Source organism: Helianthus annuus, chromosome 17, assembly GCF_002127325.2.
Source record: "Helianthus annuus cultivar XRQ/B chromosome 17, HanXRQr2.0-SUNRISE, whole genome shotgun sequence".
NCBI lineage: Eukaryota > Viridiplantae > Streptophyta > Magnoliopsida > Asterales > Asteraceae > Helianthus > Helianthus annuus.
The window spans coordinates 18,393,502-18,465,590 of record NC_035449.2 but is presented as its reverse complement, the minus strand read 5'-3'; the positions used below and the strand labels follow the sequence as shown (position 1 = coordinate 18,465,590).

General features: G+C 36.2%; 1 protein-coding gene across 19 annotated transcripts; it reads left to right on the top strand.

The window, feature by feature from the left end:
* The first annotated feature begins 15,227 nt into the window (after positions 1-15,227).
* Positions 15,228-56,061, top strand: LOC110921059. 19 transcript variants are annotated; one of them, XR_004886274.1, is made up of 11 exons: positions 15,228-15,616; positions 15,872-15,933; positions 16,030-16,168; positions 17,069-17,095; positions 17,212-17,480; positions 17,596-18,453; positions 18,795-18,938; positions 38,196-38,245; positions 38,380-38,565; positions 55,639-55,762; positions 55,874-56,061. XR_004886274.1 is itself a non-coding variant. In XM_022165326.2 (5 exons), the coding sequence occupies exons 1-4, from the start codon at positions 18,884-18,886 to the stop codon at positions 55,663-55,665; spliced, it is 318 nt and encodes a 105-aa protein (XP_022021018.1). In that variant the 5' UTR covers positions 18,466-18,883; the 3' UTR covers positions 55,666-55,762; positions 55,874-56,061. The 19 variants fall into 19 exon arrangements, 1 of the variants encoding a protein (XP_022021018.1); XR_002582132.2 differs by having other exon boundaries at positions 17,593-18,453; XR_004886275.1 differs by having other exon boundaries at positions 17,069-17,480; positions 17,596-17,701; positions 18,335-18,453.
* Positions 56,062-72,089: the final 16,028 nt, after the last annotated feature.

Sequence of the window (72,089 nt, the reverse complement as noted above, 5' to 3'; positions counted from 1 at the left end):
ACTTTCTCGTTTCATATCGAAACTTCGCGAAATTCATATATATTATTTTAGTGAGGGTATAATACCGTTACAAAGTCTTTGGAACGTTAAAGGGTCACTCAGAGGTATTATTAAACATGTTGACACAGTTAACCCCTGTAGTTTGTAATCTCTCACTTTCTTCCGCGTTTTGTTTTTGTACGATCTATAATTTATTCGTTTGAAGGTTTAAGCATTATTTTAGGAATACTATACAGTATATTTACCCTTGTTGACATTTATAACCCTCGAATTTACATACTTTCAAGGTTTGTCAAAATTAGTCCTTTATTTATTATAGATGCCACGTGTAAACAAATGACACGTGTTAACACATCATTGGACACAAAAATTCGAGGTGTTACACAAACCTTGAAAGTATATAAATTCGAGGGTTATAAATGTCAAACAAAGATAAATATACTGTATAGTACCCTAAACGATGCTCGTACCTTCAAACGAATAAATCACGGATCGTACGGAAGCGGAACGCAGAAGAAAGTGAGAAATTACAAGCTACAGGGGTTAACTATGCCAACATGTTTAATTATACCTCTGAGTGACCATTTAACGAACCCGAGGCTTCGTAACAATAAAATACGCTCACTAGAATATGATATATAAATTTCGCGAAGTTTCGATATGAAACGAGAAAGTTACGATCGAATTCGTAGAAGAAGGGTTAAAAGCGTCAACAGTGAAAGTTAAGGCTTTCCAATATAATTAATAAATAAACCGGGGACTTAATAATGCGGGTAATTAACACGAGGCCCCTATCGGTAAATAACCGAGGGCCAAACCGCAAAGTTACCCCTTCAAAACCGAAAGGTCAAGTGAATCATTACGAAAGATTTCGTTATTAATGGCCAGATTCAGTAATCATTACAAAAAGATTTAAAAAATCCTGAAATCTTAACCTTAGGCGACCCGCGTAAGGTTTAAACATAAGCTGAGGCGGGCCGCGAGCTTCCTCAACTACGCGTCTGATCTTTTGATCCCAGGCGACCCGCGTAAAAGTTGCATGGAATGTCCATGCGGGTCGCGTACGACGCCCAGATGCAGAATTGTACTAACTACTTGGCTTTTGGAGCTTTTGAATGATCAAACAACCAACAAATGGGCATGGGCACCCTATGCTCGACCCATAACACTTAGGGGACATCTACCCATCACCCCTGACCTGTTGTAGGTGTTGTAATGATCATACATACTTGACATTGGCTATAAATAGCCAAGTTTGGCACATAACATTCACACAAATCAAACAACACCTCTCTGATCATTCTAAGTGCTCCCAAGCATTCTCTTCTGCTCTATAATCAAGAAGCAACTTCTGTAAGTCGTTCATAACCATTTTGGTTTCACATTTCCATAGTTATAGCTCATAAACGCAACCGTCGTAACTAACGGTTGTCATTGCAATATCTTGCAAATGGTTCAGTCTTATGACGAATCAAAAATGGTTATGAGTTGGTATTTATGTGGGTATTAAACCTCTAAAATGGTTCCCCCTGATCACCACTCTAACTATGTCAATTATCGAGTCAAACGTGCGGTTAAAAAGTCAACAGAAAGCTATTTTAGCGATTTAAGCATAATCTGTAATGTATATGTTATGAAACCTGTTTTGATAATCATAAAACATGATAATAAGTACATAAACATGTTTGCGCTCGTTTGAATCGATCATTTACTATATAGAACCGGTTCGGAGCCGAATGTCGCAAAAGTTTGACTTTTGCTTTGACTTCAGTTCTGACCCATTTTAGTGAGGTATAAATATACCTTAGGACTCTCTTAGGACCAGGTCACATGTTGGTATAAGCCTCTGTGGTCGGTTCATGAGTTATCCGAGTCTTTTACATATTTCCGTCATTCGCCTAAAAGTTGACCGTAACGGCCCTTTTAAAATTAAAACGAGTATTTCGGACACGTGAACGGACCAAAACCTTGCTTATTAAATTATAAGCATGTCCTTAGAAATTCACGTCAATCCGAGGCCTAGAATGAGAGTTATGCTAAAAGGCGCACTTTTAAGAAAGTTTTGTAATTAACGGCGCAATTAGCATAACGCCCATCTAACCCAAGTTTTCGTCACCAAAACTTTTACCCACTGTGGTAAAATAATATTTTGGGAATTTTAAGGATTTTTAATAATTTTTACCTTGCTCATAACCTGCGGTTATGGCTACGGTTCGGTAAATACCGAATATGCCCTTTTTGACCAAAACGAGAGTTCTACAAGGTCTTTTGACCCGATTCCAGTTGCTACTGGTTTTAAATAATAAATAAAGTATTTTAAGCTTTATAAGCTGTTCGGGAAACTCAGATTTCCTGTAGAACTCGAAAATCCCTTTTAAAGTCTTTAAAATGACCGAAAAGCCCTTACGGGGCATAATATTAACTTAAACTCGTTACGGGCATTACGGAAGGTATCCTACTGATACCAAAATACTTTTAAGGCATATTGACTTAGGAAATAAGCGTAGGACACTTATGGTTAACCGTTTCGCCTATTTGCGCACACGGTACGGCTCATGGAACTAGTTTTCGTGCAATAGCCGATATGGGTCAAATTATATTATTTGAACCCCAAAATCCAGAGTATGAACTATAAACCCATATAAAACAAGTCACTAAACTTGTTGGGTCCAAATCATACTCCATTCTCGGTTTTCGCCTTTTCGTGCGAATTAACCATATCTATATATCGGAATCAACCGGTTTAAGCTACGGCTACTATAAGGACCGTTAGGATTCTAAGAGGTTAATTAAAACCTTCGTTCCAGATTAGGAGCCCCAGTAAAAGCTATCGGTGACTTGATCTAAATTAAGGATTAATACTTGCAAAGGTAAATACTTTGACTTATTTCCCCTATATGGGCTTGGGTTACGGTATATTAATACCGCTTGATTGAGCATTATATAATTCCATCGCTTAGGTGGTTAATTGATTAAATATGATTGACTCATTTAAACAGTTTTGTTGCTTATAAGCCTTTGGGGGGTTTAATGACCGTTGTCCCGGATATCCTTGGCATCATTTTACGAAATGGCCACGACCATCGACATCCCGGTGTAGGCGTACACCCGGTATAAAGTGCCGACATTAAAACTAAAAGACGTAGCCGTTGGTTTCTGTACTACGGTTTTACGCAAACGTGGTGTGTCTATAAATCTTAAACCCGGCACGACCCGGGCTACTGAACGCATAAAAGAACATGTAAAACGTTCACAAGATCATTATGAATTTTCCCAAGTTATAAAAGAGTTTGTGCCTTGTGCATTCAAATCAATTTTAATAAACATTTTCAAATGTGTCAGTTGAATGTATTTACCAGTGTAAACTGACGTATTTTCCCCAAAAAGATTAAGTGCAGGTACCTAAACGTAATTGGCTGGTATTAGCTCCCTAGCGTCGGGATAAGCCTCGCAAGCTTGATTGCAGTATCTGATGTAACATTACTTTACCATTATTTATGATCCACTGTGGATATATCCAACCCCTGTAATACATTTTGATATTACAATCAGAGGTTGAATTTTATATATTTATCTTATGCTTCCGCTGTGCATTATATAATTGTGTGGTTTGACTATATTGTTGCCAACATCGTCACGGTAATCCCCCACCGGGCCCACCGGTGAGACACGTGGAAATCGGGGTGTGACAAAAATGCCTGAGCTAGTCCATAAATAATGGCAACAGGTATATTCCTTGGCATTTTATCAGTAATTTAAATACTAAGAGTTTATTTTGGATCGGATACCAGTAAATTCTTTATAAACAGTAATCTTAGAGAACTTTTATATTAGCCACAAGGTATAAACCATCGAGAAAACCTTAGTAACCTATTCTTCTAGTATCGACAAGGAATCCTTCCGAAAAATCTAAGAGTCCTCTTTCTTCGCATAGAGTACAACAACATATGTTATTTTTATTTTCTTCCTTCATTTTTCTCTCTTCTATCGCCTGCGAATGCCAAACTATGTTTGATAAAAGTGCCATATGAGGATTGGCGTATTCTAGTGTGTTCCATAGATTACTTCCATGCCTGATCAGTATGGAGGTTTAATACATGGAACCCCTGAGATATCCCAATGGTTATATTGTACTAGAGTCGACTAGTAGTATTCAAGGAAGATATCCATAATATAGTTATCTAAATAAATATTCCCTAGTAACGGAATATGAGGACTCATAACATAAATATGTCACTTAATTGACACGAGCAATGATGGGTGAACTGGAGTCTGAGATATGGAAATCTTTATAACCTCCTCGTATCTTGACTACATCCTCATAAGTTTCCCTGCTTACCTCCTGGAAGGCAGGTAGAGTTAATAAATATTAACATCCCTCTATGGACTGGAGTATTGTGAAAAGCTCCACATTGCTTATAAAACAATCGAAACCCTTGATTAAATAAGTTTTAAGATATAGTCTCATATAGCCTGACTCAGTATTCTGAAAGTTTTATAAGAAAGACGGTTCATATTATCTATATATTAATGACCGCAACCCTAATTAAGCAACAATTAAGAACTGCCATAAGATGCCCGAATCTAAAGGCAAATTACTGGTGGATAGGCTTAATAAAGTCTGTAGCCACTCATGTTACCAAATGCTCGACTTATGCGCAAGTCATAGCTGAGATGGTAACTACGGATTTTATTGCCAAGTTACCCAAAACCAGGAAAGGAAACGACACAATATGGGTTATAGTCGATAGGCTGACTAAATCAGCTCATTCCTTACCCATAAAGGAGACTTACAACTCCGGCACCATAGCCCAATTATATGTTGATAAGATTGTAGCCTTACACGGCATATCTGTGTCTATTATCTCTGATAGGGATACTAGATACACGTCACATTTCTGGAAGAGCTTCCAGCAAATCTTTGGGCTCATGTTTGAATTTTAGTACGGCTTACCATCCTCAGGCAGACGGTCAGGGAAAGCGTACTATTCAAACGTTAGAAGACATGCTACGTACATGTGCTATCGATTTGGGTGGTAGTTGGGATAAGAACCTACCACTAATCGAATTCTCCTACGACAATAGCTACCATACCAGCATTAAGGCTGCGCCTGTCGAGGCATTATACGGTAGAAAGTGTAGAGCGCCCGTCTGTTGGGCGGAAGTCGGAAATGTCCAATTATCCGGACCAGAGATAGTGTTCGAAACAATGAACAAGATTGTTCAGATTCGTGACCATCTCAAAGTTCCCGAAATAGGCAGAAGAATTACGCAGACCCAAAAGCGTAAAGCTTTTCACTTCGAGGTAGGTGAAAAGGTGCTACTAAAAGTATCACCCTGGAAGGGGGGTGACGCGCTTCGGTAAGAAGGGCAAACTGAGCCCGAGATACATAGGACCTTTCAAGGTTATCAAACGTGTCGGATCAGTTGCCTATAAGCTAAACTTACCAGAAGAGCTCAATGGAATTCACAATGTGTCCACATCTGCAATCTAAAGAAGTGCTTCGCTGAAGAATCATTGGTGATCTCACACACAGATGTGCATATAGATGAGAGCTTAAAAAAAAAAAAAATTTTGTTTTGTTGGAAAAACCTTTGTCGATTGAAGATCGACGGGTGAAGAAGCTTCGAAGGTAGCATGTACCGATAGTAAAAGTCAAATGAGACGCCCGTAGAGGTCCCGAATTCACGTGGGAAGTCGAAGCTACAATAAAAGAAAAGTACCCCTATTTATTTGAGTAAATCTCGGGTCGAGATTTATTTTAAGGGGGTGAGGATGTAACACCTCGAAATTTTGTGTCCAATGATGTGTTAACACGTGTCATTTGTTTACACGTGGCATTAATATTAAATAAAGGACTAATGTTGACAAACCTTGAAAGTATATAAATTCGAGGGTTATAAATGTCAAACAAAGATAAATATACTGTATAGTACCCCTAAACGATGCTCGTACCTTCAAACGAATAAATCACGGATCGTACGGAAGCGGAACACAGAAGAAAGTGAGAAATTACAAGCTACAGGGGTTAACTATGCCAACATGTTTAATTATACCTCTGAGTGACCATTTAACGAACCCGAGGCTTCGTAACAATAAAATACACTCACTAGAATATGATATATAAATCTCGCGAAGTTCCGTTTTAAAACGAGAAAGTTATGATCAAATCCGTGTACGAGGGGTTAAAAGCGTCAATAATAAAAGTTAAGACCTTTCAGATAATATTGAAAATAACCAGAGGACTTAATAATTCACATAAATAACGCGAGGCCCTTAATCGTAAATAACCGAGGGCCAATTCGCAAAGTTACCCCTTCGGTTCCGAAAGGTCAGGTTATTAATTACAAAGATTCGGTAATCATTGCGAAAGATTTGGCAAGATTCTGATCATGATTACAAAGGATTTAAAAATCCTGAAAACATAACCTAACGCGACCCGCGTAAGGTTTCAAGGTAAGTTGAGGCGGGCCGCGAGCCTCCTCTTAAACGCGCCTGGTTAGTAAACTTCAGGCGACCCGCGTACAAAGTGCCTGGTTCCCCCATGCGGGTCGCGTCAGGCGCCCAGATGCAGAAACATGCTTAACTTGGCTGTTCAGCCTTCCAAGAGCCATGATCTGCATTTAAACACCTCCAAATGACCCCTAAACGACCCCTAACACTAAGGACAAGTGTTGATCAGTTGTGGTGTGTGCTAGACTTTGTTGTCAATCAATTGTGGTGCTTGAAACCACTATATAAAGCCTAAGTTGCAACCATAAGTTCACACCCCATCATCTGCATCATTTGGTCATTTCTGGAGCTCCAACTTCCTCTCAAGTGGTCACACTTGGTGCATAGGACCTCAGTAAGTGTTCCACTCCTTTCCCATTTGAGCTTTAACTTAGTTTTAGCTTAAAAGTCGATCCGTCGTAACTAACGGTCGACTTAGCGATAACTCACAAATGATTCAGTGAATTGTCGAATCAAGAATGGTTATTTGTTGGTAATTATGTGGGTAATAAACCTCTAAAAGGGTTCCCACTGATCACCACTCTAACTATGTCAAATGTCGAGTCAAACGTGCACCCAAAAAGTCAACAGAATGTCGTTTTGGCGAATCTTGCATAATCTGTAATGTATATACTATGGAACCTGTTTTGATGATCATAAAACACGATATTAAGTATATAAACTTGTTTGCGCTCGTTTGAATCGACCATTTGCTATATTAACCCGGTTCGGAGCCGAATGTCGCAAAAGTTTGACTTTTGCATTGACTTCAGTTCTGACCCGTTTTAGTGAAGTATAGATATGCCTTAGGACTCTCTTAGGACCAGGTCACGTGATGGTATAACCCTCTGTGACCGGTTCATCGTTTGTCCGAGTCTTTTACGCATTTCCGTTAATCGCCTAAAAGTTGACCGTAACGCCCTTTTTAAAATAAAACGAGTATTTCGGACACGTGAACGGACCATAACCTTGCTCACTAAATTATAAGCATGTCCTTAAAGTCTCATGTCAATCCGAGGTCTAGAATAAGAGTTATGCTAAATAGCGCAATTAAAATAAACTTTTGTAATAAACGACGCAATTAGCATAACACCTATCTAAGCCAAGATTTTATCACCAAAACTTTTACCCACTGTTGTAAAATAATATTTTGGGAATTTTAAAGATTTTTAATTATTTTTAGCCTGCTCATAACCTACGGTTATGGCTATGGGTCGGTAAATACCGAATACGCCCTTTTTGGCCATAAAATGAGTTCTACAAGGTCTTTTGACCCGATTCCAGTTGCTACTAATTTTAAATAATAAATAAAGTATTTTAGACTTTATAAACTGTTCGGGAAACTCAGATTTCCTGTAGAACTCGAAAAGCTCTTTAAAAGTCTTTAAAATGACCGAAAAACCCCTACGGGGCATAATGTTAACTTAAACTCGTTACGGGCATCACGGAAGGTGTCCTAATGATACCGCAACCTCTTTAAGGTATATTGACTTAGGAAGCAAGCGTAGGACTCTCACGGTTACCCGTTACGCCTATTGCGTGCACGGTTCGGCTTATGTAACTAGTTTACATAAATTAGCCGATACGGGTCAAACCATATCATTTCGACCCCAAAATCCAGAATGTGAATATTAAACCCATATAAAACAAGTCTCCAGACTTGTTGGGTCAGAATCACATTCCATTCACGGTTTTCGCCTTTCCGCGCGATTAAACCGTATCTATCTTTTGAAACCAACCGGTCTAGGCTACGGCTAATATAAAGACCCGTTAGGATTCTAATAGGTTATTTTGAAAACCTTCGTTCCAGAATAAGGAGCCCCAGTAAAAGATATCGGTGATTTAATTGATTAAGGAATATACATTGCAAAGGTAAATACTTTTAACTTATTTTCCCTTATACGGGCTTGGGATACGGTATTTTAAATATACCGCTTGGTCGGGTGTAGAAACCTTTTAATCGGAGATGATTAAATTGCATAATCCCGTTTTAATCTGTATTGATTGATAACAAATAACGTTGGGGGTTAATGACCGTGTCCTGGATATCCTTGGCTCATTTTAAAAAGTGAATGGCCACGACGTAAGCACAAGGTGTAGGCAAAACACCTCCTGTTGCATATGTATAACGTATACTCACTCGTGAGAGTATTCTTCTTGTGAGATTATATTTGTGGTGTGTCGATTAATCTTGTCCGGCTTGTATTGTATAATCACCGGCCCTAAATGTTGGACAACCATGTAAATCGGATACAAGATTTTTATTAACAAAATTGTCCCAAGTATAAAAGATTAATTTTGCCTTTGGGCATCTTAATCAACGTGTCAAAATACTTTGTGCCTTGTGCATTCAAATCAATTTTCCCAACTCTTTTCAAAGGAGTCGGTTGAATGTATTTACCAGTGTAAACTGACGTATTTTCCCCAAAAAGATTAAGTGCAGGTACCTAAACGTAAATTGGCTGGTATTAGCTCCCTAGCGTCGGGATAAGCCTCGCAAGCTTGATTGCAGTATCTAATGGAACAATACTTTATGATTATTTACGATCCACTGTGGATATTCAACTTCTGTAATACATTGATATTATAACCAGAGGTTGAAATACATATATTTATCTTATGCTTCCGCTGTGCATTATATAATTGTGTGGTTTGACTATATTGTTGCCAACATCGTCACGGTAATCCCCCACCGGGCCCACCGGTGAGACACGTGGAAATCGGGGTGTGACACTGTGGTTTGTCAAAAATCACTATTTCAGTCCATTAGTTTAAAAATTGCGATTTCAGTCCCCGTGGTTTCACTTTCGTAATCATTTCAGTCCATGTGGTTTCACTTTCGTAACCATTTCAATCCATTTATTCTGTAAGTACAGGGACTGAAATGGTTACGAGGTGGACTGAAATGGCTACGAAAGTGAAACCACAGGGACTGAAATCGTAATTTTTAAACTAATGGACTGAAATAGTGATTTTTGACAAACCACAGGGACGAAAACAGTAATTAACTCCCCTCACTTTCTTCTCTCTTCACCCACCTGCAACTCCTTCATCCCATCTTCTTCACAAAAACACACACTTACACACACTCTACTTCACCATCTTCTCCACAAAAACACACACTTACACACACTCTACTTCACCATTGTCATGAACCTCCTACCGAACACCATCCCCCTACTGCATCAACATTCACTACATTAACCGACCTCCGATAACCACCATATGTGACTCCGCCAACGACCACTACAACCACCTGCATACTCCAACATCGAACCACCATCACGCTCACCATCACTCTTTGACAAAATCCTCCACACCCACCTTCCAATTTACCAACTTATTACAAATTTGAAGAAATTCGTCCAAAATCGCACGAAGTTCAGACGTAGTCATCCGTTAAACCGATATCAGAAGCTCCGACAGTATTGTATGACGGTACCCACGTTCCAGCCATGCTGACTTTTTCATCGCTACACATGTCAAACGTTTGATTTTTCGATAATTCGATTGTTTTTTGGTGAAGGAATTCCTTGAGAAGCTTGTTCTCTTCTTCAAACGAACTTAACTGTTCGGTCAAGAAGGTGATCTTTTTAAGTTTGGACAACCATCTCTGACTTTTTCCTTGCTACCCACCGCCTCTGTTGTTTTGTCAAGTAAAGGGTGAATTTGAATGATTCTGGAAGAGAGAAAGGGGAGAGGGGTAGGGGTGGGATAAAGGTGACCCCACTTGATTTAAATATATTTTTTTTCTTTTAAGTTATTTTTTAATAACAAGGGCATTTTAGTAATTTCACATCCACTTAACTAAAAAAGCTAACCTCTATCTGCGCCAGGGACTATCCGGGAACGAAAATTAAAAAGTTGAGGACTATAGAGGTAATTTTATAAAGTTAGGGACTAAAGGTGAAAAAATGGCAAACCACAGGGACTATCCGGGCATTTAACTCTTTATATAAGGTAAAAATGATTTTTTTTTAAATAAACCAACGGCATTATAGCCGTTGAACCTCGTTCCCCGCATCGGCATTGAACCCCTGATTCATTAGTTTGTCGGCAACAGTAAACTATTGGCGGTAGTGCTTGCCGATCGGCAAAACCGTTTGCCGACCAGTTTACCGCTCCACTCCTAATACCGTTAGAAAAAAAAAAGCTCAAAAACAAAGAAGATTAAGTTAAAACTTAAAAGTAATGTAGGGAATGGCAAGCTGGAGTTGGGATCATGTTAAGATGATGTGGGCAGCATGTCAGACCAGTTGTCAACTCGACATTATTGTTTCCTTCCTACTTACATCCAATCACACTTTTACTATTTTTCTCACAAATCACAAAAAACATACATATATTTAAGTAACAAATCAAGGTTTTGATTGAAATAAAGAACTATTGAGATCAGATAAACATTAACTATTGGCATGATAATGAAAAATGAAAACATAAACAACAAAATACGCGTATTAGTTAAAATGTCGAATTAAAAAAAGTTAGTTAAAATGTCGAATAAAAAAAAGGCAATTTCCTATCAGTGGCGAACCCAGGATTTTTTTCCTAGGGGTGCGGAAATTTTTTAAAGATTTTAAACCCCTAGCTATATAAAAAAATCGGTTCATAGCGGGTCGGGTCATGTAAAACAAGTAAAAACAAACAAACAAAGTTTCATAGCGGGTCGAATCAGATCGGGTCGGGTCCATTTCAATTCTCAAACAATCAAACCCTAGTTCCTAACTTCCTACCACATTAACAAACAAAAAAACATCAAAGTTAAAGCCATCCCTACTTTTATTTCTCTTAATCATTCAATAAAAGAACAAAAAAACTTATCTATAACACACTTTGGTCTTTAATTAGAATAATCCGGCGAAATAACGCCTCTTCTAACTGTTCAACCATAGCCCATGTTCCTTAATTTTCAATTTAAAATTTTAAATTTCAAGCCATAGTAATTATTATTTGCCAACCAACAATCATATAATCAACAAACATGTTTGCCAACCAAAATTTTGAATTTCAAGCCCTAGTAATTATTATAAGCCCTAGTAAAAAACATGTACCTGTCAGGGGGGGGGGGGCTAAATTAACCAGTTTACAGCCGAAATTTTGCAGTCGCCGACCGGAATTATGTTGTCGCTCGGCGCTGAAGTGAGGCAGAGGGAGGGCGGGAGTCGCTGGCAAGTGGCAACGATTTGGGTTTTTTTTTTTAAATTATGTGGACTGGTTTGTTTAGCAAAACTAGTAGTTGGGTTGGGCTTGAATGGGTATTGAGTTATTGGGCATGATGGATTGAATTTAAGTTTTATTAAAGGGGTTAGTAGGCTATCTTGTTTACATAATTTGATCGGGTTTCAATCCGTGTTCACAATTTTTTTTACATGAATTCCTAACATTTATTTCTAAGGGGTGCGGACGAAAATATCCAAGGGGTGCGGTCGGAATTTTTCAAGGGGTGCGGACGAAATTTTCCAAGGGGTGCGGTCTGGATTTTTCACGAAAAATACCACAAAATTTTTTTTTTTCAAGGGGTGCGGCCGCCCACCCACCCCATAACTTGGGTCCGCCCCTGTTTTCTATATACCCCTACAAACTTACAAAATATCATAGACCCATGCAAAATTATAAATTTTATATTTACCTTATCAAAGTAGTTAAAATATACACCCAGTTCGTTAACAACAATTTAATAAATTATAATTTTACCCTTATTTTTCTAAAACTTTGAAATTTCATATATGACATTTAACTTCAAATATTATATTTACTCATTTCTTATATAATTTATTTAGGTTAAATATTTTATATGTACTATATTGTTCTATTGACCATGGGTAAAAATAAAAAATAAATAAAAAGGCAAATTAATTATAAACAATCATAGAACTCAAAAAGTTGTCACAAATTAATGTGAGACGAACTTTAATTGAACCCAAAAACAGTTAAAGCAGTCATAAGCCCAAGATAGCTTAAGTTATAGTTATCACAGCTAAAGCGATAGCAACTCCCCGACATATCTTGCAACGTCTTCAATAGCATGCTCTTACTTCGTCTTTCCCTTAATAAGTCATCAAATTTGGTGCTTTTTGATCCTCAGTTGCTATGGGGAACAAAGGACGAAATACAATCGATTCCTCCATTTAAGTGGTTCTCGCTTCTCCTTGTTCCTGTTCCTAACTCCTCCCCGGGTAGTTCCCAATGTTTGGCACTTTCCATACTTGATGGGTGCAACATCAACAAATTCGCTCATGATCAAGTTACAACCTAAGATCTATGACCATATTATGTTAACTGTTCGCATTTCGTTCATTCCATCGGTATGCTCCCAGGTACCTGTAATTGTGGCTAAAAATGTGCTATATAAATATATGATGTTAAAAGATGAGTGTATACGAAAACCAGAAGTTAAACAATAAGGTAAAATGATTATTTATTAGATTGCTTTAATAAATTAGGCATATTTGATATTATTAACATATAAATAAGCAAGTTGAATATGCATACATGTGTTGTAACATGTGCTTAGGGAGTTTTTCAAAAAAAAAAAAAAAAAAAAAAACTAGAATTTTCCTTTTTAACCCTAAAGTTTTTATCTTTAACAATTTAAGCTTAAAGTTTAATCTTTGTTTCCTTTTAACCCTAAAGTTTTAGTATTTGACAATTCAAGTTTAAAGTTTTAATCTTTGGTAATTTACCACTTTTGATTAATTTGATTTTTCATTTCTAATTCAAAAGTTTCTATCTTATACGATTTAACCACTTTGATTAATTTGATTTTTCACTTCTAATTCAAAAGTTTCCATCTTTTGCAATTTAACCACTTTGATTTTTTTTTTTACTTATGTGTGGTAATCTTGGCTTTGGGGTTTTTTTAAACAAAAAAAGGTTATGCATATGGTTGTTAAAACCTAGACTTTTGAGGGTTTTAAAAAAAAATAATTTTTTTTACTTTTCACCCAAAAGTATTTCATAAATTACTTTTAACCTAAAACTATTTGTTTTTTTTACTTTTAAGCAAAACTTTTTATCCCCGCCGCATTACGGCGGGTCGTAATTCTAGTTTTAACTAGTTTGCAAGGGTAAATATAATATTTTTTTTTGTTTTGGTTGGGCTGGGCACATATGAAAATTTTTAAATTTGTAAGGGTATATATGAAGTATATTCTCTAACATGGTATTTTTAAGTAACTTTGTAGAATAGTAATCAAGTTTTAAATGTGTTCCAATTAGGTTACTCAAGTTTCAAAAAAGTTTCAACCAGGTCACCCAACATTCATTTTTCATTAAAATTAAGGGTTTCTTTTTTCCATTTTATGGGTAACGTGGTGATGTTGATTTTTGTTTCTTTTTTCTTTTTTATTTGATGCTAATGTCAAGTGATAACGTGGATTTTAACTTGTTTTTTTTATTTTTAATATAATTAAAGTGTTTTTACTTTTAATAAATATAATTTCATATATTAAAATAATCCGACCCCAACATCTTATGCTTTATTTTTTTCTTGACACATGGAAAAAAGACATGACTCGATTTGAATGTTAAGTTATCTAATTGAGACAAAAACAATACGAGTGACCTAATTAAAACACTTTTAAAACTTAGTTACTATTCTCTGACATTTTCCCTTTTTGTTTCATGGAAAAGTTCACACAACACAGCTAAGTTTTCAAAGTATTCTGTTAAAATCACTAAAAGTTTTTTTCCCTTTAAAGTCAGTCCTCTTTGTTTACATAAATTGAATGTGAATAGCCGATTTAAGGTTTAATTTCGTTTAATTTTCAATTTGACAACGAGGGCAAAGAATCAATATATTTGGAGGCCTTTATTTTCACAAAATGTCATTCAAACTCTAATACGTACGACTGTGTGTTTATATAAAAATCAAAGAGGATGGGCCGCCACGTCAGCGCCACGTAGGCTTGGCTTGGAGGGGATGGACCTAGGGGGTGGGGGATGAACCCCTTTATATATATATATATGTATGTATGTATAGATGTGTGTGTGTTAGGAGAGAGGAGGAGGCACGGCCAGTGGCGGACCCAGAAATTATTTGCTGGGGGTGCGGATGAGGTGTTTAACCATATTTTCAAGGGGTGCGGTCGGGTTTTTTTGCCTAAAATATACACTAATTTTTTTTTTCAAGGGGTGCGGCCGCCCACCCTGACCAAAGAGTAGGTCCGCCCCTGGGCACGGCTACACCGGCTGTGGGAAGCCGAACTTGCCGGGCCGGACCTGAGGGGGGTGGTGTGGGGGACCGGCGCCGGGCCTCAGCCGACCCCCATACCCACTAGCCTTATAATCCTAAGCAAAAAGAAGATCTCTTTATACGAAAAAGGACCTCAATTTCAGAATCCACTTGAGGCCCCTCAAACAAGTTTAAGCTCACCCTAACGAGCAAACAAACACGAAAGGCGTTTATATTCGTTCGTTTAAGTTTAACCAAATACATTACCAACAACACAGCCACTTAACAAAAAAGTTTAAATTAATTGTGAAAGAAACGGTGCGTGCAACGAATTGATAACGGTAGGTCCAAACTATTTAAAAACGGTGCATCAGTCACTACAAAAGGTGTAAGAGGGTGCATGTACCATTAATACCTTCTATATATAGTTCACTTCTTTTATGCAATTATCCAATTTTAAAATTAAAAGTACAATTAATTTTAGTGGTCGCAAAAATAAGCGTGTAGGGTGCATGCGAAAAGAAAGCAAAATTGAAAGTCTGGCTTTGAATTTGTCGTTGCATGAATTATTATTATTATACAATATAACAATTGACGTTGGGTCTTAGAAACAGTACCGGTTTCCAAGTTTCTCATAGCTCCATTTGCCGGTCATTCTCTTTATCTTGGTTTCCCCACTACGTGACACGTCTTCTTCCAGTAGTGAGAGAGAGAGACAGTGCAAAGCAAGGGGGCTGGTCACGGTGGTTTCATGGCGCCAACGACCGTCATTCTGACGCGTAGGCCAGTTCCATTTCATAGTCTGAAGGCAAGGAAGCCACAGGTGGTGGTGGTTTGTGCATCCAAGGGGCGGTGATTGGGTCCAACCGCGTTACAGCTCGCACGGCGGCGTCACCACACTGACGGCAATCAAGTGCCTAGGGTTCCGATCAAGTTCTGGCAACTTTCCAGTAAGCCCTTTCTCTCTTGCATATTTGCTATTTGGTTAGATTAGTTGTTCGTGAACCTTAACCCAACAGGTTACATACCAAATGGTATCAAATAGTATTATTTGCAACCACAACGATTTTGCAATTCTGAACCTCGACAACGATTTGGTTTTTAATTTTCATATTAATCAAAATCAATCATTCCATTAAATTGTGAAAATTGTCATTATTGCTCGATGTGTCAATCTAATTGTACGGTTATGGCGAAATTGATAGGTGTAGTTTCACACTTGGATGTTGGCAAAGGACTGTTACAAAGGGCGGCAAATAGCCAAATAGTAAGGATGCAAATACACGAGGAGCTTGTGTGAAGTATAAAGATGATGGTTTTTTGTTTGTGAATTTTGATACAATAATACATATTTTTTTAATAGGTGAGATCGCTCTTATTAAAGTTGCAAGGCAAGGGCATATCTCCAATGGTAATACCTCATTGAAACTGATGATGGCATTACTTCTTTGTTCTTAGCTGTAGCTGCAGGCTCACTCCAATGCTTGGAGCTATTAACATAGGTACACCAATATCTCTACTATTAGAAATGGTTCTTTACTAACAAGAATGTAAACAATCTGACTTTGCTTTTTTTTTGCGCTATGAGTATTTATGTTTTGTTTAGAATTTTTTATTACTTATTAATCTATGAAGAAAGTAAATGCAGCTTGATTTGTATGTTATTTGCAACCTCATTCATTCGGATTATCTTTCATCTCTAACGGGTCAAACGGATGATGTTTTAAAAATAGTGCAAAGAAACCTTTTAATGGGCCTTATGGGCTTGACATGTTGAAAGTCGCTGATAGTGTGTCTTTAATAACGGTAAAACTTGATTATTTTGAAGTAATTAAGTTTCTTAAGAAAAGTTGGTGCATTGATTATCTATAGAACACTTCAAAACATTTTAAACCAACCCAATTGACTGCACCTGCTTCCAACCTTACCAAAATCATCTACTCTAATCAGAAACCATCTTTGAACCTTCATAGTATTACTATTACTACATATTTAGAAAGTGTAGTGGTTGCACGATGTCATTCTTGGAATCCCAACCGTTTGGCATATATTGGGCTTTGTCTTTTTTGGGTTCACCAGGTGCGTTGTCGTTCACGGCCCTAGACGTAGGTGTGTACGGGTTCAACTTATTGAACAGATGGAATTCACAGCTCTAAAATTGCTTGTGTAGGAAGGTGCAAAAGTTCAATCACAGGGACTAATATAGCCAAGCTTTAGGCCGGTCAATTGTTTGTATCTTTAGCTCTTGCTTTTATGCGTGTATTTTTATTATTAATTCAGATATATAACCAAAAAGGAGAGTAAAGGGATTCAAAATATAAGTTTTATAGATATTCATTTACTCAATGTTGATTTTGCATCTCCTACGACTTGATCCTAAAGACACATTACATCTTCTGCAGGTTCCGTTCAAGACCAAACACTATCGGGTAATGTTTATTTATTGCTTTTTGTACATAGGGTTTTCTGCCGCAACGCGCGGACGGGTAAAAACCTAGTATATATACAAATGATGAAAGGCCTTAAGAACAGTTCAAGTTACCAGGTTTATCATGACTGCCATCTGCCCGTCATCTTCCCACCTCTGGAACACTTGTCATCCACCCTACCACAACACTTCATCCTTCCACTTTCTACCTTCTCATCCACCCTCCCATACCACCTAATGCTTCGAACTGCTACCACCGCTACAGTCAGCGTCACCTAATGCATCCGTCCCTCACCAGCACTCTTCTACGAGATAACGCCATCCACGCCGGCGACACAACCACCAGCAAATTCAAGGCTTTCGTCAGGCAATTAGGGCTCCACCAGGTACGATTTACGCAATTTAGGTTATTCTTTTCAACTTTCATTGTTGGTTGCAAAGATAGTTGGGAAATTGTTTAACAAATCGACTGTTTGTTTTTAAACTTTCGCGTCTCAGAAGGGCATCAAGCAACAGCGCTCAACACTACTCCGCTCTCAAACTTGCCGCCCTCGACACAACCACAACCAAGTCGAAGGCTTTCATTAGGCGATTACGTCTCCAACAGGTATGCTTTGACGATTTAGGTTACTATTTTCAACTTCGACTGTTCATTAGGAAGAAAGTTTGGGGAATTTTTTAATGAATGAGTAATGTTTTTCAACTTTGGAGTCACAGAGGGTAATGTAATCTTGAAGAAGACGCTGAAGATTGATCGATCTTAAATGTAGTATATATCGATTGATCTTAAATGTAGTCTCCTGTTTTTGCAGCTTTTTTTAAAGCAAAGCGAACCTTCTTTTGGGTTGCGGCTGTTTCACTTTTTCTAAATAGACCCCTTTTCGGACTACTGTCATCGACTTATTTTGTCAAGCAAACTACCCTTAGAGTGTATTAGATACAAAACAGCACCCAAATTCAGCAATGATAAACACTAAACATAACTAAAAGTCATCATCAAATGTCAATGGATGATAAAAGTGGTTTGCATATTAGTGACAGTTGCACTCAGTAACATGAGTGTGCTGCTGGTCCTCATAACAACTATAAAGAGACCATTCAAATCAGGGATTCATATTGTCAAATTAGTTTCCTTGAACAACCAGGTGCGTTTAAAGACTATTTTTAATGGCTATATGACCCGTTTATTCAAACCTCTTTACTTAGAAAAGAAATTTACTTTACTTTTCTTTATTGCCAGGAGATTGAATATTTTTTTATGTCGAAATGTAGAAGAGATATATTTTGTATGTTGTGCGATAATCAACATCCCACCACAACGCGCGAGAAGGCGTCAACTTGTGTAACGCAGTTACTAAGGTTTGTATGTGTTTGTTTGTTTACTGTTATATTTTTTGTAATAAAGAAAATGTCACCCACTTTCCTACCAATATCTAATCAATGTAACAGCATCCACAAACCTTTTAAAAAAAATCCAGCAAGCACCATCATTTAAAGTAGCAACTCATGCTACTTCGTTAAACAAACCTTAGTGAGTTCAACTTAAATGATATAAAACTCTTACTACTACTTTGTTAAAACAAGATATTGAAAGGTACATAATCCGACAGTAGAATGTGAGGGATCTGTCACGGTAATATTATATCTGGCTGGTCACAAACTAAAAAAGAACATGTTTCTTATTATGATTAATCGTATAGCCTCAGCGCTTACAAATCAACACACTAGCAGCCACCCGAGTGTAATGAACTCCGTTGCCATATGAAGCCAACTTTGGTTGAATCAACAGATGCAAGCAAAAAGCTTATTGTCAAAGTGGGAAGCCAACTTTTCAATAGATTATGGTAATTTTTCCTTCACTTCTTTACTTTGGAAGGTTGAGTTTTGGTACTTCGGCTGAATTGATGTTTACTATTACTAATGCATCAATCCTTATGCAGGGTATGTTGATCAGTTCTGTTTAGACATAAAGGAAAACATGAAAACATACCTGATTGCATCAGCACAGGCCAGCAGAGAATCCAGATGGAGACACAGCAACAGTGTTTGACATGATTGTCATCTTGGTCTGGTTCCTCCTTAGGGTGCAATCTAATGATGGTGATGATAAGAAACCGACAAGGGAATCGATTATGGAGAGGGAGGCGAGATTGATGTTATGTGCTATTAGGGTTTGTGAAATTGTCTAACCCTTTAACCTCCACATTATTCTCCTTATATATGCACCCAGGAGGAAACCCTAATTAGTTAATAAGGGTAATTAGGCCCATCAACAATTACCAACTAATTATTTAATAGGATTGTTATATATTTTGATCCATATAATGTAAATGATTATAATGGCTACTAGATTAAATATAAAATAAATATATTTAATCTTACATTTTCCCACTTAGCCGAGTAATCATTTACTATGAGTGTTAGATAAGCCTGATCAGGAGTTAACACTCATTTTAGCCTTAAAGAAGTACTATAGCAGAGAAATACAGCCGTTGAATCATTATGCGACTCAGGACCCCCATTAATCATACTATAGCCTTAATTTAAAACCTAATCGTTATGATCAAAATACGCATAAGCCCTTTGTTTGATTTGTAACTTTATTTGTCTATATGCCATTATGCCGGCTTGACATATTCTTAGAGACATACAAAATCAAACTGATGAGGAAAAAATTAACTAATACTTAGTCATTCATAGTACGATATGCAATTGCGCACGGCCATTAATTAATACCCGTCTATGAGCTCTCCTAATAAGACTTATGGGCAATAGCCCTTCAGTTATAGGATCCTTAAGCATATCATGAATGTATTCGATACAAAACTTAGTTTCCTCAATTCGTTCATAAACGAATAATTAATTGTGTATCAAAATTTAATGCAGCACCTCTTGAACTGTTACTGTTCAAGGAGTCATGGTAGTTGACTTTATCACACTAATTCTTCAAAACATTAATTATATGGAGTTAATAAACTTATGAGTCCACTGATATATTTCCAACAACATTTAGTGACTATATTATGTCGTTATAACTTAGGTTGTTAATATCAGTGCATTATGGCTCCTCCATGAGATAGGTTTTGTCTGCTGACATAAAGATATACCCAAAATTACATTTTTGTCATCTTTGAATATCACAAAGATAAAGTTATCAACCGGTTTTAATTCTCACTTCTTCTTCAAATTGTAGCCTCTCGTTTCTTTTAAAGATATTGTAATACTCAATTAGATGCTTCACATTAATCTAGACATATCTAGTGTGTTGCAATGTGAGTAATATCTAAACGAGTATAGACTTGAACTTACATAAGGCTTCCAATTAATGAAGCGTAAGGAAATAATCTCATTTATCCTATTATCCTCTAAAGGAGAGCAGTGTTTCGTTACATATGTAAGGACCCATTTAATGTAACATCCGTCAAAATGGATTCCAAAAAAATCCGACCCGTTTTGAAGCTCGGATCCTAACCCTTAAAACTTGAAATATTTTTGAGAGATAAATAAATCGTTTTATTAATCTAATTAATTATCGTTATAATTATTCATTTATTTATTTGATTATTTTTAACTAAACCTAAACTAACCTAGTTAGTTTAATTTTATAGTTAGTATCTTTAAAGTATCATAAACTAACCTAGTTAATTTGTCTAATTCGTTGGCACCTTAAAAATGGAGGGACCTTAAGTGGTAATTTGAAACTTAAATTCCTTCTTATATTATGTAAGAATGAAACTTAGACATTTACAAATTTATAAGGGCTGTTTTTGGATTAATTGAAAGTGTAAACTAATTTAGGATTTAAAAAGAATAAAAGAAATGGAATGTCATGCATGCTGTATCATAACAGCCATCTTTTGCCGCCAAAATACCCAACCATTTACAGCGAAGAACTAGCAACCTTGATTTCCCTTTTTCGCATTTCCTAATTTATCGAGGATTGATTGATACGTATCCGCGTTTTTTTTAAACCCAATCAAGAACCTAGACTACAACTCCTCAATCCTTTTCTTTTTCGGAAACTTCAATCATACTAAAATCACGAGTTCGAAAACGCGTTTTAGGAGATCATTACCAAGTTTACGAGACCTTCGAACACTATAAACCGAACCCTCAACTCGTAACAAGCTGCACCATCCTTTTCTCACAACCAACCTCTCCCTTCCACCCTCACTGTTCGATGACACCATGTCGAAACCATTACACACCATCGAAGAAGACGCCCCTGGATCTACTTAACCATCGGAGCTCAACCGCACGTTGCTGGAACCCGGAGTTCATCGGAGAAGCCGACCGGAATTCACAACGGACTCTAACTCGACTCGTTTCGGTATATATATTTTCTTCATCTCTATTCGACTAATAAAATTTTACATTTTTGTCATAAACTTATAATTCATATTTGATGTTACATGGGAAAATTGAATATGGGTTTAAAGTTTGGTTGAATGAAGATGACGAAGGCATTAACTGTCTGTTCAAGTTTTCACAAACAAATACTTCACAAATATGAAGAAAATCTCAGTGGTTGGATGTTGACATGGAAAAACAACTCGGCCACCACTGTTTTCATTTTTTTTAATTTATTTTTAGAAAAAACTCAATAATGATATAATTGAATCAGTAAAACAAAATAATATTTTATTAAACAGCCTATTACTCCATAGTATTAATTTATAACATCCCGAGCAACAGTTTCTTTGACTTTGTCACACAAATTATTTATTCGAATTAAAATTCATAGTTGATAACAAATTGCATTTTTTTTAGTTAAATTATAAACTATCAGATCTCATATTTTTGAATGAAATACATTTTTTATTTATAAACTAAATGTTAGGATTATTTATTTAACCTACAAATTTTAACAAGATCATTATGTATCATTTTAACATTCTAGGATAAATCGTCCGTTTGTTCTCTTGGATTTACTCAATCCTTACTCGTACGTTCTTACAAGAAATCGTAACGCAACCACTGTGAGTATACATGACCCATTTTCATTTTACACTTTTGGGTGCAATATGTATTCTATATCAAACAACACAAACACGTTAAACAATTTTATGCACACTCAATCCAACTCTATGTGATACATTTGATTCATGTTAGACATGTTATGCTATTGTAAACTCTCATGACTATGTGTTCATTAACTTTGCAAGCCTCCCCTAACAATGGTAGCGCTATAGGTTGAGAAACGCCCCTCCCGTTATCATGTTATTCACATTGGATATGAGCAAACTTTCAAACTTGTATTATACTATGTATCAAACTTGTATACTTGTGACAACCCGTAATTCGCGATCCTACAAATTCATTTATTCAGCGTGCACTCGAAATCATTTGTTGGACCTCACATACCCGACCCACTTGAGTTTAACCTGTGTATGTGACAATCGGACCTTATGGGCTTTAGCAAGCCTGAGCAAGCCTCGTATACTCTTTAACTGGTTAGGCCCATATATCATGTTCGCCAAAACAAACCCACCGGCCCAGCATCATATCGGCTGTTCAGAGAAGGGGACCGGCCCAATTATTGTTTGTGTACGGTTTGTTGAAGAAAGGGAACCGGCCCAATTCTTTCATGGTTGTTTGTTTAGATTGACTAATGAGCCCAAACCCCTCAAGTATCCTTGGCCCACTATAATCCCAAAACCGCCCCACCTAAGTTTCCTCTTTATATGTTACGTAAACTTGCATGACACCATTATCCAATATCCATCGCACAAACCCTAACTTGCGATACCTGCTCCCTCTCTTCTCTTCTCTGCCGACGCCAAACCAGGCCAGGAGTCCCTCCACAAGTCGGTCCAGGACTCAATCGCACTCTCACTCCGCCTCTAGGTACCATGTCTTGACTTGTAGGTTTACTTTTATAGATTCATGTATGTTTGTTGTTATGAATTTCTGCTATCTTGGCTGTGTTCTTATGGTTATATTAGTTTATGTGCTTACTTGCTTACTTGCATAAGCATGATCAATATGAAGCATGTAATAATTGTTGGTTGTGATACTGCCATGTAAACCGAAGGGAATGTCTTGTAATATAGTTAATTAATAACTTTTGTGATGTCGACGATAATAACTTGGTTCAACATGAAACCATACGTAATATGAATGAACCGGGTGTTGAAATTCATATTACAAATAGATGGGTAATACGTTTGATCAATTAATCGGAAAAAGGGGTGTATGTGCATGAATTCGCTGGAATCATATAGATGGGTAACATGTTCTGAGTAATTCTTGTTGACTAATATGTAGGGGTTTGGTTATTAGTTATGGGATAATTAACTCATGATAGTAATTGGGCTTACACACGCACACACTGGGCCGAAGTACATAACTTCTTATTGATATCCAATGACCGTACATAATTGCACTTGTGGGCCGTGGGCTGCGGATGAAACAGGCCGCAGAATAGGATTGGGTTCGGTTAAGGGGCCGGGTAGCATAGTGGGTACTAGTCGGGTTACATGTTAACTGATCGGATGAATAACATGGATCGTTGGAGAATGGGCCGTGTAACTGAGTTGGGCCGAGGCTTGATCTTCTTTTAAAAACATCATGCCTAAGAAGTAAAAGTGTGTTAAGTGTTAAGTGTTGAGTTGGGCTGAAAATAGTGATGGCCGAGTCGACCTCAGTTACACAGCCACACTTGGGCCGGGCAATACGGACGGATAATAATTGGGTCACATGGAGACCGTTGTGGAATGGGCCACACGGTAACTAGTTAAAACAGTGGGTTGCACCTTTGAAGTTTGGGCCGCACAAGGGCAGTGGGTCACAAACTGGGTTAGTCACATTGGGCCGTACACTGCATATTTGATTGAATAGGCTGGCGGATCAGGCCCTGTTGCATACTCTCAATGGGTCTAATAATAATAACTGAGTCACACTATTATGTGAATAACAAAATAACTGTTAAGCGTATTGTGGAACATGAACGTGTAATGTGAACGTCACAGGAGATCCGAATACTTGTTATATATTGTTATGGATTATTGTGTTACATGATCTCTTACTACGACAGCATAATGACTTGTGATTTATGTGAACTCTACTTGTGCAATGTGAATGTTGAATGTGGGATTTACGTGCATGTAAACTGACTGTCTTCGTAACCACGATAGGGTTTGGTTAATCAACTGTTAAACAAGCACTTAATCTGACCGAGCAAACCAAAGGTGAGTTCACTGCACTTTTCTCAAGCATGCGTCCCGGTGGTTTGGGACAACTGGTAAACATTTGGAAGGGAAACATTGGGTAAATAACTTAATCGGTTTTGGTTATTGCCTGGAGGGCAATGGGGGTGATTAGTTGATAGCGCTATTAGGTGGGAAACCTCACACCGGGCCGTAAGGACGGGCGTGAACTAATTATCTGGGTATGGCTATGGTTGTTAGAGGCACACTCCTCGGATACATATGGGCACTCTCCCTAGGGTATCTAACGAAGGCAACATAGCAAACGGTCGTTAAGGGGTACCCACTCCCCGGATACATATGGGCACAATCCCTAGGGTATCTAACATGAGCAACATTGTATCGCAGCGTTAAATCGCATTAACATACATATGGTAACATAACTTGTTAACAAAACCTTGAACTCACCAGCGTAGTCTGACACACTTGTTTACATGCTTGTAGGTAATTATTGAAGGAACTTGGGAGCTTGCTGTCTGATGCTGCTGGAGTGGTTGTGGCCATAATAAACAGTTATTTTAATTTGGTTTTGATACATTTACATACTTATACATTTATGCTTCCGCTCAATACTTTGGTTTTGGTTTAAACTTCAAACGATACATTTCTTTCAATTGGGTATTTTATTACATTATAACTTGTGTTTGATATGATTGGTGGCTCTTTGTTGGATCGTTGCACCTCCAATAGGGACATGCCCTAGGTGGTTATTTGGGGGTGTGACAGTTTGGTATCAGAGCCACTGGTTATAGAGAACTCGGTTTTAAAAACGTTTTCATAAAACCAGACTATAACCGAATTGATCCAAACGATGACCATGACACTCAGCTTCAGACTGCAAGGTTCGTTCCTCGTTAGCTTATGCTTTATATGCCTAGTAAAAGAAACTATATTTATAGCATGCACGATACGACATGGTAGGCATCATAACATATTGATAGTGTAACGTAACACGTACATCTGGTAAATCCTAATTTTGTTGGTAGTGCTTGTTTTGTGTAGATTGGGGTGGGAGAAACTTCAAACATAAGTTAAGAAGCATCGAGAGGAGCATGCAAACCGCCTTATTATCATGGGTGCACACATAATAATAACGCGTGGTGCATGCAAATCCCAATGAGGCTTAACGAGTGTAAGAGGGGTTCTTCCCTGTTTGTGTATGAACATGGTAGTTAATCGTTCTCAACGTGATAAACCTGAACACTTTCCTCGTTTTCGACCCCTGAATTAGTTCATTTCCATATATAGAAACATGAGTGGACGAGGAAACGGACGTAGCAACTTTTGATTGAAACCTTGTGTGCTTACCCTTTCTGTCATTTTTTTTTCTGCGTTAATACCCTCTTTTGGAACGTTGTGAGTGTGCATTCTTTCGTTTAACTTGCGTTACGTCATCAACTCGACAGGCATGTCTACATCGTCCGCATCTTCCGACCAATCCCGGGCGCCAGGGAAGGCACCCGCTGATACTCACTCACCCCCGCGTCAGATGGAGACGCGTGCTGCTTATAGGAAGAGACTCGCACAGGGTGGGGAGTCGTCCTCCCGACCTACGCATGCACTACCAGTTAACTCCCTCAGCGCTCAGGCCGAGTCGGCTGTGAGTAAGGCCCTCCGAGATTATAACCAGATTCTAATAGAACAAAACCAAGTCTTAATGGAGCAAAATCAGAAATTACTAAGAAAGGTTGATACCCAAGGAGGGCGATTGGAAGCTCAAGAGAAGCAGATACAGGAACTTATTAGGAGGACTACTGACTTGAAGGCAGAGGCCCTAAAAGGGCGTGAGGTACAAGGTCTGATACTGAGAGACGCTCGAGTGGATCATGAAAGGCTTAACTCGCATGCCGAAATGATAGGTATGATGGATTGGAGAGTCCATCAGTTGGAGGAAGCCCGCTTCGCACCTGAACCCGAGCCAGCCCCAGTCCCGGCACCTCCCGAACCAGAGGCGGAAGGGTCTGATGAAGAGCCCGAAGAAGAGGAGGAAGAGCCGGAAGAGGAGGAAGAAGAGCCAGAGGAGGTCTCGGATAATGACGGAGACGATGATGATGGTAGTGACCTCGGGGATGGTGACGTGGACGACTGACTCGTCTTTCAATCGTTTATCTAGTTATTTTCCTTTCAATTATTTTCGTATAAACAATCATGGTGATTAAAACTTTTGCGAATATTCGATGTAGTGACTTATATGGTTTAATTTGAATGGATTTCTTATTTTATCGTTAAGGGATATTTCTTGTACTGAGTCGTCACCTTACCTCTCTTTACCCTTGCACCACAAGAGTCACATCTTTGACTCTACGACAGTTACCTTAATTATGGTAAACCTCTCGCTGGCCTTTGTACCATCCGGTGTCTATTGGTTGATGCAATACTCTTGTAAGTTTTGACATGGTCGTTGACATGGACTTGGCTATCTAGGTATCAAGCGGAAAATTCTCTGCAAAAAGGAAATCGTGCGTTCCCTCTCCCCAGTGGGGAAATCCTTATCAGTTTAAGACCATCGTAGTGGCGCCGTTGTTGGCATTGTCACAGTCGTGAAAGCCCGGAAGTGTCTACGGAAGGGCTACTTTGCTATACTAGCTCTTGTTACCGATTCGCCACACTAAGAAAGGAAGATGGGGTATCTTCCAGTATTCATAGAATTTCTGACGTGTCTTCTAAAGAGTTACCTGGTTTACTTCCACATCGTTAGGTGGAATTCTAGAATGGACCTTATGCCATTCCTGATTTCCCCCTGGGATACAGCAATCCCTTGGATTTGCTAGATACTATCACAACTTCATCATAGGATTTTCGAAGGTTTCGCAACTTCAACCTCCTTAGCATAGCGGGGAGCTGTGAATTCCTGAGAAATAAAATCGGAGAACGTCTTTGCAGCTTTTGAAACCCAACCCTACAACACGCGGAGCATCGCTTCTATCCGAGGGTACCGATGATCCAGCAATATACCCTGATGATGTTACGGAGAGGAACTGCACGACCTACAACCTCCGGTGGAAACCGTGGTCATTGGATTTAAGTGGGAGGCGTTACTTGGACGGTACCGAAGGCACCAATTAGACCGATCACAAGGGCCTCCAGTGCACCTTTGTTTCAATAGAGCTAACCATGTCATGGCATCGCTAGATGGAACTTCCGAACGAACACGAGATTAGGAGAACTATACCCACGCATCCCTGTAAACGAACCTTATCACTTTCACTTGTCATCGCCGCTAGAAGTGAAGCAGTCACAGTTACACGCGTTTGTCGTTTTGCAACACTAACCTTTACCCACCAAACTCTGTTTTGGACAAATGATACACTCGCGCGACCGCAATGTAACGAACCTCCCCGTTGTGTCATGCCGCCATGCACCACTACTGGAAATTACTTCTTGACAACAAATTTGCTGGCCAAATCCTTTGGATGTTTAATGGACCCCTGTTTCGCTCGATTCTTTGTACGAACCTCATTAATCCCCTGTTTCTTTGATCGGTAACTGATATAACAACACGCTAACCACCATACCATGATTTCCACTGATCACAAGATTAGCCCCCAGGCGTTGTAAAGTATCTATAGATCGAGTTCGTCGGAACTTACTTCCAACCATTGTTTTAGATCAATTTTCGGGACGAAAATTCTTTCAAGTTGGGGATGATGTGACACCCCGCGAAAACGCTTAACAAAACTAGCTTCCTCAGTGACTGTTTGCTAAATTTCGGGGCGAGATTCCTCTTCAAGTGGGAGATGATGCCACAACTGAGCAGAACCCGCAACAATCCTGATTTCTCACCTCGTTTCTCTCGCAATTGACGCTTGCCAATTTCGGGACGAAATTTCCTTCAAGTTGGGGATGATGTGACAACCCGTAATTCGCGATCCTACAAATTCATTTATTCAGCGTGCACTCGAAATCATTTGTTGGACCTCACATACCCGACCCACTTGAGTTTAACCTGTGTATGTGACAATCGGACCTTATGGGCTTTAGCAAGCCTGAGCAAGCCTCGTATACTCTTTAACTGGTTAGGCCCATATATCATGTTCGCCAAAACAAACCCACCGGCCCAGCATCATATCGGCTGTTCAGAGAAGGGGACCGGCCCAATTGTTGTTTGTGTACGGTTTGTTGAAGAAAGGGAACCGGCCCAATTCTTTCATGGTTGTTTGTTTAGATTGACTAATGAGCCCAAACCCCTCAAGTATCCTTGGCCCACTATAATCCCAAAACCGCCCCACCTAAGTTTCCTCTTTATATGTTACGTAAACTTGCATGACACCATTATCCAATATCCATCGCACAAACCCTAACTTGCGATACCTGCTCCCTCTCTTCTCTTCTCTGCCGACGCCAAACCAGGCCAGGAGTCCCTCCACAAGTCGGTCCAGGACTCAATCGCACTCTCACTCCGCCTCTAGGTACCATGTCTTGACTTGTAGGTTTACTTTTATAGATTCATGTATGTTTGTTGTTATGAATTTCTGCTATCTTGGCTGTGTTCTTATGGTTATATTAGTTTATGTGCTTACTTGCTTACTTGCATAAGCATGATCAATATGAAGCATGTAATAATTGTTGGTTGTGATACTGCCATGTAAACCGAAGGGAATGTCTTGTAATATAGTTAATTAATAACTTTTGTGATGTCGACGATAATAACTTGGTTCAACATGAAACCATACGTAATATGAATGAACCGGGTGTTGAAATTCATATTACAAATAGATGGGTAATACGTTTGATCAATTAATCGGAAAAAGGGGTGTATGTGCATGAATTCGCTGGAATCATATAGATGGGTAACATGTTCTGAGTAATTCTTGTTGACTAATATGTAGGGGTTTGGTTATTAGTTATGGGATAATTAACTCATGATAGTAATTGGGCTTACACACGCACACACTGGGCCGAAGTACATAACTTCTTATTGATATCCAATGACCGTACATAATTGCACTTGTGGGCCGTGGGCTGCGGATGAAACAGGCCGCAGAATAGGATTGGGTTCGGTTAAGGGGCCGGGTAGCATAGTGGGTACTAGTCGGGTTACATGTTAACTGATCGGATGAATAACATGGATCGTTGGAGAATGGGCCGTGTAACTGAGTTGGGCCGAGGCTTGATCTTCTTTTAAAAACATCATGCCTAAGAAGTAAAAGTGTGTTAAGTGTTAAGTGTTGAGTTGGGCTGAAAATAGTGATGGCCGAGTCGACCTCAGTTACACAGCCACACTTGGGCCGGGCAATACGGACGGATAATAATTGGGTCACATGGAGACCGTTGTGGAATGGGCCACACGGTAACTAGTTAAAACAGTGGGTTGCACCTTTGAAGTTTGGGCCGCACAAGGGCAGTGGGTCACAAACTGGGTTAGTCACATTGGGCCGTACACTGCATATTTGATTGAATAGGCTGGCGGATCAGGCCCTGTTGCATACTCTCAATGGGTCTAATAATAATAACTGAGTCACACTATTATGTGAATAACAAAATAACTGTTAAGCGTATTGTGGAACATGAACGTGTAATGTGAACGTCACAGGAGATCCGAATACTTGTTATATATTGTTATGGATTATTGTGTTACATGATCTCTTACTACGACAGCATAATGACTTGTGATTTATGTGAACTCTACTTGTGCAATGTGAATGTTGAATGTGGGATTTACGTGCATGTAAACTGACTGTCTTCGTAACCACGATAGGGTTTGGTTAATCAACTGTTAAACAAGCACTTAATCTGACCGAGCAAACCAAAGGTGAGTTCACTGCACTTTTCTCAAGCATGCGTCCCGGTGGTTTGGGACAACTGGTAAACATTTGGAAGGGAAACATTGGGTAAATAACTTAATCGGTTTTGGTTATTGCCTGGAGGGCAATGGGGGTGATTAGTTGATAGCGCTATTAGGTGGGAAACCTCACACCGGGCCGTAAGGACGGGCGTGAACTAATTATCTGGGTATGGCTATGGTTGTTAGAGGCACACTCCTCGGATACATATGGGCACTCTCCCTAGGGTATCTAACGAAGGCAACATAGCAAACGGTCGTTAAGGGGTACCCACTCCCCGGATACATATGGGCACAATCCCTAGGGTATCTAACATGAGCAACATTGTATCGCAGCGTTAAATCGCATTAACATACATATGGTAACATAACTTGTTAACAAAACCTTGAACTCACCAGCGTAGTCTGACACACTTGTTTACATGCTTGTAGGTAATTATTGAAGGAACTTGGGAGCTTGCTGTCTGATGCTGCTGGAGTGGTTGTGGTCATAATAAACAGTTATTTTAATTTGGTTTTGATACATTTACATACTTATACATTTATGCTTCCGCTCAATACTTTGGTTTTGGTTTAAACTTCAAACGATACATTTCTTTCAATTGGGTATTTTATTACATTATAACTTGTGTTTGATATGATTGGTGGCTCTTTGTTGGATCGTTGCACCTCCAATAGGGACATGCCCTAGGTGGTTATTTGGGGGTGTGACAATACTCGCCAACATGCTTTTGTTGATTTTATTTTAATACATATTGCAGGTTGACTATTCAAGAATCAAGAAACAAGTTAGGATGACATTAGAAACCCATTTTAGCATTTTAGTTAATGTTGAATTTATATTTGTTTATTTGAGACAATGTACCTTACTTTAGAATTTAATAAAATGATTTAATTTATATTGTCACATTTAGTGTTATGTTGTTTTGATCAATTTGTTCGTCTCATCCCGATGTTTTCGCCATCGGTTGGGGTGTGACATTTAATGTTAAACTTATGGAACGAAACCAATGTCCCATTGGGTCTATCTCGGCATGTTATGATATCTAATACATAAGAGATATCTGAGATCTATTATATCAAAGTTTGTGTTAACAATGCTTTGACTTATGTAACATATACTTGTCAAAAGAATGTCATCTATATAGACAAGTTTATCTTAGTAGCTCCCACTCATTTTGAGGTAGGTACATTAATCCACTTGGTTGTTGATGAAAATAATTACGTTAAGATTTCATCACATTATGATGTTTGCATTAACCCATACATGGATTTTATTGGCTTACAAATAAAGTGTTCTTTAACCTTCAGTTTAGAACTTTCAGGTTGGTTTATGAACATGTAAACGTGTCAGCCATTTCTTAAGGAAAATTGTTTTTAATGTTCATCTAATGTAGCTTTAAACTATTATAAGCTACTAGAACAGTGATGATCTCTTTCATAATTTATCTCTTCCTAAGTATAACCTTTGACAATCAATCATGCTTCTTAGTGTCTTAACGTTTGTATCAGGATTTGGTTTAGTTACGAACACTCTTAGGTAATTCAATCAAATCCCAAACGTTATACGAACATATAAAATCAGTTTTACTAGAAGACTGTTTTATTCCATTCAGAAGATTGATTGACACTAATGGCTTAATTTGAAGAGATAGGACCAGTAAACTTTTCCAAAATCCATTTCTACTTCAGTTAGGGAGGTTATGTAATCATCAAAGTTAGTAGGTTTTTAAACCTAGATGACCTCCTGAGTTGATTATTGGGTTCATTAGAAGTTTCTTATGGATTAGCTCTTGGTTAGGTTGCTATCATTTTCAGGATTCTAAGTTTATAAGAGTTGGTGCAGTATGGTGTACAAGAGGTGTAATAGGAGTTAAATTCGGAGTGAAATTTAATGACACTCTTCCCCCCGCCTCTTGTATTCCTTGCAAATCATGATAAGGACTTTGACTGCTCCTACTGACCTTAGAAAACTTTAGGAACTCAGCATGCTTAGCTTCAAGATTTAACGACCAACAAATTCTAATAGAGAAACAAGTTAATGACATCAGTCTTTGTAGTTTCTCTTGTTGAGGAGTATGTTAGTTTAGGTAAGAAATCTAAGTGTGTCCACAATTAAGCAACAGTGAAACTTTTGTAAGAGTAACATTAGATTTTAAGGAGACAAGTTATGATCAAACAGTGTCGTGATGGAGCGGTGTCTTGTACAAGAGGTGTAAATTTAGGTAATGTAAAATTTTCACTCCCCACCTCTTGCAACTATTGCAAGTTATTATTAAGACACTTAATGCTCCCACTGATCTTTAATATCTCTAGAATGCTACAAGAGAAGTTTCAATGAGCTACGTGACGTGGGCACCTATCATATATACGTTAGACTTTATTTGATTTCTTTAATGTCCAGATATCATAAGAAACTTTAGGGACATATTTAATAGAAATCTTATTAAGTGTATATATGAATAGATTTCTTCTAAGACCATGGGCCATATGCGACAAAATTAAGATACAAGTTGATAGTCTTTTAAATGATAAATGAATTATGTCTGAATATTCCATTTGGAATAAGTTCCACGAATGTCAATGAATGACTTATGATGGACCCATACTTATTCCTTAAGCCAAGTAATATTTAGGGCTTTAACGTCATGATTTAAAATCACTTAGAATGAGATTAGTTGAAAAATCATCCTCATGAACCATGTCATGATTTCTCATGAATTTTGGTTATAATGGATGAAAATTTATAAGTCTCATTCTCCTTTTGTCAAATTCTCATTTGCATGATAACAAAAGTTGTGAAAATGCAAGGTATCATCTAGTTTCATCTTAGTAATGTTTCTATCCAGATATTTAGAACAAATAAAATGAGAGTTTAAGGTAAGTGTGACTTTATGTTGACTATGTAAACCTCACAACCTTCATAACATTGCTTAATTATGATACTATATTCTGATTGATCTTCAGAATATATAAGGTATCGAAAAGCGTTGTTGGAAGACTGTTCATCATGGTTCTTATAGTCTTAACATTTAATTTTGTCACTAGCTCTCATGTTAGTTATTTGTCGAGTTCTGGTAAGGAAACTTATGGAACTAGAGTCAACTAATCATGTGTTAATTGGAATATTAAAATTATCAGACTTAAATATCATTAGTAAGTGACTACCTAATTAGCTTATCCAACTGTTTTTCTGAATAATGGATAGTCTCGTTGCTTATGTCTAGTCTAATGGCATAATTATGCAGTGAGATTTTCCCTTGAAGAACCTTAGAGTTGGAATTAGCACTTATAATTTGTCTATGGACCTTAGAACAATCCTCTTTTAAAGTTTAAGTGGCTGTAAAGTGAGTAACAACTTATTTTCCAGCTTTAAACATTTATTTCTTTGTACATATGTTGCTTATCAACACACTCATTATACTTTGGTACTTTTGAGTGTTATGGTTGATTTATAAGGCATCAAATTGTAAAAATGAAAATCTTAGTATGTAATGTATTGGAAAAATGTACTTATTTTCATGCGTAAGCCCTTAACTTTATGGGTCATGGTATTATACATTATTATGTATTTACATACACCACTTAGCTTTATAGTTTATAATTTTAAATGAAGGCATGCATCTTAAGAGTTCTAGTGATTATTCCACAATTATAGACTAGTCTTAGGAAAGACTTAATCTGGAATAACCTTTTAGTGACAACACTTATGTTAGAGAGTTCTTGATTATTATAAGAGACATCATGTTTGATTTGTCCTATTCATCATGCTCTACTTTTCTTCTGTAGTGCTTGATCAGAAGAGAGCAATAGGATCATCGTGTCTTAAGAGATAATCAAGGATTTAATTTAAGAGCTAATTCTTACGGAAACTTTAAGCAAAACATATTAGATTTAGGAATTAGAGTGGATGAGATATAGATTTATAGAAGAAAATTATAGTGAATAAAATTATGGGTACTAAGAATAAGGCAGACGAAATGATCATAAAAATTAATTGAGGATCATTAATATAAGGATCATTATGTGAAGAGGTTGTGATATGTCTATTACTAACATCAAAATAATAGACTACTTAAAGTTCTACTTAAACGAAGACAAACCAGCTTTGGCCAGAAGTGTAGTCATTTAAGCATATGTGCAAAGTGGTTGTAACAAATCAGCTTTGGCCAGAAATTGAGACAATCACTTTAGTTATGCACATGTTAAGTATGCCATCTATGAAGGAATTAAATCAACTTTGGCCAGATATTAAGACATTCATGTTTATGATACACACTTAACATAGCTTTCGTAATACTTGAACGATAAGTAGATGCATCAAATCAGCTTTTGTAACAACCCTCGTCAAAATCACTATTTATTATATTATTTTATTCAATAGGAAAACCTAATTAAGACACCCAAGTAATTTTGCACAAACCCTGAAAGTTTCAGAACAATCGGAATCAGGATCAGGGCCCCTAAAACTCAAGGGGGGCAAAACCTAGTTGACGATTATCTACTTAAAACGTTGTTGAAATTTAATTGGACCAAATTTTTGACTCATCAGGCCTAGTCCCGTGGGGGGCAAGCCAAAGAATTATATGTGTCCCTTACGGACCGTAAGGGCTCAGGCTTACGGTCCGTAAGCAGGAGCAATTTCGTGTATAAATAGCAGGCTTCGGGACTTGCTTCTGGGCACTTAAACAACGAACAAAGTCGGAAATTAGACGGAGTTATGCTCTGTTTACCACAATTAACACACACACACACCTCGAAACGCTGCCACAATCAGGGTAATAACTCGATCGCTATTACGATTTAACGTCCGATCGATTGTAACTATCCAACGATTGTCCGGGTGCTGCTCAAATTGAGCTTATACTTTATTATTCATCGTGATTTCGACTTGAATATTTGAGTGTTGTTCGAATTCGGACTATGCTCTGTTATTCGTTGCGAATCCGATTGAATTGTTAAGTATTGCACTTGTTAATCGTTGTGAGGGTTTAATCTCGTGAATTGTCGTAACTGCTGTATTAGTTACAACCCCGTTTGTGTGAATTGTTATTAGGTTAATCAGTAGGCTAGACTCTGCCCAAATTGAATCAGCAATATATCAAGGCTTATCTGTAGACTAAACTTTGCCCGTAGAAATCTGCAATGTGAGTTCATTTCTCTTTTCTTACCGTTTGTGAGTCCATACTCTTTTATCACATTTTTATCACCTTTTTGTGATACAATTATATTACAAATACTTTCTAAAAATCCTAAATGGTTACCAGTTATACTTACAGTGATTAAATTATTATATTTTATAATAACTACTGGTATGGGAAGTTTTATACACTATTTGATCCTCTTTACGATTAACCAAAAAGTTAGCTAATAATAGCATGACCACAATTATAACTAATATTATCTTAACCTTAAATTGTTAATAAATTTAATGGATGTTTAAGAATAAATCTAAAATGGTGGATACCATAATAAAGTCAAGTATAATGTATTCTATTTGTAGTCAGGTTACTATATCATGATATTACAATTAGTGAATTGACATATTGGATAAGTTATAATAGTTGACATAAAATGTCATTATTCTAGATTACATGATTTTGTGCCATAAATAATATATTTGATAAAGTAATGTCAAAGGACATCATCATGTCCAGCGTCACTAGTTGAAAGAATGATCAACAGTGACATGATCAAAAGCACTAGTTGAAAGAATGATCAACAGTGCCATGTATAGAATCGCTAGTTGAAAGAATGATCAACAGTGATATGACCAAAGACACTAGTTGAGAGAATGATCAACAGTGTTATAATTAGAATCACTAGTTGAAAGAATGATCAACAGTGATATAACCAGAGTCACTAGTTGAAAGAATGATCAACAGTGATATGACCCCGTCACAGGAATCGCCTAATGACAGATAAATTGAATAATAGTAAAGTATAGTTATTTGATAAATTCACTATTGGACGGAAGTAAGCCAATGAGTGATATTACTGCTGTTATATTGGAACTGCCATCATGTGACAAAATACTGATTAAGTGGGGTAAATACAAATAAATATAAAAACCTTAATACTGTAAGGTATAACAATATATTTTATAAAAATGGAATGATCTCACTCAGTATTTTCCACTGGCAAAACCTTTTTCAAACATGTTTCAGGTAATTACCATAGATTGGAATAAAGGCTAGATACGGCACTGCAAGGCATCAAGAAGTGGTTTATTTAATCAAATTAAGAAATATTGTTTTATAAAATAAAATTTATCTTTATTAAAGCTACCATTGTAAAACAGGGGTTTATCCCATTTAAATCAAATCCGGTGTTTTATAAACTCTGATATTTTTCCTAACTCACGGTCCTGATGAAAATTCCGCTGCAATGTTTTTCAAAAATAATCACCGGTACCACTGGACTGCTCACGGCACCGATTCCGGCCAGATGGGGTCGGGGGTCGTGACAGCTTTGGCCAGAAGTGACACATCAGAAGCTCATTCAAGTTAAGCCATTTTGGTTTTGTAAAACATTATTTGATCCTCATTAATTAACTAAGTAATTACAAAAACCAATCATTTAATAGCAAACCACCTGTTAGCGCGGATCGGGGTTCGGGGCGGAGCCCCGAGCTAAGTCTTAGTTCACATTAAACAGCCTAAAATAATGAGGTTTCGAGTGAGATCTCGACTCAGTTATGAGATCTCGAGTGAGATCTCGAGTCAGTTATGAGGTCTCGAGTGAGATCTCGAGTCAAGTCTCGACTCAGCTTATAACATTATGAGGTCTCGACTCATTAATGGTCTCGTGTCGCAACCTCAGTGTCTCGAGTCATAATCATGGTCTCGACTGCTGTGAATTATGAGATCTCGACTCCTTATGAGGTCTCGAGTTGTGACCTTTATGGTCTCGAGTCGCAACCTTATGGTCTCGAGTTATGACCTTATGGTCTCGAGTCGAGACCTTTGTCTCGAGTTGTACAGATTTAAGCCCTTAGTCGAAACCTCAGTGGTCTCGAGTCGAGACCTTATGATCTCAAGTCGAAATCGTTGTCTCGAGTTATAAACATTTGAGAACACTTATGATTTCGAGTCGAGTTCTTGTGGTCTCGAGTCGGGACCTTTGTCTAGGGTGGTTAGAACTTATCTCGAAACTTCTGTTACAGCTATTAATGTGAAAACATAACCGAAAATTCGAATTGTTAGGGATTTTGAGATATGGTTTCCTGTAGTGATGATCTAATTTTATCATAATATTTCGAAAATTATAACTGTATATCTTTTAACAGTTTTCGAATAAACTTAACAGAATAAATTTGATCAAACAGGGAAATAACACTCAAAAATCCAAATTATATTCCAAAACATAAAGGATTTCGAATTTTCCTAAGAAAACATGATGAACCCTAAAAATAAAAACATGATTCTGGAACCCGAAACCTGAATTTTAAGGCTTCTAAAACAGATTTCGGACATAAAATTAACCTATTCGATTTCGAGTCACATTATTAACCAATTCAGTTTATCGAAAAAGTGTTTTCGGTGACATTCAAAGAACTCGAAGCCTACTGTTATGGTTTATTAAGTTTTCAAACTCCGTTTTCCAGATTTCTATCCCAGAATAATGGATAAAAACAGAACTGATTTAATCAACATATGCTCTGATACCACATGTTGATCAGTTCTGTTTAGACATAAAGGAAAACATGAAAACATACCTGATTGCATCAGCACAGGCCAACAAAGAATCCAGATGGAGACACAGCAACAGTGTTTGACATGATTGTCATCTTGGTCTGGTTCCTCCTTAGGGTGCAATCTAATGATGGTGATGATAAGAAACCGACAAGGGAATCGGTTATGGAGAGGGAGGCGAGATTGATGTTATGTGCTATTAGGGTTTGTGAAATTGTCTAACCCTTTAACCTCCACATTATTCTCCTTATATATGCACACAGGAGGAAACCCTAATTAGTTAATAAGGGTAATTAGGCCCATCAACAATTACCAACTAATTATTTAATAGGATTGTTATATATTTTGATCCATATAATGTAAATGATTATAATGGCTACTAGATTAAATATAAAATAAATATATTTAATCTTACAGGGTACTCCTTTTTGGCCACATTCGTACTTACTTTACACGTGAATAATGTGGTAATTTTCACTTATCATGCTCATTTTTTTTTTGTTAATTAGTGATTGCGTCTATAAGTTGTGATGGGTAATGTCATTTGTTTTAGATAACATCAACATTGAGTATGTTATTTGTTTTGAATAAATCAACTCAGTATGTTCGTCCAAAGAAACACAAAGTGGAATTCATGAACGACAATCAGGTTGCGTTTCACCTCAGTTCGATAGGATCACACCAGAATTCCTACCACACTGCCATGGTACTTCAGTCTCTTATATTGTTCAAGCAACGTAAAAAGAACATGAGCTACTTACCTCTGCTTCTATTGAAACCCATAAAGGTGCGTGCATTAGGCCCCACATTCTTTTTTCGTTTTGTGCTCCGAATAAAGTTGCTGCACTACTAGAAAATCTGAAACTTCTTACACCAGTTTTCCTAGGAAATGCGTCATAAAACTGGGTTTTCTACGCATTTATGACAAACACCTGATGTAGGAACACAGCTCGTAGGAAACCCGTTTTCAACGCATTTCCTACGCAACTTCCTACACATTTTCTACGAAACTACTACGTCGCAAATTGCTACGAATCTCCTACAGTATATTTAATTATTATCTTTTAGGATTTATTTTTTTGTGACCCATTTCCTACAAATAAATTAGAAGTGTTGTTACAAATTTCCTAGAAAACTGGGTATTTTTTGTGACCAACTTCTTACAAATAAATTAGAAGTGTTGTTACAAATTTCCGAGGAAACTGAGTATTTTTTGTGACCCACTTCCTACAAATAAATTAGAAGTGTTGTTACAAATTTCCGAGTAAACTGAGTATTTTTTGTGACCCATTTTCAACAAATAAATAAGAAGTATTGTTACAAATTTCCTACGAAAACTGAGTATTTTTTGTTACCCATTTTCAACAAATAAATAAGAAGTGCTGTTATAAATTTCCTACGAAAACTGAGTATGTTTTGTGACAAATTTCTAATAAAATAAAGAAAAAAGCTATTATGTTGTGACACATTTCCAACCACCTAATTTATTAAATAAAAAAACCTGCAAAAAATAAATAATATTTCCGCTTTTTTCTGGCAAAAAATTCCAGAAATAATCTGCAATACCAAAAACCTGTTTTACAAAATTCACCGAAGTTTCAATGACATAAATTCAAAAATCATGCGTTACAACGCAAGTTCCAGTATGTTTAAACCGTAAGCTAATACAATTCAACGTAATTCCAAAAAGATATCAAAAACTAGAACTAATTAGAGGGAGGACGCCAATTCTTCATAAACTCTTGATATTGTTTTTGAAGTTCTTCCCTTGCATTCCTTTCTTCGTCAAGACGAGTTGCAAGTAGATCCCTTTCTTCTTCAAGACGAGATACAATTAGATTCCTTTCTTCTTCAACCCAAGCTTCAAGATCAACCATTCGGTAACTGCAATAGATACGCTAAGGTTGGGTAAATATGTCATAAAGGGTCTTAATAAGGGATATATGTAAAAATCCCAAAATAATAAGAGTTAACGACAACAGCAAAATAATACTCAAATAATAAAGATAACTTACATATACTTTTTCGGCTCGTTTCGTACAAAACGTCAATTCCTTCAAGTTATATATGTCAATGTCCCCGTCCCATAATTTTTGTTTGCATTCTTTAGTGAGATGAGTTTCCAGAAAGATTTGTTTAAAATTCGGTTCCTCGTTCATTTTCCTTTTCTACATAAAATAGAGTGCAGTTAATGTAAAATGTTCAAGTAAAACCAATTACTTAAGATTATAAGTATGATTAGCTTACCATTCGGGCGCGACGCTTAGCATATCCCATTGATCCACTCGTGTGTCGCGATGACTTCCCACTTATATCAGCGCTCCTGCGGTTTCTTGACCCACTCATGGACTTGTTAAGCCAACCAGGTGTGTTCCAACGCTATAAAGAGTGTGTATGTATATGTGTGTATCATATGTTAAAGGAAATAATAAGACAAAAAATGTACTAACTCGCTTACCCTACATAATCCACGCCATACTTCAAGAGACATTGAATGAGGCGGATAATCACGAATTATGTCAAATTGTAGATAATTATTTGGATCTATATCTTCTCGGACGTGTGATGCCATCCTTGTGGAGGCTATTCTCAAATGCCTCATTATGTCACTATAACGTGTCTTTAGCACGTTAATAAACCCTTCATGTATGAGTTGCTCGCTTGCCGGATCCCACCTCCAACGGGTCTATAAAAATAAAAAGAAAAGTTAATGCAAACTTACAAGCATTCCACAATACAAGTGTAACTTAAAAATATAACCTTATAAAGACAAATATTAAATGTTTTTTTGAAGGGAGAATTGCATATATCCCCTTTAGTAGCATCTTTAATTGCATATTTACCCGACCTAAATTTATAATTGCATATATCCCCTTTGTTATTAAAGTTTTAAATATGGACAAAATTGCCCTTCCAAAATTAACATGCCCTAATAAAAATTTAAGCAGTGATTATCTAGGATCCAGAATAAACGGCTGAACACGTTTCCTCATACTCGCCAGTGATTTTCCGTTCAAAATTCGCTGATAATTATGCATATCTGTTCTAATGCTTTCAGCGGCCTTTATTCCGTCGTAGATTATTCGTTATTCCAGGCTCCAAATGGGGTCGCGATTGTTCACGTTTCTTAATTCCAGTTGGGAATTATCCGTTTGAAAATTCGCCGGCGATTCTTCATATCGGTTCACAAGCTTGCAGTGGTTAGAGATAAGCTAAAAGTTTTGAAATTTAAACACCACTTGTTACAAGAAAGTAGTCCGAGGATTGGATTTATTGAGGCTTAGAATGCCATCTGAACTGGCTGGGAATAAGCACTACAAGAAGTTGAATTATGCTAGACTTGAATAATTCTCAACAATACGCAGAGCAAGTTTCAAAAGAATTGAATAATGATATCAATCAACACATTTTTACTAATATGAAGAAGGAAGACAACATATTTTTACCTGCTGTACACTACATAATTTTCACTAAATTTATTAGCTCAAGTAGATTAAACATGAGTCAGATTCAAACGAAGCATAAATGAAAAGGAAAAACTAAAAAAATATTATAAAAAGCACCAGTTAAATCAACTAGCTTTGTTCATAGTTTAGATTTGGTTATATATATCGACTGGCTTAATAGATGCACTTTAATATATGTGATAATATATAGATGCTCTTTAAATCAACATGTTTAGATAATTAATAATGTGTTACAATGATTTTCAAAGTTAAAGAACTAATTAATTATGGACCATTTAGTAACTATATTCACCATATGCTTCATTTATTAACTGTATTCACCGTTTCTGCAGCCCATCATACACAGGATCCACATAATTAGTTATCAACCAAGTCCTTGACTCAAGGTTCTAGAAATCATATGTAAGATTAAATATTATTATGCTTAATATTTAATCTATAGCCATCTTAATCATTTACATTATAGAGATCAAAATATATTAGAACCTATTATTTAATTAGTTGGTAATTGTTGATGGACCATATTACCCTTAGTAACTAATTAGGTTTCCTCCTGGGTGCTTATATAAGGAGAATAAGGTGGAGGTTTAGGGGTTACTCAGTTTCACAATTCACACCCCATAAGCCATAACATCATCACGAAACCTCCTCTCCTAACCGATACCCTTTTCGGTTTTCTAAGTCACCATCATCAGTCAGCACCCTAAGGAGGAACCGAATAAAGATGACAGGCATGTCGAACTCCATTACTGGATTCTCCTCTGCACTATCTGCTGTGACAGGTATGATTTATATTGTTTTCCTTCATGATCAAACAGAACTGAACCAACATGTGGTATCAGAGCATATGTTGATTAGTCAGTTCTGTTTTCGTATCCATAATTCTGGGATTGAAACTTGGAAAACGGAATTTTTCTTTAAAAATCGTATGACCTTAACAGCCGGTTTCGAGTCATAAGAATCGACTCGAAATCATGATTTCGATGAAAAGATTAATTGTTTTGTTCACCGAATTAACTGGATTATAATTTTAGCCGAAATCTGTTTAGTAAAACTATTAAAATTCAGGTTTCGGGTTCCAGAATTTTATTTTTTATGATTAGGGTTCATCATGTTCATGTGAAAATTCGAAAATTCTGTTATGTTTTGGAATGATTGAGGATTAATGGGTGTTTTTTTCCATGTTTGATCTAATTTTATCTTTTAATTTTTATTCGAAACTGTTATTAGATAAACAGTTATTATTTTCGAAATATGTTGATAAAATTAGATCACTTTAAAACAGGAAATAATATCCCATAATCCCTTAGATTTCGAATTTTCAGTTATGTCATCACAATTAACAGCTGTAACAGGAAGTTTCGAGAACATGAGGTTGCTACTCGCAACCATAAGGTTGCTACTCGAGACCACGAGGTTGCTACTCGCAACCATGAGGTTGCTACTCGCAACCATGAGGTTGCTACTCGCAACCATGAGGTTGCTACTCGCAACCATAACGTCATTAGTCGAGACCATGAGGTTGCTACTCGCAACCATAACGTCATGACTCGCAACCATGAGGTTGCTACTCGCAACCATAACGTCATCACTCGAAACCGTAGTTGCGACTCGCAACCATAACGTGACTAGTCGAAACAGTAGTTGCGACTCGCAACCATAACGTCATTAGTTCGATCCGCGCTAACGGGTGGTTTGCTATTAAATGATTGGTTTTTGTAATTATTTAGTTAATTAATGAGGATCAAATAATGTTTTACAAAACCAAAATGGCTTTGCTTGAATGAGCTTCTGATGCATCATTTCTGGCCAAAGCTGACTTGATGCATCTACTTATCATCCAAGTATTACGAAAAGCTATGTTGTGTGTGCATCATAAGCATGAATGTCTTAATTTCTGGCCAAAGCTGATTTAATTCATTCATAGATGGCATACTCAACAAGTGCATAACTAAAGTGTTTGTCTCAATTTCTGGCCAAAGCTGATTTGTTACAACCACTTTGCACATATGCTTAAATGATTACACTTCTGGCCAAAGCTGTTTTGTCTTCGTTTAAGTAGAACTTTAAGTAGTCTATTATTTTGATGTTAGTAATAGACATATCACAACCTCTTCACATAATGATCCTTATATTAATGATCCTCAATTAATTTTTGTGATCATTTTGTCTGCCTTATTCTTAGTACCCATAATTTTTACTCACTATAATTTTCTTCTATAAATCTATATCTCATCCACTCTAATTCCTAAGCCTAAAATGTTTTGCTTTATTTAAAGTTTCTATAAGAATTAGCTCTTAAATTAAATCCTTGATTATCTCTTAAGACACGATGATCCTTATTGCTCTCTTCTGATAAGGCACTACAGAAGAAAAGTAGAGCATGATGATTAGGATAAATCGAACATGATGTCTCTTATGATAATCACGAACTCTCTAATATAATTGCTATCACTAAAGTTATTCCAGATTAATTTTTTTCCTAAGACTAATCTATAATTGTGGAATAATTACAAGAACTCCTAAGGTGCATGTCTTCATTTGACTAATTATAAATTATATGGTTAAGTGGTATATGTGAATATATTATAATGTACAATACCATGACCCATAAAGTTAAGGGCTTACGCATGGAAATAAGTACATTTTCCAGTACATTACATACTAAGTTTTCATTTGTACAATTTGATGCATTATAAATCAGCTATAACACTCAAAAGTACCAAAGTATAACGAGTGTGTTGATAAGCAACATATGTACATAGAAATAAATGTTTGAAACTGGAAAATAAGATGTTATTCACCTTACAACCACTAAAACCTTAAGAGAGGATTGTTCTATAGTCCATAGACAAATTACAAGTGCTAATCCCAACGTTAAGGTTCTTCAAGGGAAAATCTCACTGCATCATTATGTCATTAGACTAGGCATAAGCAACGAGACTATCCATTATTCTAAAGAACAGTTGGATAAATTAATTAGATAGTAACTTACTAATGATATTTAAGTCTGATAATTTTAATATTCCAATTAACACATGATTAGTTGACTCTAGTTCCATACGTTTCCTTACCAGAACTCGACAAATAACTAACATGAGAGTTAGTGACAAAATTAAATGTCAAGACTATAAGAACTATAATGAAGACTCTTCCAACAACGCTTTTCGATACCTTATATATTCTGAAGATTAATCAGAATATAGTATCATAATTAAGCAATGTTATGAAGGTTGTGAGGTTTGCATAGTCAACATAAAGTCACACTTATCTTAAACTCTCCTCTTATTTGTTCTAAATATCTGGATAGAAACATTACTAAGATGAAACTAGATGATACCTTATTTTTTCACAACTTTTGTCATCATGCTAATGAGAATTTGACAAAAGGAAAATGAGACTTATAAATTTCATCCATTAGAACCAAAATTCATGAGAAATCATAACATGGTTAATGAGGATGATTTTTTCATCTAATCTCATTTTCAGTGATTCTAAATCATGACGTTACAGCCCTAAATATTACTTGGCTTAAGGAATAAGTATGGGTCCATCATAAGTCATTCATTGACATTCGTGGAACTTATTCCAAATGGAATATTCAGACATAATTCATTTATCATTTGAAAGATTATCAACTTGTATCTAAATTTTGTCGCATATGGCCTACGGTCTTAGAAGAACTCTATTCATATATGTAGTTAATCAGATTTCTATTAAATATGTCCTTAAAGTTTCTTATGATATCTGGACATTAAAGAAATCAAATAAAGTCTAACGTATATGTGATAGGTTCCCACGTCACGTAGCTCATTGAAACTTCTCTTGTAGCATTCTAGAGATATTAAAGATCAGTGGGAGCATTAAGTGTCTTAATAATGACTTGCAATAGTTGCAAGAGATGGGGATTGAAAATTTTAAATTTCCACCTCTTGTACAAGACATCGCTCCATCACGACACTGTTCAATCAAACCTTATCTCCTTAAATCTAATGCTACTCTTACAAAAGTTTCATTGTTGCTTAATTGTGGGCGCACTTAGATTTCTTACCTAAACTAACGTAATCCTCAACAAGAGAAACTACAACGACTAATGTCATTAATTTGTTTTCTTTATTAGAATTTGTTGGTCGTTAAGTATTGACCCTAAGCATGCTGAGTTCCTAAAGATTTCTAAGGTTAGTGGGAGCAGTCAAAGTCCTTATTATGACTTGCAAGGAATACAAGAGGCGGGGGGAAGAGTGTCATTAAATTCACTCCGAATTTAACTCCGATTACACCTCTTGTACACTATACTGCACCAACTCTTACAAACTTAGAATGAAAATGATAGCAACCTAACCAAGAGCTAATCCATGAAACTTCTAATGAACCCAATAATCAACTCAGGAGGTCATCTAGGTTTAAAAGCCTACTAACTTTGATGATTACATAACCTCCCTAATTGAAGTTGAAATGGATTTTGGAAAAGTTTACTGATCCTATCTCTTCAAATTAAGCCATTAGTGTCAATCCATCCTCTAAATGAAATAAAACTGTTTTCTAGTAAAACTGATTTTATGTGTTCGTATAACGTTTGGGATTTGATTGAATTACCTAAGAGTGTTCATAACTAAATCAAATCCTAATATAAGCGTTAAGACACAAAGAGGCATGATTGGTTGTCAAAGGTTGTACTCAGGAAGAGATAAATTATTAAAGAATCTTTATTACATATCTAACAAAAGATTTCTTTGAGGATCATCACTGTTCTAGTAGCTTATAATAGTTTTAAGCTACATTAGATGAACATTAAAACGATTTTCCCTAATAAATGGCTGACACATTTACATGTTCATTAGATAACAACCTAAAGTTTCAAACTGAAGGTTAAAGAACACTTTATTTGTAAGCCAATAATATCCATGTATGGGTTAATGCAAACATCATAATGTGATGAAAAGCTAACGTAATTATTTTCATCAAGAATCAAGTGGATTAATGTACCTACCTCAAGATGAGTGGGAGCAACTAAAATAAACTTGTCTATATAGATGACATTCTTTGACAAGCATATGTTACATAAGTCAAAGCATTGTTAACACAAACTTTGATATAATAAAACTCAGAGATATCTCTTACGTGATTGATATCATAACATACTGAGATAGACCCAATGGGATATTAGTTTCGTTCCATAAGTTTAACATTAAATGGGTCCTTACATATGTAACAATCAATATTGCTCTCCTATAGAGGATAATAGGATAAATGAGATTATTTATTTACGCTTCATTAATTAGAAGCCTTATGTAAGTTTAAGTCTATACTCGTTTAGATATTACTCATATTGCAACACACTAGATATGTCTAGATTAATGTGTAGCATCTAATGGAGTATTACAATATCTTTAAAAGAAACGAGAGACTACAATTTAAAGAAGAAGTGAGAATTAAAACCGGTTTATTACTCTAACTTTGAGATATTCAAAGATTATAAAAATGCAGTTTCGGATATATCTTTATGTCAGCAGACAAAACCTATTTCATGGAGGAGTCATAATGCACTGATATTAACAACCTAAGTTATAACGACATAACATGGTCACTAAATGTTGTTGGAAATTTAATCAGTGGACTCATAAGTTTATTAACTCCATATAATGTTTTGAAGAATTAGTGTGATAAAGTCAGCTACCATAACTCCTTGAACAGTAACAGTTCAAGAGGTGCTGCATTAAGTTTCGATACGCAATTAATTATTCGTCTATGAACGAATTGAGGAAACTAAGTTTGTATCGAATGCATTCATGATATGCTTAAGGATCCTATAACTGAAGGGCTATTACCCATAAGTCTTATTAAGAGAGCTCATAGACGGGTATTAATTAATGGCCATGCGAAATTGCATATCGTACTATGAATGTCTAAGTATTAGTTAATTTTCCTCATCAGTTTGATTTTGTACGTCTCTAAGAATATGTCAAGTCGACATAATGGCATATAGACAAATAAAAGTTACAAATCAAACAAAGGGCTTACGCGTATTTTGATCATGATGATTAGGTTTTAAATTAAGGCTATAGTATGATTAATGGGGGTCCTGAGTCGCATAATGATTCAACGGCTGTATTTTTCTGCTATAGTACTTGTTTAAGGCTAAAATGAGTGTTAACTCCTGATCAGGCTTATCTAATACTCATAGTAAATGATTACTCGGCTAAGTGGGAGAATGTAAGATTAAATATTATTATGCTTAATATTTAATCTATAGCCATCTTAATCATTTACATTATAGAGATCAAAATATATTAGAACCTATTATTTAATTAGTTGGTAATTGTTGATGGACCATATTACCCTTAGTAACTAATTAGGTTTCCTCCTGGGTGCTTATATAAGGAGAATAAGGTGGAGGTTTAGGGGTTACTCAGTTTCACAATTCACACCCCATAAGCCATAACATCATCACGAAACCTCCTCTCCTAACCGATACCCTTTTCGGTTTTCTAAGTCACCATCATCAGTCAGCACCCTAAGGAGGAACCGAATAAAGATGACAGGCATGTCGAACTCCATTACTGGATTCTCCTCTGCACTATCTGCTGTGACAGGTATGATTTATATTGTTTTCCTTCATGATCAAACAGAACTGAACCAACATCATAAACAAAGTACCAAGGAAAAAGGCCCTCTTATCATTGAATGAAGAGATTCTAAGGATGCTTAGTGAGGAGGGTTATGTTAGAAAAAGGGAACCTTGTGTTGGTGCTGAAATACCTTACACTCTGCTGGTGATGTCTTGTTAAATGCAGTGCAGGACCATCTCTCTCTCTCTTGCGCGCGCGCGCACGCTTTCCTCCCTCTTTCACATACACACACAGAGACACACATATAGACCAAACCACTGTCAGATCAACATGTGGACATTCTTGATTATTTACAGCTCTTGTTTTTAATATAAACTCATTCAGTTCCAGCTAACATTTCGTGATTTTTCCTGTTGAGTTTATTGTGTTTTTCTTGTTAGTTGACTTATTTACTTAAGTCTTACTTCTACTTTCAAATATTCATCTTTTTTTTTGTGTCAAGATGTGTGGTTTGACACTCTACATTTAATAGCTCAGGAGGTTTCGCAAACCAGTACCCCTAATTGGGGCCGACAACCTGCAGCTTTAAGAGCACTTAGTCAGAGGTTCGCTAGTATGGTTCGCGGTTCGCTAGTTCGGGTACGCGGATCGGGTACGCGGTTGGGTATGCGGTTCGGGTATGCGGTGCGGGTACACGGATCGGGTACGCGGTTCAAGTTCATTTCGGTACGATTCGGTACGGTGTACCATTCCGTCCGGTTCAAGAAACACAAAGTAAGTTAAACACAGTAACTGTTTTACAAAACTGTTTTTTTTTTTTTTTTTTTTTACAATTTTAGTACAGAACTCAAAGAGTTAATAAAAATATCACAACTAAAACATGGTGGTTCGGTCCAGTATGAAGTGGTAGTGACAATTAATCTAGATAAATCGATTGATGAAGCATCTTCAAGAGTTGAGTTTCTTTATTAACTCAGGTCACATTCGTATTAGATATCAATGCATAAACTAGTAACTAGGGCTTCAATTTTCAAAATATCAAACTAGGGCTTCAAACTTAGAACTAAACACAGAAGTTCAAGAAATAAAAACAGATCAGAAACACATATGTCACGACCCCTGACCCACCCTGGCCGGAATCAGGTGCCGTGAACAGTCCAGTGGTACCGGTGATTACTTTTGAAAAACATTGCAGCGGAAATTTCATCAGGACCGTGAGTTAGGAAAAATATCAGAGTTTAGAAAACACCGGATTTTATTTATTAAATAGATGGGATAAAACCCATGTTTTACAATGGTAGCTTTAATATAGATAAATTTGATTTTATAAAACAAGATTTCTTAATTTGATTCAATTTAATAAAATAAGCCACTTCTTGAAGTCCTGACGTTCCGGATCCAATTCTTATTCCAATCTACTGTAATCACCTGAAACGCGTTTTAAAAAGGTTTTGTCAGCAGGGAAATACTGAGTGAATCATTCATTTTACTAAAACGACGCATTTGTTATAATTTACAGTATTAAGAGCGATTACAATGTTTCTGATATCAAACCAACTACCCACGGTACTTTATCACTCGACCCACTGGCCCACCTGTCTAGTGGTGTCTGTGATTATGGTCATATCACCCATTGGCTGCCCCAATGTTGAAGATTATCAAGTAATGTATACAAAACCCCACATACCGGCTGTAATTTGGTGATTACAAAGACTTAATCCCTGTAATTATAACTTTGAAAATAATTTGGAGTTTTGTAAAACAGTTGATAAAAAGAGAATGACTCACATTATAAGCATGCAGTATTGAATTAACAAGCTTCATGATTCAGATTCTTCTGAGAACTAGCATCTACTTTGATTGTAAGTGTATGGGGTAGAGTTTAGCCTATGGATAAGCCTGATAACCTAATTGAAGCGATAATGCACACGAAACTAGGTAAATAACAAATACAGCATTTACGATGAACTCACGAGATTAAACCCTCACAACGAATGACAAAGTGCGATACTTAAACATCCATCGGATTCACAACGAATGTCAGAGTGCAATACTTAAACATCCACCGTTTTCACGACGAATGACAAGGTATTCCCCGAGTTCGGGTGGCACTCAAACATCCTGTCGGAATCACGACTAATGACAAAGTATAACCCAGGTTTGAGCAGCACTTAAACATCCCGTCGGATAGTTTCAATCGATCGGATATTGAATCGTAGCAGCGATCGAGTTATTACCCTGTTTATCGTGGCAGCGTTTCGTGATTTGTGTGTGTTTATAGTAAAACGGCTATAACTCGAAGCGTAAGACGAATTTTATCGTCGAACAAACAGCAGAGTGCAAGTGCCAGGCCCCTCTATTTATACCCAAAATTGAAGCCTCCCGCGTGTCGCGGAAGAATATGCGACACTTTCCGCATATCGCCTGAGGTGGCAAAATAGGGTAGGGTAGCCTTGTCACTGGTATAGGCTTGCTGAGTCGACGCACGATGAATTTCCAATTTGAACAGCGTTTTCTGAAGATAAATATCAATTAGGGTTTAACCCCCTTGAGTTTTAGGGGCCCTGATCCTGATTCCGATAGTTCTGAAAGTTTTAGGGTTTATGCAGAATTACTTGGGTTTCTTAATTAGAATTTCCTATTGGGTAAATAAAATAATAGGCATGACTTTTGATGAGAGTTGTTTACAAAATAGAATAATAAATAATAGTTTTGGGTAAATCACAAAAAGAGAATAAAACAAAGAGAATGGACCCACTGTGTAATTTTAGGGTTCAACTAGAAAGACTCCTGGTATAAATTTTGGGTATAACTTTTGGACTATAAAAATACATATATTGCACTCGTGTTAAGTATAGTACCCCTAATTCAACCTTGTCCCGATGTCCCGAGATAGAATCCCAACGAACTTAGTCGGGCAGAGCCCTGACATATGTTATGAGACTCAGATCAATAGGAAAGGGTAGCGGTGATCGAAAGTTACAATACTTAAAACGAGCAGGGCTTTATTATTATTATAGGTGAAATAATAATAATAAAATATATCATAGAACGCATAGAGAGTGGGAAGAAAAAGTTAAAAGTTTGAACGATTTAGAATGGCTGAATGTATCGCCTATTTATACGAATTTTGTTAGTCTCTTACTTCAATAATTCAGCCACGTAAATTTTTATTAAATTCTTTTAATTCCTTTAACTTCCACATACGAATTTTGTTAGTCTCTTACTTCAATAATTCAGCCACGTAAATTTTTATTAAATTCTTTTAATTCCTTTAACTTCCACGCAGTTTTCATGCATGACACCTTATATTCTTATCTTTCAAAAATTTAGCCACGTATATGTTTATGCATATTACAATTTAAGTTTTCATGCATGATCTTTAGACTTTTGATATCTTTAGCTTTTTGTCATATTATTTAATATATATATAGATTATAATTAATTTAACTGCTTCGCTTATTTAGCGTGTATAACTTCTAAAATATGATGTTTTATAAAACAATGAATATGTCATTTGAACGAGAATATTTGTATCTACATTTTGAATCAAGTTTCATTAAAAATAGAGTAGGTTCAAATATAATGTATTTTTATAATTTAGTTATTAAACGATTCATGGGTCCGTCTAAATACTTCATATTTCTAATTTTCAACTTACCCGCAATCTACCCTGTCTAATAATATAAGTTTTTATATACTTTTATTTTATTTAGAAAGGTCACCCATATACAGGCCAATTAATTATAATATTTTAACCAACTATATAAAATAGTGTTTAAAACTATTTAGGTTGGATATTTATATTAAAAATAAACTAGTTACTAGTGGTTAATAAATTTAACCAAACCTATAATTCTTATAAAAATAGGAATGTTACAACATACCTTGTGCTTCAAATGCAAACGTGCCCCTGTAGGTTATTGGATACAAGACCACCGATGGGAACGAGCCCCGGCGAGCAAACGAGCGGCGAGCAAACAAGCGAGCCTGCAATCGTAATGTAGAGAAGAGGAAGTGGTGTAGGGTTTTTATGTAGGACAATCGTAATAGAGAAGAGGAAGAGTGGGAATTGAGAATGTATTTTGAAAACTTAACTAGTGTATGGAGAAGAGGAAGAGGTACATGGGAAGTGGGAAATGGTAAATTGGTAAAACAAAAAGATATCTAAATGAGTTAATTACTGTTTTCGTCATGTGGTTTGTCAAAAATCACTATTTCTGTCTATTAGTTTAAAATTTTGCGATTTCAGTCCCTGTGGTTTCACTTTGGTAACCATTTCAGTCCAGTCTCCTAACACCGTCTATTTTACCGTTAAGTTTTTAATGAAATACCTAAATTACCCTCGAGTTAATTAAATAAAAAAACCATGGAAATTTAAAAGATTGTATTTTAGGACCCACTTGTTAAAACACAACCCCACGCTACCCCATCCCACTCCATCCCTGCTCTCATTTCCGGCAAAAGTTTTCGGGGTCATCTTCTCCGGCATCACAACCCCACCCTCTTAATGTCCGGCGACGCATTACCCCACCCCAGTTAATATCTTCCTTGCATCATCAATTAACATAATTACTTTGAAAAATAATACTTACCTGGACATTTTCTCATTCTAAAATCCAAAATTAAAATTTTGGAACCATATATGTAAAAATAGTGTCAGGCTTCTACTTCTACTGAATCCATGATGGGTCGAACCCTACAATCCAATTTAAGTCCATAGGTCATACAACAATAAAATCATATAAATCCAATAATAAAATCATATAAGTCCATATTTAATTAACACAAGGGTAATTTAGGTATTTCATTAAAAAATAACGGTAAAATAGACGGTGTTAGGAGACTCGACTGAAATGGTTAAGAAAGTGAACCACAGGGACTTAAATCACAATTTTTAAACTAATGGACTGAAATAGTGATATTTGACAAACCACAGGGACGAAAACCGTAACTAACTCATTTTATCTTTTTGTTTTTTATTAATAAGGGCACTATGGTCAATTCACGTGTACTTAACAGAATAAACGGATGGGGTTAACGGAAGTGGACTGAAATGGTTACGAAAGTCAAACCACAGGGTTGAGCAATCAGTATATTTTGGGCTAGTATATATTTTGGGCTTTTAGTTTTTTTGGGCTAGTATATTTTTTGGACTTTTAATCTTTAAAATCTATAATATATATATATATATATATATATATTAATTATTAATAAAAATAACTCGAGCGAAATCGAGCGAGCGGACCTTTGCTCATGCTTGGATTGAATTTGAATCGAACCGATCCGAGCAGCTCATTTACAAACTGAGCGGAAATCGAATGAGTTTGGACAGCCCTACATACATACATACATACATACATACATACATACATACATACATACATACATACATACATACATACATACATACATACATACATACATACATACATACATACATACATACATACATACATACATACATACATACATACACACATACACACATACACACATACACACATACACACATACACACATACACACATACACACATACACACACATACACACACACACACATACATACATACATACATACATACATACATACATACATACATACATACATACATACATACATACATACATACATACATACATACATACATACATACATACATACATACATACATACATACATACATACATACATACATACATACATGTATACAAATGCACACTTAATAACACATGTAATCACATCCACATACACATATAGATACAGACATGCATATACGTACACATACATGCATATACGTACACATACATACATACATACATACATACATACATACATACATACATACATACATACATACATACATACATACATACATACATACATACATACATACATACATACATACATACATACATACATACATACATACATACATACATACATACATACATACATACATACATACATACATACATACATACATACATACATACATACATACATACATACATACATACATACATACATACATACATACATACATACATACACACATACACACATACACACATACACACATACACACATACACACATACACACATACACACATACACACATACACACATACACACATACACACATACACACATACACACATACACACATACATACACACATACATACATACATACATACATACATACATACATACATACATACATACATACATACATACATACATACATACATACATACATACATACATACATACATACATACATACATACATACATACATACATACATACATACATACATACATACATACATACATACATACATACATACATACATACATACATACATACATACATACATACATACATACATACACACATACACACATACACACATACACACATACATACATACACACATACACACATACATACACACATACATACACACATACATACAAACGTGCATATACGTACACATACATACCCACTTACACAAATACATATATATAGATACTCACATTATACTCGTATGCATACGTCCACATAGTTACGTACATTTAATATTTAAAATAAGAATAATTATATAGGTTGTTTCTTACACATTTGTGACAAATCCTTAAATATCATAAGAAATGTGTCACAGCTTGCAATGGATTTAAGCATTTTGTCATAAATCCGTAATCAATTGTATTGATACAAGATTGTTTCCTACACCTTTGTGACCATTTGCAATGGATTTAAGCATTTTGTCATAAATGCGTAGGAAATTGTATTGATACATGGATTGTTTCCTATGTCTTTGTGACAATTTGCAATGGATTTAAGCATTTTGTCATAAATGCGTAGGAAATTGTATTGATACAAGGATATTTGTCAGAAATGTGTCACAAATTGTGACGCAATCCCGACGGATGGTTAATGAATCTATATTTTGTCATAAATCTGTAGGAAATTGTATTGATACATGGATTGTTTCCTACGCCTTTTTGACAATTTGCAATAGATTTAAGCATTTTGTCATAAATGCGTAGGAAATTGTATTGATACAAGGATATTTGTCAGAAATGTGTCACAAGTTGTGACGCAATCCCGACGGATGGTTTATTTTAATTAATAAATAAATATTTTGTCAGAATTGTGTGAAAAATGCTATCATTTTCCCTTTTATTTTGCATATGTTAATATTTATTCGGTAAACAATTATAATTATCCTTTTGTAGATTATTTGTGACAGATTTGTGACGCAACTGTCAATTAAATAGGGTTTTCTTATATTTTGTAGGAAACTTATCACAAGTTGTGAGGGAATTCCGACGGATGGTTTAAGTTAATTAAAAATAAATATTTCGTCATAAATGTGTAGGAAACAATATAATTTCTGACAGATTTGTGACGGAACTGTCAATTAATTAGGGTTTTCTTATTTTTCGTCACAAATTTGTAGGAAACGATATTATTTTCCCTTATTTATTTGGCTTATATAAATATTTATTCGGTAAAGAATAATAATTAACCTTTTGTAGGTTATTTTTGACAGATTTGTGACGCAACTGTCAATTAATTAGGGTTTTCTCGTTTTTCGTCATGGATGCATCGAAAATTTGTAACAAAATCATGAATTTTTTTTTTGTAGCAAATTCGTCATAAAGGTGTTGTAATCTGTGATGAAAAAAATTGTGTAGGAAATTTCTGTAGCAAATTGTCCCCTTTTCTAGTAGTGCTGTAACTTTAAACGTGGCATGTATTTTATTTTTTATTTCTTTATTTTTTGAGTTTGAAACTATCTGATGCTTGTAGAAACTTCACCGTGAAACAAGATTGTGATAACCTTTTGTGAAGACAAGACGATGTTGGTTTGGAGATAACATTCAGTCCAAAGACATACTTGCAGTCACTTCAACATCCGTCTCCGAATACAAAGGTATGCCTAAATGAACGCAATTTGTGAAACCATTTACCCTACTAGCGAATCTGCTTTCTCACATAACTAGATTGAAGCTAACCAACATATAACCTTATTTTTGATTTTCAGGAATGCTACACCTAGAAATGACACCGGCAACTACAGTGGCAATCAATCAAAGCATGGAAAGCACACTGTAATTTTGGTTGTCATTGTATAATAAAAAAAATCGCAATCAGTTGATTACGTCTGTACGCCGTGTTTTTATACCGCCGGCCCGCCGCAACGCGCGGCGGGTCAAAATTCTAGTTATCATATATACCATATACTCCAATTGATTAGAACTAGATGGAAGCACCCCGCGTTGCGGTGGGGTACAACCGTACCAACAACATTAATAACACACCATCACCAATGCCAAGCAACACCGAAAAAGAAGACGTAAAAACGTTAGACCACGCACGTTCGTAACAACGTGTTGAAAATGACACATTAATAAAAGTTGTTACACCATAATAATGCACGTACCTTAAGTATAAGGCTGCACGGTATGGAAGGGGAGGACGGTCTGTCCTCCAGCAAAGCCGGCGTCGACCCCATCCCCCCACCCCCCCCCCCCCCCCGTCCTCCATCATGTCCCGTCTTCAACGTCGAAGATCGGACGTTCACGACGGTCCTCCAGGTGGGCCCCCTTTGTTTCTTTGTTTGTTTGTTTTTGTTATTTGACTTGTACATTAGGCTTCAATACTTATACATAGGCATAGAAATTAAAAAAAAAAATAAAAAAAGTGGTGGGGTAGGATCATCCTCCCATACCCTCTAGTGACCATCCTTGGGAGGACTATGACGTGGCACCTACGTGGCGGATAGTCCTCCAAGGATGGGATGTCACCATACCCTTTAGCCTAAGAGAAGTTACAACCATTTTGAGAAAAGTAAGAAACATTTTGTAGTGCATTTTATTACTACATTTATGATGATATACTAAGCCCCCACGTTGCAGTGGGGAACATAAAACCGTGCCAAGTTGCTCCAGTGTTATACTACCGCCAACGACCATCAACACAGAAAGAGCTCGTAAAAGAAAATAAATAAAAATGAAAAAAGTAACATTGGGCGAAACATAGATGTAAAATCATTGAACCACACACATCGATTGCGACGTGTTAATACGAAGAAATTAGACTGAAACGTAAAACATAGAAAAGAATAACTAAGTCGATATAGGACTTGCGAGTTGCGACGAACCTATCATATGAGAAAAATAGACGTAAAAACATTGAACCACAAACGCACCTTACGTCGTGTATGGACACGAATAAAATTTAAATAAAATAATTTAATGTGTATTACAAAAATAAATACATGATTTAAATAAGTAAGCATACTAAAACAAAGAAATCATAAAATAAATAATAATAAAAATAAAGATAATAATAAAATATAATGTCCTATGGACCTACAACCAAACATTTTTAAAAAACTCATAAAACATAAGGTACAATACATATATGCAACCCTAAAACAATATGTGCAACCAACCATTGCAAAAAAACATCCTATAAGCACAAAGTACAAACAATGATGCATAACATTGTTTTGAATTAATAGTATATAAATATGATGTTTCTTTCATTTTGTTTTCTAGCAAAGCTAGGTTCATTTTTGAACAATCCCTTGATAGTAAACTGTGTGAACTAATCATAACCCTTGATTATCAACACATAAGTATAAATCAATGACCAATATTTGATGATGAATATACACTAGTGTATTTTACGATTTAATAATGTAAATGAATAACCAGAATTTGTTCACTTTGTTTATAAATACACTAGTATTCACTCTATAACTCCACCCTTTTTAAGCATTTTTAATTATATTATCTATATGCCTGTTTTGAAATGTTTCCAACTTTTAGTATATATTAAGGTGATGATGCTTATGTTAGGTTAACTATGGGTGTTTATAGTTTGAATCACAGTTACAAACCTGAAATCCAATCCGTACCTATTCGAATATTAAATTCAAATTATAGTATCGAAAATATGAACTAGGTCCTTACCCTAATCGAATTTTGAATTTGGGTTTCGATCTAATCAAACACGGGTATATGAATGTCGAACCAAACCGCCACGTTTATTCGAAATTGGATAATATAATTTTATAAAAAAATACATATTTTATTCAGTTTTGTATTTGCTATTAAATTTTAACTAAATATATAATCCTTGTGGTTTAACAAAAGTAACACATTTAGGTACTAAGGTTTTCGAGTAACAAGATCAGGTTTTATGGTTTCAGTTTTGTAACAACTTGGGGTACTAAGGCCAACATACGTTAACTTTTCTGTTAAATCCAGGTAAACTGACTAAACTACCCATTTATTATTAGAGAGACCGTTTACGTAATGAATATACTTGACTACATGGACCATTATAGTAGATTTTTATAAATAGAAATAAAAACATAACATTTTTGAAGTCCGTCGACCCTCCAATTCTTTGCCTTTGAAATCAGGTAAACCTCTGTAACACTTTGTATAAAATCTTGATGTTCTGGACTTAAGTTATGAAATTTTTAATAAACCTTTTTAATACAAATTACATTGTGCAACCTTAACACTTCCTGGTAGGGGTGTTCATCGAATCGAATATCGAATTTTCGAATTATTCAAATCGAATTATTCGAATAATTTTTATTTTCCGTTGAATTCGTATTCGATTCGAATTCGATTAAATTCTTCAAAATTCGATTCGAATTCGTATTTGAATAAAAAACCCAATTCTTATTCGATTAAAAATTCGAATTCGAATAAATTCGATTTGATTTAGATTCTTTAAAAACACGTAAAAACTATCAAAATGAAACAAAAATTTTAAAGCAACCATAAAGCAAGATATCATATAAAAGCAGTACCAAATAAAGTATCATTAATCTAAAATTCAAAACGAAAAATCGGGAATAACCACTCCGTATTACAAGTTAATATTTTTAGTGTTAGAAATCTATTGATAGATTTGTTACTTAGGTTTTAGTTATGGGTCATGTAGTTGGTTTGGTAATGGGTAATTTTAATACTTAGAATAAATTTTGAAAATAATTTGTAGTATAGCCTAATAAAAGTTATATTTGTATTATATATAAAAATAATAAATAAAAATGTATAACTTTTATTCGAATTTCGAATCGAATTGAATTTGAAATTGTAAATTCGTATTCGATTTGTATTCGATTTACTTGACTCGAATTGAATCGAATTCGAATTCTTATAATCGAAACGAATTCTTAATAATCGAATCGAATTTAAACGAATTTCGAATTTTTCGAATTCGAAACGAATTCCGAACACCCCTACTTCCTGGAAAATAATCATGCACCAAACAATACATCGGTATGTGATGAAACAATGGTTAACCAGGGGAGGTTAATTCACGGGTCTCGTCAAGTAGGGTTAATCCTTTCTTTCCGAGGATCGGTGGCTGGATCGTCCGCTGATCTGTCTCCTGCACAAGGAAAACACACAATGACTCGTAACAAGGAGGCTGGGGTGGAGGGTGCTCCTTGTTACCACTCTCTGGTGTGAGAATCAGTATTTGCTTGAGAGCAAAGTGTGTGATAGTAGTAAGTGTGAGAGAGAGTTGATAAGCGATACCTCAAACCTAGTCCGAGATGAGTATATATAGCCGAAGAGTGAAGGAGGGTAATTGAGTGGCTAGACTGACAACACGCAGCCCTTTGCAGGTGTGTCAGGCGCGTAGGTTACGGAGGTGATGCCACGTCCTGCTGTGACTGTCAGTCTGTTCGCCAGCGTTGCATGTGTGTGGTCTAGACATGTGACTATTGTTAGTGCTACTTGCTGTTTTGGACAATTGAGCCAAACTGTCAGTCCCACTTGCGTTGTCAACAGGATGCGGTGCTGGCCGCATCCTTGTCGTGCGGTAACCGCGGTTGTGTTCACGTCCCTTGCTTTGCTGAAGATAAGTATAGGATGCGGTGCTAAGCCGCATCGCTACGTGCGGTAACTACTGTTGTTACTGCATCCCTTTTCGTGACGAAAACATCCGTTTTCATGCACAAGGTAAGTCTTCTCATCACTTGACTGATTGGAATCGCTAACCGCGTTCGCGCGTGCCCGCGCGGACGCAGATAAATCCTTGCTAGTGGGAGTATTTGGTAAAGGTGATGGTCACTTGCGACCGCTTCGATGCGAGATTTGGGACCATACCCCTCCAGTATGCTTTAGCTAGTATTACAACACCGGTGATTCAGAAATTGTTAACATTTGGATACCACTTTCTTGTGTGGTCGCTTAAATCCCACCAAAAACTCTGTGGTAAGATTTTTCGACTTAGATATTCGATAGTTCGTCATCTTGGAGGATTGGATGTTCTAGATCTTGATTATCTAGCTGATTGAACTTTTAGGCATTTGATCAGTGAATTGGGAACTAGATAACATGTCAAAATTCAAAATTTCTAAGTTGTGGGTTCGAATGTGCCAACATAAGGCATGAACTTGCCTATTGTGTTGGCCGAACACAAATATGATCAAACATGCAATCCCCTATGTCTTGGAAAGATGATTTTTTCCAAGGCTTATGATTGAATTGATTTATAAATTTGGTCGTTAACAAATTAAAATTCTAATCAAGTTATTATCTAAATCTGTTTTAAACTTAAATCAACTATTCTATGCATTCGTGGCTAGTACGTACTCACATACCAACACAAGGCATACACGTGCCTATTGTTGTTCCATAAATTTCTAGTTAACTATATGTGTATCTACCTTCTTTTACAATTAATTAAATGACTCAACTCGCTGTTAGAACAGGTAAATAAGAGTTATACAATAAAAAATTGAACATTTTATTAATAATATGGGTATAATATTACTACACTTAAAAAAAAAACGAGGCGCGGAGTTCACTTGGGAACTCGAAAGCGACATGAAGGCCAAGTACCCGCAGTTGTTTAAATAAATAGATCTGAAGCATCAAATTGGTAAATCACAGTGTCGTGTAGCCTTCGAGCCTAATTTCGGGACGAAATTCCCTAAACAAGGGGAGGCTGTAACACCCCGTGTTTCCGAATGTCAAAGTCAAAGTCAAAGTCCAAGTCAACTTTGACTTTCTTTGACTGTAGTTAGGCGATTTCGTGTTTTTGTTGTATTATGTGGAGTACGTGTTGTAATTAACAAGAATCGAAGTAATCAAACGTGTTTTAATGCGAACCGATCTACAACTGAGAATGATAGGAAGTAACAATGCGATAAAGTTAACCTAATCAGTAATCAAACCGATCTAACGATCAATCAAACTCGAGACTCGAATTATTGAATTGTGGTATTGTTATACGTGTGTGTGTGCCTTATGTGTTACTTGTGCGTGTCAACTTTATGTTTGGTATGGTATTCAAGCAAATCAATCGAAAATCGAATCGAAACTCGAAAAGCAATCGAACCCAATCGAAACCGACATCGAAACGTGACTTATAGAAGATTGTATGTTAGATATAGTGGTTGGGATTAAAAGTAATTTGACTAGGAACTCTATCGTATCCGTATCATCGTCCATCGAAATCGAAACGTCGAAAATCGTCGCAAAATACTCGAAGTGCGTGGCGGATCGAACAGGAAGCATCCTGACCGAACAGGCCAGCCGATCGGCTAGCACCTTGCCAGCTGATCGAGCAGCCCACTCGATCGGATCTCCCAGCCGATCGGCTGCCACTTTCCTCTTTTGGAAGCCTATAAATAGGGCTGTCACTATCATACTTTCCATTTTTGGAAAGCTCTAACCGAACCAGCTATCTTCTTCACCTTTTCTCAGATTTCTCTCAATCCCGGTAAGTTTTCACTCTAATTCTTGTACGTTCTTGATCATTACTTGACTCTACACCTTTCTATCTTTCAAAACTTGGATTCTAACCATGAAATCACCAAGATCTAAGTGTTCTTGGGTGATGTCATCATGGTGTTCATTAAGAACATCATGTTTTGGCCTCATTCCACTATGATTAGCTTAGATCTAACCGATTTCCACATAAACAAGTAAGATCCATCAAAGATCTAAACATTTTCATGATGTGAAGGATTGAAAGAAGGATTTCCGACTTTCTTTCAACTCTTTTACACTCAATGCTTTCAAACCGGTAGAAACAGAGCTTGAACCAGCTAACTAACCATTCAAATAGATTAAAAGGTTCAAGATTCGGGTTCTAGGAACAAGGTTCACCGATTTCGGGTTAAACTCTAAACCGACATTCCGAACCGTTCAACCGGTCGGACTTGGGTGATTCCTGTTCGAGCCAAGGGAACAGGTAGGAACGAAGGTTATCATAGTTCAACACGTTGTCAAGATACCTTAAAAGAATGATAAACAAACAACCAACCAAGTGTTAGACGAAAGGCCGACCAGGTCAGAAATGCTGGCCGAACGGCTAGGCTGTTCGAACAGCCCAGCCGATCGGACATGCCAGCCGATCGACCGGGCCAGCCGATCGGCTAGCAGAGGGTCCCACACTTCCAAACTTTCGAAGTATAGTATTGACGAGGTAATGTTCAATCGAATGGGTCACTCGATGGGTAAACATTACTGTTCGGATCATGAGATACTATGCTTCAACACTTAATCGTTTTCACAACTTGTTCGTAGTAGGGAATGCCAGCCGATCGAACAGACTATTCGATCGAGTGACATTCAGTTGAGGACTAATCCTGAAACTCCTAGCCGATCGAGTGAGCTAGCCGATCGAGTGAGCTAGCCGATCGAGCGAACCGCTCGATCGACCGACTTGAAAGGTAGGAACACTTCAGTGTTCTCAAATACTGCAACAAAAACTTCAAAAGTTCAAATCCTCTAACACAAACACACCAGAGGAAGAAACAATCCACTCGAATGGTCCAGCCGATCGAGCCAACCGGCCGATCGAACATGACTGTCCAATCGGATATACTAGCCGATCGAACAGGCCGTCCGATCGAACCTGCCGTTCGATCGACCAGCCTATTCGATCTATCTATAATTGTTTACTTTTCCGCGTTACTTATCATTATGCTATCGAACTATTCAGGCTAATCTTACTCTCAGCGCTCCCTTCAATCCACAATCAATCACTGTGAGTATACTCGAACCCTTTTTGCTTTAGCACTTTTGGGTGTTACATAAGTTACTTATCAAAATCACATCGAACACACTATACAAACTATTTGAACGCTAACCGATTGCATGTATTACATTATTAAATGTATGCCTGTTATTATGTTTACACGTGGAAAGTTGTCTACCTGCCTTAGCAACATAGTACTATAGTTTGGACTCAGCACCCGTTTACCCGGGGGTTGTTAAGGACAACCTACTTGCATGATTTACGGTGGTGATCATGTATTGCGAACTGTCTCGGACAGTCAACCCGCAGTCACTGGTATTGATAGGTCCATGTCGATAATTTACATGCATCATTGCTCTCTGTGTACGTGCTGGTTATGCGTAATCTATTCAAACTCTATATGCTATTATCAAACTTGTATGCTCACCTTTACATTATATGTATTGACCTTATTTTAACGTATGTAACAGGTGTTTAGGATGCCTACTTGCTCTATCTGCTGTGAAATCGAGGCTAGGAAAGAGTCTAGAAACCAAGACAATTTATATTTATGTATTTAAATCTGAGTTGTCGGAACATGTTTTGTTTGAAGAATACCTATGTCTGTAATAACTAAATTTATCTTATGGGTCACGGTATGGGACGTGATATTTAAACTATTCGGTAATAATAGTTGTTATGGAATTTCTTTGAACAATCTGTTTCGCTCAGTGTCGCGCCCCGGTGATTCCGCCATCGGTTGGGGTGTGACAGTGCTGCTATCGTACCAAACCGAATCCAAACCAACTGAACAATATTTGTATCGGTACTGGTGTTTATTTTTATTGTTTTGCTTTCAATAAGCTAAGATCACATCGCAACCATACTGTACCAAACCGAATAACATCAGTACCGTTATTTATTACTTTTTATGGTTTCTTGTTTGATAATAGATATCATAGTGAACCGAATCGAAACCGAATGAACATCAGTTCGGTACCTGTATTTATTTTTATTGTTTTCTCTTTCGCTAAACTGGCGTACCATCCCAAATCGAAATCGAATGAACAACATCAGTTCGGTACCAGTATTTATCTTTATTGTTTTTTCTTTCGATGAATTGATATTGAATAGATGGCGTACCATCCCAAACAACATTGGAACCGATACGTATATTCATTTTATCGTTTCCGTTTCCGTTTTCAAAAGATTTTCATTTTTACGACTTTGTCTGTGACGATAAATGAATATCGGTACCAGTATCGTGACAATCTGAATCGAATGATACCGTTTGAACAACACATGTTGATTTCTATACCGAGCACATAAAGCATACCGGTACTGTAACGAATCAACCCGATACCGATCCAACGCCCGAGGTAAAGTACGATCACAATGCGCTGGCAAATAACTTGCAATCTTAAAAAATAAATAAACATAGATGTAGATTTACAATTTTACAAAAACTTAACGAATAATCAAGTTAACGATGGCGTACCGTCCCAAACAACATTGGAACCGATACCTGTATTCATTTTTATCGTTTCCGTTTTCAAAAGATTTTCATTTTTACAACTCTGTCTGTGACGATAAATGAATATCGGTACTAGTATCGTGACAATCTGAATCGATTGATACAGTTAGAACAACACATGTTGATTTCTATACCGAGTACATAAATCGTACTGGTACTGCAACAAATCAAACCGATACAGACCCAACGCCCGCAGTAACGTACCATCACAATGCACGGGCCAATAACTTGAAACCTTAAAAAATAAGTAGGCATATAAAATATATATCTAATCTGTATATGTAGATTTACAATTTTACAAAAAGTTAACAAATAATCATATTTAATGCTAAATAAATAAAATACTACCATAAAAAACAACTACAAGAATTTAAATTACTATTTATTACTAAAAAAATAAATGAATAAGAAATAAAATATCACTAAAAATAAAAAAAATACTTAAAAATTAACAATTACTGTTCATCAAGACTTTGTATTCATATAGATAATATGATACACTGTGAGATATAACTGTGATATTATATTATTTTACACAATGTTGTTATATCATTTTAAACAATGTAGGTATGTGTCTAACAAATTTACATAGTGTTGTTACGCGCCAAGACTGATCGATGTTATTTTGATTGCAAAATGGAGGTCTAGAGATTTTACACAATGTTGGAGTTTTTGGTAGAAATAATGCTAGTTTGCAAAAAATATTTCACAACTAATGTTACTCTCAAAAATATTTCACACTTATAATGCCAAAGCCATTCAAAATGGCAAATTTACATGAGATGAAGGTTTTGTCAGGAAAAATCAGTGAATGTGTAAGTTATAATCATTGGTGAAGGTACAAAAGCCATTTTGAATGGCGAATTCTGCACTTTAAGCCATTGTTAATGGCGGATTCTAGTAAGTACTGACAAGATGCCATTATAAATGGCGGATTATGATGTTGCCATTCTAAATGGCGAATTATGACGATCTTGCCATTCTAAATCGCGATTTCTGGCCCATTTTTAAAAAGTGCTTAAAGGGCGATCTTGCCATATGAATCGTCAATTTTCACAGTTTAAAAAAAATGAGAGTTTGATCAGTCACCGAAGTTAAACAGTTGTAACGAGAACAAAACTTCTAGACATGAAGAACATGAAGAGCATAGAGAGTGGAAACAGCATAGGAAAATGCAAGAGTGGTGGAAGGAAGAACGTCTTGATGAACTCACTAATAAGTGGGTCGAAAAGAAGATTAAACGAAGACTCAAACTCAAAATCTTCGGATGGAAACGGAAAGCGAAAAGGCATCAGAGATCAGTTTTGGGAAGAATTCAAAGAACAACACTGAAATGTATAGTGGCGATGTGTTTAGTCGAGAATTAAGCAGCACGACGAGTATGAGGGGAAGACTTTGCTATGTGGCACCAGAATATGGTGGCTGCGAGTTCTTGATAGAAAAAAACCGACATCTACAGTTTTGGGGTATTGATTCTCGTGATTGTTTCGGGTCGCAGGCCATTACATGTACTTGCTTCGCCAATGAAGCTTGAAAGGGCGAATTTCATAAGTTGCTTTGCCAATTTGAATGGAAAATGTGTAAGATTTTGCAGATTTTGCCATTTTGAATGGCTTTATGTGCAGATTTCGCCATTTTGAATGGCTTTATGTGTAAGGTTTTTGCAGATTTCGCCATTTTGAATGGCTTTTGTACCTTTATAAATTATGAAGTCTTACACATTCACTGATTTTTCCTGACAAAGCCTACATCTCATGTGAATTTGCCATTTTGAATGGCTTTTGCACTAATTGTGAAAAACTTTTGAGAGTGGCATTAGTTGTGAAATAGTTTTTGAAACTGGCATCATATCTACAAAAATACTCCACAATGTTGTTATATTATTTTAAACGATGTAGGTATGTGTCTGACAAATTTACATAGTGTTGTTAAGAGTAGGGATGAGCACGGTACCGAACCGATACCGAACTGATACCGATCCCGAAAATCCCGATCCCAATATTCATGAAAAGTTGATACCGAATACCGTACCGAAAATTCCGGTACGATACCGGTACCGGTTTTTCGGTATGATACCGGTTGATACCGAATTCTTAAATTGATACTTTAGTCATATACACTTTCTCTTCATGAAGTTTATAATTTATTTGTATAATTCACAAGTCAAGATATACATTTGATACATGTACATCCTTATCACACATTCGCCATATATATGCACACCCTTATCAATAATATATCTCCACATCAACACTTGGTATCCAGTTGTAATGTGAGTGAACTTTAGTGACAGTGTTAACAAAGCAAAGCTCAATATACAATGTTGCAGCATACTGTCCAAGTGTGTATACTAGAATGAATTGAATAAAGTTTGTATAGGAAATACAAGAATGAACTAAAGTTTAACTGATAAACTAAAATTTAACTAAAGTGTAAGGGGCTGTTTGTTTACCTCTTAATGAGTCTCTTAATGGTTCAGACCTCTTACTGGTTCGTCACTTAATGGTTCAGACTGTTTGTTTCACGAGCAAATGTCTGAATAGTTCAAACATTTGCCTCTGAATGGTTAAACATTATACAGAGTCTGAATGGTTAAGACCTCTAATTTGAATCGGTCAATCATTTCTCTCTAAACGGTTAAGCATTATACAGGCTCTTAATGGTTCAGTCCTCTTACTGGTTCAACACTTAATGGTTCAACACTTAATGGTTCAGACCTCTTACTGGTTCAGCACTTAACCATTCAGATGTTGCCAAACAACCCCTAAGTGTATATACTAGGCAAGGGATATGAGTACCGACTCTTAATATTCTATAAAAATATCTAACAGTACATGAATTATGGGTGGGAAATTCCTATGTAGTGGGAAATCGTTACTAATTCGGTATTACCGAAAAATACCGGTACCAATCCTGAAAATCCCGACCCAAAAAATGGTAAAACGTAATGCTGATACCGATACCGAATACAACCGGTATGGTATCGGTACGGGACGGTACCGGTACGGTATCTGTATGGTATCGGTATCTGGTACCACATGCTCATCCCTAGTTACGAGCTAACACTGATCGATGTTATTTTGATTGCAAAACGGAGGTCTCGAGATACAATCGAATGTTCAACGCCAAGTTATTTTCAAATAACAACGATCAACATCACAAATAGGAAACTAGTGCAAATTATCCACCGTCATTAAATATTTAAACACAATTGTTTTTAAAAAAAATATATGCATACGTGTGTGCACATATATGTCATAATATCGGTTTCAACTAATTAATAATTTCTTTTTGTCAACGTATGATAAAAAACCGATTAAACTCAGAACACTGAAATCAACATACTCAACTAATTAATTTCTTTTTGTCAACGTATGATAAAAAACCGATTAAACTCAGAACACTGAAATCAACATATTGTAAATTACTGCATTTTGATACACTGAGAAAATATTCATTAAAAAGTGGATTTTGCCTAAATATTCTAAGACCATGTGTAATAGAAGGGGAAGATAATGCCCCCACTTAGGGCATTTTACGCCATGTGACTGTCCAGTCAGCAAATGAGCATTGTTGGGCGTTTTCTAAAATGAGTGTCGTGAGGATAGGGCATTACTGGGCATTAAATAAAATAAAGAAAAAACACATAAAAATCTTATTGGATAACAAAAAGGGAGATGAAAGATGATTGGACAAGGAGAAGGGGGCAAGGCGTGCTTCAAAAAACGCCAAGGGGGCTTTTTTTGAATTAAAAAAAAACGCCGGGTGTAATGGTTTGGGGGCGTTTTTAGGCGTTTTTTTAATTTAAAAAAAAAACGTCCTACTACGGGGGGTCTAAGAAGAATTGTGATGATGACATGTAGCATTCCTAATAAGTAGGAATGAAGGGCATTATGGTCCTTATAAATAGGAGTGAAAATAACATGTGCAACCCCTTTTGTTTTTTAAAAATACAAAAAAAAATATAGTACAAAAAAATCTATCACAAAAAATCCAGTACAAAAAAATATAGCACAAAAAATGTAGTACAAAAAATATAGCACAAAAAAATCTAGCACAAAAAATCTAGTACAAAAAATATAGCATAAAAAATATAGCACAAAAAAATCTAAGACAAAAAATCTAGTACAAAAAATATAGCACGAAAAAATTCAGCACAAAAAATGTAGTACAAAAAAATTCAGCACAAAAATTGAGAAAAAAAAATTTAAGACAAAAAAATTAAGCACAAAAATATAGTAAAAAAATATAGCAAAAAAATGTTATACAAAATAGAAATACAACACATTTTAGTGGATTTTTTTAGTCTTCATATTTTATATATAGCAATATGGTACTCAAATTAAAGATAAAAAGACGCTCGATTTTACGGTGAAATTTTTATGAAAAAATAATTTCGTATAAAAAAGTTATGAACGTTTAAAAAACGAGGGTGAAATAGGATTTTCCTAAGATAATTTTGCACTCATCCTTTCTCCTACACTTTCATCTTAACTATTGATTTGAAAAATGAATGGTTAAGATTACTTCTCATCCTACTTAGACAAAATAAACTTTTTATTTGATCTTACCCCGTCACCTAAATGTGGGCCACTTTTATTTTTAAAGACATATACCATGGGATTAATTCGATAACCTCCTACTATCTCAAATTTTATCTAATTCATCAATAGTATAAGAGCATTCACATCCATTCCACCATTTTTTTCACCCTAAATTACACTAAAATACACTACATTTTTTCTCTCCCTTTCAATTAAATAATATATTTTTATACCTTTATCATTATCTTTTCTCTCTCCTTCACTCACAACCACTTTCAAAATATATTAAAAAATTATAGGGTGTGAACAGTGTCTTTTCAAAATATACAGATGAACAGTAACATTTTCTCTCTTCTCTACTCACAACCACTCTTCATATTATAAAAACCCCACTCACACAATTTAGTGGGATGGATGTGAATGCTCTAAGTATTGAGTTACTCCCAAATTGATATAAACTATAATTACGACCCGCCGCAATGCGGCGGGGATTCTTAAGTTATAACTAAGTCAATTTAGGACGCGCACGTTATGTTGAAACTGTCAAACGGGGAAAAAATAGACGATGTAAAAACGTTCACCTACACACGCACGTTGCATCATATTAACTCGCAGAATTTAAAACGAAACGTAAAAACGTTAAACCAAAGACGCACGTTGTGATATGTTAAGTCATAAAATTTAGAACGAAGTATAAAGCGAAAAATTTGCGGAAAATGAAACTATAAAGGACCAAAGTTGAAAGTTAAAAAAGTTGTGAGGATAGATTGCAAAAGGTAAAAAATTTTGTGTTAAAAGTAAAAAAACAAATAGTTTTGAATTAAAAGTAATTTATAAAATACTTTTGGGTGAAAAGTACAAAAATCATTTTTTTTTTAAAAAAAAACCCAAAGCCAAGGTTACAACAACTATATCATAATCATTTTTTCTTTGAGAAACCCCTAAAGCCAAGATTACAACACATAAGTAAAAAAAAATCATAGTGGTTAAATCGCAAAAAATAGAAACTTTGAATTAGAAGTGAAACTTTAAACTTAAATTGTCAAAGATTAAAACTTTAGGGTTAAAAAGGAAACAAAGATTAAAACTTTAAGATTAAATTGTCAAAGATTAAAACTATAGGGTAAATTATCAAAGATTAAAACCTTAGGGTTAAAAAGGAAAATTCTATTTTTTTTTTTGAAAAGCTCCCAAAGCTATATGTACAAGTTCTATATGGATAAAGTAGTTGATAATTTAGATATGGAATAATGTGGGTCGCTAATTATATTTGTCTCACGCTAATCAATAGCCTGTAACATTAACAACCCATTATGGAAAAATGGTGGATTCAATTATTCTAACCATGACTACTTTACTCGATAAGACATGAAAACTTTTCAAAAACTAAAAAGTCAACACAAATCACTCATTGCTTCCTACGTTTCAAGCACTCTAAGGGTATGGGGAGTGGGCGGCAAACCACCATCGGCAAATGGGTTTGCCGAGTGGGAACACCATCGCCGACCCATTTTGCCGATCGGTAAGTTTGGTGATTCGGTGACCGGTTGCCGAAGCGGTGAAAGGTGGGAAGGAGAGAGAGGGGGTGTGTGTGGTGGGGTCTATGCCATCTCAACCAATCACACATTTTTTTTTATAAATAGCTTACCAATTCATGAAGTGTCTAACCATTAGCAACACTTTTGAGCATAGTTTTCATTGAATGACATGACACACTCTCATTGGTTGATTTTGAAGTGTACCACTTTCAAATGTCTAACCACCCCATACACCCTAAATAAAAAAAAAATGTTGATTATCAATTAAACACCTAAATCCTTTTGATAAAAAAGATAATCAAAAAAATTTACAAACCAAAATCAGCAAAAAGATTATTTTCCCATAACACATAAACAATATGCCAATTGTTGTGAAAAAATATTATTATAAATAAACCTTAATTAAATACTTGGTCAAGGGTTTTATCTCGTTTTTATAAACATGGTTGAAGGCAAACCTAAGACCCAATTTTGGTCCACTGTGTTTTTTTTTCTTTTGAAATAACTAGTATTTTGCCCGTCGCGCGTTGCGGCGGCAAGCGACGGGTGGAAACATATAGTAAGAGAAAACACGATTCGTAAAACGCAGTACGTAAAATACAATTACAAAAAAAAAAGCGTAAAACACAAATGTAGACACAAAGTGTAAAAAACAGTTTCAAAGACATTTCGTAAAACACAATGCACTGGCATTTGGAAAAGTAGGAGTTGTAGTCTAGGGGTCACGGTTACAATTTTTTAAGGTTGGGCGGGTGTAAAGATGAAGTAATAGAGCAAGGGGTAAAAAAGCAAAGTCTAAAAATGACAGTGTAAAAGTATAGGGGTGGTGGCAGAAAAATGTGTAAAAGATGAGGGGGTGTTGGTGGAAATACAAAAGAGGAGGGTTGGTGCCTGACTGCCTGGTGGCGTAACTTTGTAAGAGCTAAGGGGGTGATGGTGGAAAACCAAAGTAGAGGGTTGGTGCTGACAAAGTTTGAAAGATGAGGTTATGGTTTTGAAAATTCAAAGTAGAAGGTTTAGGGACTAAATTTGACATTTTATGAAACTTTAAAGGTATCAAAATCAAAGGGCTAAAATTGCAATATTATTAAAGTACAGGGGCAGGAAGGCAAAGCCGGTGGAAAATCCACCGACTTTGCCTTTTAAGATTATATACAATATGGTATAAGTTTTTTGAAGCAGGGAGGTAAAGTGCAAGAAAAAAGAAGCAGGGAATGTGAAAACCTAAAGTTTTTGAAATCGGGAACCAAAGTGAATTTGTCCAAAATTATAGGGAGGTAAATTGTAATTTACTCAAAAGAATAATATGACAAGCAATCGTAGAGTAATGGGCTGTTTGTTTACCTCTTAATGAAGTTATTAATGGTTTATACCTCTTACTGATTCAGCACTTAATAATTCAGACTGTTTGTTTCGCGAGCAAATGTGTGAATGGTTCAGACATTTGCCTCTGAATGGTTAAGTTTTATACCGAGTCTGAATGGTTAAGACCTCTAATCTGAATTGGTCAGACATTTGCCTCTGAACGGTTTCTGGCTCTTAACTGTTCAGACCTCTTACTGGTTCAACACTTAATGATTCAGACCTCTTACTGATTCAGCACTTAACCATTCAGAAGTTGCCAAACACCGCTTAAGG

What these genes read in the sequence shown, in the direction of transcription:
- LOC110921059 (XM_022165326.2), top strand. Translation starts at nt 18,884, where the DNA reads ATGCAAGCAAAAAGCTTATTGTCAAAGTGGGAAGCCAACTTTTCAATA. An exon ending in CAACTTTTCAATAGATTATG is followed by an intron (nt 18,939 to 38,195) that starts GTAATTTTTCCT and finishes TTAATCTTACAG; the next exon opens with GGTACTCCTTTTTGGCCACA. An exon ending in TTCTATTGAAACCCATAAAG is followed by an intron (nt 38,566 to 55,638) that starts GTGCGTGCATTA and finishes TGATGCTTGTAG; the next exon opens with AAACTTCACCGTGAAACAAG.